This window comes from Patella vulgata, chromosome 1 (assembly GCF_932274485.2).
Source record: "Patella vulgata chromosome 1, xgPatVulg1.2, whole genome shotgun sequence".
NCBI classification, from domain to species: domain Eukaryota; kingdom Metazoa; phylum Mollusca; class Gastropoda; family Patellidae; genus Patella; species Patella vulgata.
The window spans coordinates 17,224,377-17,285,324 of record NC_065879.2 but is presented as its reverse complement, the minus strand read 5'-3'; the positions used below and the strand labels follow the sequence as shown (position 1 = coordinate 17,285,324).

The 60,948-nt window shown below is 37.9% G+C and overlaps 1 protein-coding gene across 1 annotated transcript; it reads left to right on the top strand.

Moving 5' to 3' along the window:
- The first annotated feature begins 18,108 nt into the window (after positions 1–18,108).
- On the top strand, positions 18,109–29,693 carry LOC126828809 (general transcription factor 3C polypeptide 5). Its single transcript, XM_050558817.2, has 9 exons — positions 18,109–18,382; positions 20,680–20,902; positions 22,124–22,375; positions 23,204–23,340; positions 24,024–24,234; positions 25,274–25,431; positions 26,928–27,044; positions 27,871–27,994; positions 28,912–29,693. Exons 1-9 carry the CDS (start codon positions 18,212–18,214, stop codon positions 29,082–29,084), a joined length of 1,566 nt encoding a protein of 521 aa, XP_050414774.1. The 5' UTR covers positions 18,109–18,211; the 3' UTR covers positions 29,085–29,693.
- Positions 29,694–60,948: the final 31,255 nt, after the last annotated feature.

Here is a 60,948-nt window from a genome sequence, read left to right as displayed (position 1 = left end):
TTCAACAAGATTTCACATTGGAAAATTCCGGGGAACTCTCTCAGCTAACACCGCTGTCCTGGCATAGTTCTCCAATCCTAACCCACACATAAAAAAGGGTAGTGTCTGCGATGTAAAAGCGGATGTAAGCGGATGTAAAACCCCAGTAAGAAGAAGACAAAGGAATCTTGGTCGTTTAACGTCTACATCCACAATAGTGATATCGTAGACAAGATCTAGTTATGTTTGGTGGGGGGTCATTTAGAAAGACAGACTAAGAATTATGCCGCGACTTTACCGTAAGCGATTACCAGAATGGTTCTATTGGTCGGCATTAACCATTATCTCTAATTAAATTGGTCAGTTGGTCATTCTTAACCCATTCACAAGATACTACAGCCCCATCTGACCGCTTGACCATTTACTGTTGTGTACCAGAATGGTTCATTAACCAATTAGTTTACTGTACCGTGCAAAGATTGTAAGTAAAATGGCCGACACATAAAGGAGATTCCAGACACGCTATTAAAGGAGTCAAAGCGCTCTTTGATTGATGTAAATTAAAGTGTTGACCGTCTTATCGTTGTGGGTTATCTGTGGATCGTGTTTGCTAACACTCTAACATTGATTCGATAGTATCCCCAATGATTTATGTATAATCAACGAGAGAGAGAGAGAGAGAGAGAGAGATGTGGTTTGACGTCAGTTCGATACAAACTAGACCATTTCGGGCCCACCATATAAATTCAATTCTATTTCAATAATTCGCTTGTGCGTAGGGGTCTTTAGCTACATTTGTGAGAGGAAACCGGAAGACCTAGAGAAACCCCATGAGGTTGGACAGGGGACCCCACTCTTTGTCACGTACAAGCGTGGAATCAAAACCACGTCAAGAAAACGGAAGAAGACTAACGCCTACTTTTAGACTTAAAAGGTTTAGGCCTCTTTATTTTGCTGGTGTGTTTTATGGGATGATAATTGATAATCATTCTCTAGATAAAACTTGCGTTGTGATAGAATCTATTTTGCGTTCCACTGTCGACACAGCAAGACAACAATGGAACTCCTTTTTCAAATTTAATTTCAAGAGTTAAATTAGAACGCTAACATTTATCTCAGGGTTATCTTCGAACGTTCATTTAATCTCCAACAGTTCAGTTCCACTATGTGCGAATCTTCCACTATTTTTTAGATTTAATTTCGAGGTTAAACTTTTAACGTTAACACAAATCTCTAAAAGTTCCAAGCTGTGAGAATCTCCCAATATTTTTTTCATTTAATTTCGAGGGTTAACTTCGAAGTTTACCATCTATCTGTAATAGATTATATCTTCTTTGGGCGACATTTAGCAATTGATACACATAATAAACACAAAAACATAATATGGAACACAATTCTATTTAAATTAAAGTAACTTTTCGTTGAGGGTTCCCTATACATTATCAAACAAATGATATATTATACGAGTTACACCCTTATGAGAATATTCCACTCTATTTAATATTCTTTAATTTCGAACGTTATCTATATATTTAGAAGTTTCACCCTGTGAGAATCTGTCAGTATTTATATTATAATTATATAACATCCATTTACACATGTGGTAGTATACTTTCTACACATGTTGGTATTAACAAGTTTATTTCCTCCTATAGATTTATTGTAATTTGATCCTTCAGAGGCCATCAGTTTCATCTGGTACTCATCATCGTTTAATGAACGATGTAGTTTAGTGACAACGGTCTACATGTAGAGTTCCAGATTGGGGGCACCTTGGTAAAAAATTACTACATACTAAGGTGTATACACGATTTTTATTTACAATCCATGTTAAAATTTCTTTCAAACAATACATCAAAATAAAATGATCATTAGACCTCTTGGAAAGAGAAGCCGAAAAATTGAGCAAATCTGGTTAGTAATAAACTAGATACTGGGGGAGAGAGAGATAGAGAGATAAATGGGGTTAAACGTCCACTTGACACAAACAAATATCTATACAACTTTTATGTAAATGTCAATGTGTATATGTATATAGTATTGTAGTTAACAAGGTGATTGTCAAATATGCATCCTCATAAACTAAAGTTATATGATCAAGTTTTGTTTCATTTGGAACCTCCTCATAAAAATTCCCCTACTAAACTCTCTTTGTCGTGTTGTTCATAATTCAAGCGTAACATTGAATATGTAAAAGTCATGAAAAAAATATGAATACGGCACCCCCTGACTACAACATGATAAACATTGTATTGCATGGTGTGATGTTTTAGTTAAACCCCGTAAAATATGCCAAAACATTGTTTACAGAAGACTGAAACTTTAAAAAAAATGTATGGGGGTGCCCCCCCCCCCCCGTGGGTGTGATCCTCCCACACTCTCCCTATCGCGCTACATCGGCTGCTGCACAGCCTCGTGCCTCCGGTGTCACAGATTGTCAACATTTTATATAATTTCATTTCCGGCCCCCCCCCCCCCCAATATATATATTTCACGGCTACGCCTCTGCAATGACAGCGCGCACGTGCTAACTATACGGCCATCCAGCCAACCCCCAACACCCTCACCCTCAAACTAGATACTGGGTCATACAAAGTAACTAAATATGAAGGTAATGAATACATTTTTGATAACTAAAGAGAACTTGATTTGTAGTTTTAGAGTAAAAAACCAAGATGGTGAGCTGACGTGTCTCCCATTCTGTGAGAAACTTTATCAATGTTCTATTGCTTTTATCGACAGTTGCTGCGGACCCGCTTCTGCACTAAATGACTCCAATTTGATACAAATTATTTCCATAAACTTTTAATATCGTCTTTAGGTCTTTGAGTATATAAGTTTACTCACATACACACGCTATAAAAAACAACCCCATCTATAATTTATTCAACCCAGAATATGTTTTTATTTTTGGATATGAGGTTAGTTATCTAGCGCGAAACCAGGAATAGTTCAGAAAATATGAGGAAAACCGAGGTCAAGTGGCCTGTTAACCTAGAGGTACGGGGGTTCCTCAGGATTACCACTCGCCATTGGTTCGAGACGGAAGGTCCGGCAAGGAAAGGCATCTAGTTGTTAAGAAAAATCCAAGGCTCCCTGTACATATTGGTGGTTACGTAAAAGAACCCACATCGTTTGGAAAATGAAATGGAACGGGGTTTGACGTCCTACATTTCTGCTCCGACTGGGCTAATGAAGACGCGCTTATGCCATACAGTGTACTATAAGGGAAATTTTGCCCTGACAGCGGCGCTGTGTCCTGCTCTTATATCGAATTCCAACTGCTAAGGGATGTTTTGCGTGCACGCCAATGTGTCCCAGGATCCTCGCTTTACGTCCCACCCGAAAGACTAGACAGCTGTCCTTGTCATAACGGTTGGATTTCTATGAAGAGAATATATAGGCGAAAGAAACGCCGCTGTCCTGGTAAAATTATCTCATAGCACACTGTAAGATGTGCGTCCGTCTTCATTAGCCCAGTTGGTGCAGAAAGTATGGCTTTAAACCCCATTTTATTTCTTTAAACAGTGCACACGTGATCTTCAAAGGGATGAGGGTCGCCCCCCCCCCCACACACAAACACAACTACCATTTTAATGCTCCATCCCCTTAGTGGACCCCTTTTACCCCCTCCCTTTGGCCCGCACTCTTGTAAGTGAAACAAGTATGTACCCCCGTGTAATTATTAATACGCGAATTAGTTTTTATTTTTATTTTATATGAGAATAATTTAATTAAACAATTATCTTTATGTGACATCAGGTACATCCTGTCATTTTGCTGACTAATTAAATAATAAAACGGCCATTAAATGTTGATTGTAATGTAAACTAGATTTGTAAAAATAATATTTATATATTATGTTAAAACATGGACGAAATAACCTGCATGGCATACTAAACTTACTCTGTCTGTCTACAATTAGCTCAGCTTGAGCAGACTCTAAGCTAGTTGATGATTTTAGTCATCAATTCGAGAATTGTAAGAAGTATATATTCTCAGTAGCGGATTATCAGTGAGGCTGATGAGGCTGCAGCCTCAGGCCCAAAGATTTTGTAAAAAAATTTTTTTTAGATTTGTCTGATACGATTAAAAACGCATAGACAATGAATGTTAGGGGGGTTGGGTTTAGGCCCAACGGGAATCAACATAGGCCCTGACCCGAAATTAACTAGGCCCACGCCATTTTAAATAGGCCCTATTTAAAAACTAAATAGGCCCTCCAGCAACTGCCGCCTCAGGCCTTGGTGGAGCTTAATCCGCCACTGTATATTCTGCTTTCATTTGATGAAATTGAAAAAGTTTAATTAATCTTTATGTGTATAACACATAATAATTGATGGATATGGCGGCCGTTTAGGGTAGAGATCTATTCTCTAAGTAGGGTATATAGTTCTCTGTGTGTAGAAATGAAATGAAATGGGATTTAACGTCCTACTGTTCTGCTCCTATACTGGGCCAATGAAGACGGACATACGCCATACAGTGTGCTATGAGGGAAATTTTGCCCGGGCAGCGGCACTATCGCCTACTCTTATATCGAATTCCAACTGCCAAGGGATCTTTTACGTGCATTCCAATGTATACACGGGACCTCGGTTTTTCGTCTCATCCGAAGGACTAGACAGCTGTCCTTGTCAGGCCCTCCGTCCCTCTGTGTGTAGAATATCCGCATGGCTGTCACAGAAGTTATTAAAATACTAGTATCCTATTCTTCGAATGACCTTTAGTAATTGGAACATACCGTAATCAAATACAACACTATTTATGGATAACAATTATTATATATGGTCGTTATCAAGCATATATGAACACAAATAAATAAAATTACTATAATAATTGTTATCAAACAGTGTTTTATCTGATACTAGTATTCTATTTGTTTATTTGTGGTTCGACAAAATATAATGTTCCTACGTTTATTGTCAGGGCCATAGCCAGGTTTGAGTCAAAGGGTACACATAATCAGAATGTTTTTAGAAAGTCGCCGAAGCTGGTATAAACCGTTTAACTGTAAATTATTTCCAGGAATGCCCACCGATCTTTCGTCGTGTTATATGCAAACGAAACAAAGGGTTGGCGTTATTGGTTTCTTAACTGGCAAAATGAAGCAAATGTCTGAGATATTTCATTTAGTATAGTCTGTATATACACTCATAAAGATTTTGATTAACCTTAGTCTAGTACGTAGATCTAAATAAATAGAGAAACTTTGAACCAGTGTCATCTCACTCAAATGTACATTTTGTATAGGCCTAATTTCTCAAAAAAAATTTTTTTAAAGCATAGCTTAGAAGATCTTTATTGGGAAAGTGGAGCTTGGAACCAGTGTTTACGCCCCCCCCTCCCCTCAAAAAGTAAATAAAAAAATAATATGGAATAGACCCGTCTAGTTACGTATACATGTAATTAAATAATATGCTTTCGCCTCCTTTGTTCTAGAATCATTGATACGGGTGTATTTCATTTTTCTTTGCCTCATCGTGATAATCGTAATTTTTTTATGGCGGATGGATCAGAATGTACACCAGTAAGATCATGGACCAACAGGGGCGTGTCCAGGAATAGCAGCGATGGGTCCAAACTCCAAGCGTGAGGCAACGTAAAAAAAGTGTGACGTCAGGTCTGCGGAATTACTCGGGAATTACCCGAGAGTTTGATCAAATCAGAAGCTCCTGGACTATATATCATGCATAGAATTAGTAAAAAGTCAAGATTTGATAAAACACGAATTGAACATTTCAAGGTGAACCGTAATATTAACAGTGGTCTGAAACCTGATATCAATCTAAAAGAGTTATTCCCCTTATTACCCGTTCTTTAAATTAAAGTCACTAAAGGACATGTCAACAAAATAATAAATCACCTATCTTGTGATCCGTTTTATTTTTATTAAATGGTCTGTGTTTGTGGCTCCATTTAACGGTTAGTTTTCTCCATTTATTATTCTGTTGATGTTTTACAAGCTTTCGTGAGCTGTAACATAACTAACGTGGACAGGGAAGCCAACATATGTCGCTTTATTGATTAATTTTTCTTCGACGAAGTTATTATTATAAAAAAAAGTGTTTTTTTTCTTTTGTTTTGACGAGATGCCTATTTTCGGATCTAAAGTATAATTATAAAGTGTACACTAGATTTGGATTGTCAATGATCATGTCTATAATTTTGCTTCTTTTCTTGATACTAGTCATAGTCAAACTGATTTAGTTGAATAAGATCAAAACCTGTACTCATTGATTGATGACCATCCATAAGACCATAGGCATAGATCTATACATGTTATATAATTCTGTGGAATACTGTTTATTACTGGGCTTCGTTTCTGATCCCTTTTTGAATAATTGATACAACTTTAAACGTTACTTGGTAATAAACAGGATTTGTATCCTTTTTCATAGGCATAGGATTGATTGTGTTAGTTACTGTGCATTTCTAGTTTAGTTATTAAATGCCATTGTAACATTAACACTTATCACTTTTGAAAATGACTACACAAGTAAGGATGTAATGCTATGAAATACTGTTTATTACTGGGAAACGTAATTGTATTCCATAGAATTGTGTTGTGTATTTCCAGTTAAGTTATTAAATGTCATTGAATCGTTAGTTTATTTAAACTAGAATATTGTATAATTTAAGGGCATAAAGAACTACAGGATACAAAAACAAGCCAAGTAGGCTTATATTTATTTGCTTCCTTATGGGTTGGGATTTGGGAATACATGTACAATTTCAAATGTAACATTACACTTATCATCTTCGAACATGTAGGCTACACAAGGAAAAAGTTACCACTTGTTGGCAATTAATGGAAAATAAAAACGATGTAAATTAAACAAGGTGATTTTCTGAATATAGGAATATAAAAAATGTGATGTAGAGATTCGATATGAAAATCCTTTTACCAAATTAATACATGAAGATCTGACTTTAAATTCATTTAAACTTTTTATTTAAGGGGGTGGGGCGAATGGTTTAATGCGTGCGCATTAGATCACAAGGTCTGTCATTGAGTCAAGTTGCATGGTTTTGATTCTCTGCTTGTACTTGACAAGTAGTAGGGTTGCATGTCAAACCTTGTAGGTTTCATTAGGTCCTCTGGTTTCCTCCCACTGTACGTGCAAGCAAATTATTGAAATAAAATTGAACCATATTATGGTATGTTAGTCCCCAAAATGACCTAGTTGTGTCAAGTGAACACCCTATCTCTCTATCTCTCTCTCTTTTATTTAAATAACCCACTAGGTAATTACATGGAGTTATGTAGGTCATGTCCTTTTAAAGAGACCTTGTATTAAATCAGTTACATGTACATGTAGGTCTATCAGTTTGTTTCCTTGTTTGACTAAACAAAAACCATGATTTTTATCACCACAATCAGTTATATGTCTTTATATTAATTTGTTCATAGGCCACACCAAGTCTATTGTGTGTTTTACTAAACTCTGGGGTGTTGGGTCGTCTAGTCGTCTTATACATACACTTTAGATCATAAGGTTTGTATTGAGTCAAGTGGAGTGGTTTTGATCCCAAGCATGTGCATGTCATAGGGTCACCTGCCAAGCTTTGTGGGTCTGCTCTGGGTCCTCTGATGTCCTCCCACTGCTAAAGAAGCCTATGCACAAGTGAATTATTGAAAAAAAATTGTTTGAAATCTAAGTTCTGGCAATGACCTAGTTTGTGTTGAGTGGTCATTAAACCCCATTTCATTCCCTCTCTCTTTTACAAAGCTCCAAAAGGAAAACTTGATAGAAAAACGTAACTATTTTTCTCTTAAAATCTGACAGTGTTAGTTTCGTTGGATAGAAATTTTCAATCACTTTAAAACAGAACTATAAAATCTCTTTATTTATGCCATTGATAATAAAATCATGAAATATGTGCAAGGCGAAAATAATAAAATTTGTGCATGGAGAAATCAATAAATTTATATAGCACATGTACATGTATCTTTTATTGAATTCAGCTTAATTCTTTAAATTGTTTTTTTTTTTCCTGATGGACACTAAAAAATGTATTTATTATTGTCCAGAGAAACATAAAATTAAATGATTGTGATCTTATTGTTTAATAAGAACAGTTATAAATGTGTGTATTATTATATTGTATGATTTATAAACTAACCCAACAGCTGTGTACTGTCAAATCTTTATACATGGCTAAATCTAATTATAAACCCAGCATGTGACAATAATTTAATATATACCGGTATCCTCTACATGTAGTTTATAATTGAATATATTACATATACAGCTATAGTATTACACATTCGCAACATGTAGACATAGTGCATTATTTAGGATAGTGCCACTATAGGATTTTTAGTCAAGTGGCGTGCTTTGGATCCCCAGTTTGTATGTGACAAGGAGTAGGGTCGCTTGCCTAACTTCGTTTGGTCTTGGTTCTTAAGATTTCTCCTACTGCTAAAAACCTGTATGTGCAAGCGAATTATTGAAATTAAATTGTATCATATGTGAGTCCCGAAATGACTTAGTTTGTGTTGTGGACCTCTCTCTCTCTCTCTCTCTCTCTCTCTCTCTTTAGGCCTACATGCAGCCATAGTTTACAATTTATCCTGGTACAGATGTATATATTGACTATCCCAATTAGAGATAAGTGGCGTAATTTACATGGAGGTCTGTAGCTCCTATTCAAAATTGTCAAAACGACTGCTCTGAAGATGGTCTTAAATCGCCACAGAACTAGTTGACAGTCTGTAAACAGAATTTTACAGCTATTCAAATGGTTAGAGGAGACGTGCTAGAAGGAACAATAGTTTTGGGCAATTTTCCTTTGTTCAGGTACCGAAGGGTATTATGTCAACAATCGGTTATTAGTTTGTTAAATTCTATTTTTAGATATAATGCCTCCAAAGTTTGTACGAGTTCCTGGCCGACAAGACATCAGTAGTTCCAGAGATGTAGAACGAGTAAGTTAGTTTTTAAATTAAAAAAAAAACAAGCTTGTTGTGTTAGTAAGTTCTAAAATGAACAACTATTTTTTGATAAGATGATTTTTGTAATGTTATACTGATATTCATTAATTTTCTAATAGATACGGTAGTGAAAAAAAATATTTCTATGTGTAAATTAATATTCCTTTTTTATACTCATATTTTAATGTGGTTCAACATTGCCGGCACCCTTGTCTGTCCGTCTGCCCATCGGCATAGGGGACCAATCTTAGTGTTGGGGGTGGGGGGTCTGAGGCTATTTGCCTAAAAATATTTTTTGTCACCTGAATTTTCAGAATGAATCAATCATTAACTAAATCAATGTTATTGTGTGAGGTCTTAAGTAAAAATTATAGTATTCAAAAAGTAAACCCTGAGTGATTTCATTTTACAATTATTCAATTATATTTCTATGATATGTGGTCTTATTCTCAAATGATTGTGCCCGAAAAACGGAAATACATTGCGTCTGTCACCCACATTTGTTGTTGCTACAATAAAGGCTACAATAATCCACAATATTTTTTTGAAATAAATTGATATGGATTATCTCTTGCATTGAAACGAAAAATCCTGTTGATTGTCTCTGGTTTACAATAATTTACTTCCACAGTTATTCCCTTTTGTTAACAAATGTTGTTAGAACCTTATAGGCTATAATTATGATCTGATCTATTAGCTAAAGAAGATTTGGCTGATTGTTGATGTAATTATTTGTTGCCTGGTAACCTATGTGTGTTTACTTTCAGCAAAATTTGCTAGATGGAGATTCAGACGAAGAAGATTTTTTCTACAAGTAAATTGAAATATTTTTTTTTTGATTAAAAACTAGTTCAATGCTTTATACTATACATCTGATATGGTTAAGATACATGACTTAAAGCTAGGATGATGTTTCATCTGGTTTTTGATTTAGAAGAGCCTTTGAGATGTATAAAACCAGCCAGTATTCAGTTGATTCAAATAGAAGATTACGTCAATTCACTGTTTGACACATTCAGTCCCAGCTGAACACAAAGACAGGTGTTACAAAGCAAATCCCTTTCTTTTCCTACCAAAAAATTGGATTATAATGCCTCTCGTGAACGCTTTACATCAGAAGGTCTGTCATTGTGTCAACTGATGGTGGTTTCAGTCCGAAACTTGAATGTGATAACGAGCGAGGTCTCCTGCCTAACCTCATGGGTTTTCTCTGAGTTTTCCCACTGCTAGTGAATTATTCAAATGATGTGCCATATGTTAGTCCTGAAATAAATTAATGTTTGATGAGTGGCCCTAAAACCCATCTTTTTTGCTTTTCACCATTCAATGAATTCCTGTTAGCTGAATCTGTGGTTTGAAATCATGAACACAATTGTTAAATTCTTTTTTCAGAGGTCCAAATGTCCGCACAGATTCATTACGGAATGATCCAGTTCTTGGCAGGTAATAAAAGTTCTTTACTATGGAAGCGTAATAAAAGATCTTTATTATGGAAGCGTAAGTTCTTAAAACCATTAAAAAGATTTTAGATATTTGATCAAAATATTTTTTTATAAACCCATATGTATGGTTTCCTGTGCCAATAATAGTATTTTTGGAGATTTGATCTGATCATTTGAAACCAGGTAGTTGAATCATGTTGCCATAGAAACCTTGTAGTAGAATCATGTGATGTTGTAGAAACCTGGTGGTAGAATCATGTGATGCTGTAGAAACCTTGTAATTGAATCATGTGTTTCAATAGAAACCTTGTAGTTGAATCATGTATTTCCATAGAAACCTGGTAGTTGAATCCTGTGTTGTCATAGGAACCTGGTAGTTGAATCATATGTTGTCATAGGAACCGGGTAGTTGAATCATGTCTTGTCATAGAAACCTGGTATAATTTCTGTCTCTGTTTATCCCTTCCCCTGTGTATAATTTCTGTCTCTGTTTATCGTTACACCTGTGTATAATTTCTGTCGCTGTTTATCCCTACCCCTGTGAAGTGTATAATTTCTAAATGTGTATATTTTGTGTGGATAAAGGTTGAAAGATCAAGTGAATGATGTTGTGGATGTGATGAAGAGTAATGTCAGTAAAGTCATAGATCGTGGAGACAGACTGGAAGACCTACAAGACAAGTCCGATGATCTCGCCAATAATTCTGATATGTTCCGTACCAGAGCCAAAGGTTTGCATAAATCCATGTGGTGGAAAAATTGCAGAGTGAGTATCAAAGTTTAATTTTAATTACAAAAACCCTAAAGAATCCAGGACAACAAGCATCAATGACTTAATTAAATTTTATACATTTCAAGAGAAAACAGTATGACTGAAAATATTAAATGAATGAAAATGGGTTTAACATCCTACTGTTCTGTACAAATTGGGTTAATAAAGAAGGGTGTAAGCCTGGACTCCAATGTCGTGGGTTTTCTCCGGGTCCTCCGGTTCCCCCCACTGCTAACGACCCCTATGCGCAAGTGAATTATTATGAAATTGAACCATTTGTGTGTGTGTCTCTCTCTCTGTCTCTGTGCATTATTGCCTATCCTTCATCCAATTCCAACTATCAAGGGTTCTTTTACCTGTACATCAAAGTGTTCACAGGGCCTTGGTTATTTTAACCGTCCGAACAATTAGATGCTGTTCCCTGCCAACCACTGACAAGGGGAAACCACTCCAGCCAGCACAACTGACAATGGGAAACCACTCTGACCTGCACCACTGATGAGAGGTAACCACTCTGTCTTGCACCACTGACAAAGAGAAACGAGGCTGTAAACTTCAATAACTATATAGTCTTTAAAAACTTTTATTATGCCATCTCTTTCCTCTAAGCAACTCCTTTCACTCCCGCCATATTCTCACTTCCTCTTGTGCATGCATACACCTCTCAAGCAGACGACATATACTCAAACAGTTATAAATGTAAACACTTATACATGTAAACAATACAGTTGGCAAGGTAAACACATGCTGTACCACTGACAAGGGGACACCACTCTGACCTGCACCACTCAAGAGTGGACACCACTCTAGCCTGCACCACGGACAAGGGGAAACCATGCGGCACCACTGACAAGGGGACACAAATGAATTGAATTGTCTATGCCTCCTGTTAATAGAAAACAATTTTTTAAAAAGTAACCAGTAATATGTCTGATCGTAAGCTTATTAACTTCTAACGATTCTCTACTGCAAGATATTAAAGAAATAATTTGTTGATCATTAAAACTAATAAAAAAAAGACCAATAAAATTTGTTGAATTACGGTAGATTAATTGATATTTGTGTGTATTTTATTTTTAGATGAAGCTGATTTTAGCCGCCATTATCATTATTCTACTGGCTATTATTATCAGTAAGTGATATAAATTTGTTTTCATATCAGGAAATAAGTTGAAAATAAGGTTTGACATTCTTATAGGGTTTGACGTTCTAATAGGGTTTGACGTTCTAATGGGGTTTGACGTTCTAATGGGGTTTGACATTCTAAGGAGGTTTGACATGCTACTTTTATACACCAACCGACCTTATTGAATTTGGGAATATGCCAGACAGTGCGTTATGGGGGAAATCTTGCTCAGAGAGCGTTATTTCTGCTTACTCTTCAACAAATTCCAACAATCAAGTACATGCCAGCTTGTATACGCAAACTCATATTTTCTTTCCTTCTCAGGCCGATCATCCTGCATTACTGACATATCTTAGCGTACTGTTATTTGAAATAATGGTACAGGCACTGTGTCAATCATACATTATTCATAGAAGATGGTGTAAAATATTGGACTCGTACATTTCATAGAAACTTATGTGTGTAATATTGTATCTGTATTTCAAGTAGTTGGATGGTCCAGTGGTCTAACGCATGCACGTTAAATCACAAGGTCTGTCATTGAGTCATGTCGCGTGGTTTTGATTCCCTGCTTGAAAGTGACAAGGAGTAGGGTCGCCTGTCCAACCTTGTGGGTTTTCTCTGGGTCCTCTGTTTCCTCCTTCCACTGCTAAAGACCCCTAATCGCAAGCGAATTATTGAAATAAAATTGAAAAATATGTTAGTCCCGAAATAACATAGTTTGTGTCGAGTGGACATTAATCCCGATTTCCCCTCTTTCTCTCTGTTTAAAGGTTACGAGCGAGAAATTGAGTAATATATTGATAAAAGATGCTGTGTCAATATATTGCTTAAAAAACCATGTATTGATTTTTATCTTAGCTAAATTCTAAATCAATTCAATAATTTTTATTTATTTTTTTTTTCAGTTCCTATAATCCTACATTATCAGCAATAAAACACCGCCTATTATTGACGGATTGATATCACCGACTTCACATGGTGGAGTATCACCGACTATTCTAGAAACATTTCTTATCACACTAATAACAAATGAATATAATTCAATTCTATATACATTGCTTATTGCATTTACGAAAATGGGAGAGTCTATTGTCAGTTGGGTTGGGGAGGTAGGAATATCCTATAAACCAAGTCAAAACACCACAGGTAAACCAGAACCTAATCTTGATTTTCCAATAGACAAGTTAGTACGAGTAGTAGGGGTAGGTAGCTCTTACCCAACAGATAAATTTTCCATAGGGAAATGACCTCACCCCCAACCAGCCTGATCTCGTAATCCTCTCCTCCCTCTCTCCTACCAACCTGATCTACTCCCCAATCAACTTAATCTCCTCCCCAATCAGTCTGAACATAGACAACAAAAGTCAACAAATTGGTTGAACATTAACCAGGCTTGTCCATCTAAAGGATTATAACCCTATAGGCACATTCTACAAGATGGAGGAGGTTACAGTGATGCCAGCACTTCTGTTAATAAAATCAATTAAGTGTGTGACAAGGAGTTTAGTCTATGATTATGTTTTGTATAATTCCTATATTTGATCATATGACTATCTATAATTTGTATATTTGGTAAATATTATATGTATGTTATGTAATTATGATATTATTGACAAACTTACTTTAATCACGGCCTCTTTGCAAAAAGCAAAGGTGGAACTTAATACACACCTGCTAATTGGAAATCACCGGTGCAACTTAATATACACACCTGTTAATTGGAAATCTTAGTAAAGTGGCATGCAGAGAGAGGGGGGGGGGGGAGGGGGAAGTCATCCAATCAAAGAGTGAAATTAAATAAAGTTTTGAAATTTGAAATTAACTTTGTTCAAAAAGTTGTAGTACTTAATTTAAAGAAAGAGATTATTTGATATGTTTTGACATATTTCTCACAGTCCGTAGTACTAGACAGAATACTTTAGTCTTAGCGGGGGTTGGAGGAGTATACCTTCAAGGAGCTGGCTCCAGTCATCACCAAATCTCTGCAAACTACTGTAGTAAACGGTGTATATTCTTATTTTATGGTTGCTTTGTGCAAGGAGGCCTGATGTATGAATATGGTTTTATGTTTTGCTGTTTTGTATATATTTAATAACAGATATTCAGGGCTGTATTTATGCTTATACATACTGTACATATATTTCATGTAACATAAATGTAATGGGCTGTATATATGCCAGTGCAGCTGGACGCTTTAATTTTTATACGCCCACATTTTCATGTGGACGTATTATGCCGTCGCCCCTGTCCGTCCGTTCGTCCGGAGGTCCGTCCGTCCGTCCACAATTGTTTGTGGACTCTCTACAGGTCACAATTCTTATCCGGTTTTGACGAAACTTGAAATATAGGTTTATCCCCAAAAGATCTCGGCTGCTTTCAATATTGGCATGTATCGGATCGAAACTTCATGGATTATGGCCCCTGATTGTACGAAAAATCACGTTTTTAGCTTGTGGACCCTATAGAGGTCACAATTTTTATCCGATTTTGTTGAAACTTGAAATGTAAGTTTATAACCCAAAGATCTCGTTTCCTGTCGATATTCGCGCATATCGGACCGTAACTTCCTGAATTATGGCCCCTGATTGTACGAAAAATCGCGTTTTTAGCTTGTGGACCCTATAGAGGTCATAATTTTTATCCGATTTAAAAAAACATATTATTATATCACCGTTACACCCTAAGGAAGGTTGAGTTCGAATTTTGTGAAAATCTGCCCAAAATTGACAGACAAAATGGCCGCCTTTCGTTCTCAAATAGCGTTAAAATATGGTATATCAAGGTTGTGGACCCTATAGAGGTCACAATTTTTATCCGATTTTGTTGAAAATTGAAATGTAAGTTTATAACCCAAAGATCTCGGTTTCTTTCGATATTCGCGCATATTGAATTGTAATTTCCTGAATTATGGCCCTTGATAGTAGGAAAAATCACTTTCTTGTTAGCTTGTTCTCTATCCATCTCTCGAAAATGTGGGCGTATCCTGCCTGGCAGCCGCTGGTTGTTTAAGGAATAATTATGTTACTCTAGCTGTTACCAGGCAATGCCCAGGTGGCGCCCTGAAACCGAAAGTAGTATATCTCAGAAACATTGAACTGGAAGTGGTATATCTCAGAAACAGGAAGTGGTATATCTCAGAAACAGGAAGTGGTATATTTCTGATAATGAAAGTAGTATAACATTGAACCAGAAGTAGTATTACTCTAGAGTACCTGCCATGGCACCAACCCGAAACAGATAAACTGCAGTCACAAATATATACTGTATATATATATAGATGGGTTATTAATCTATTGATCCATAAAGGATTAGACATATACAAAATGATATAAGAATCGGGGTAGAACATTGAATGGTCTAATCTCATAATCCTGTATTAACTAAATCTTAAAATATGGTATTATTAACAAGAATCTGGTGTAACTATTTAATTGAATACTGTAAGGCACCATCACATTCCATAACCCATGAAACTGGGTTGATGAGTTATTGGTTATTCATTTGGAAACAAGTGTTGAAATATTGTGACTGTCCCTAATCTGGTAATATTATTTAATTTAATAACTCATTTACTAATAATATATGTTTTGTATTTTGAATTGTCTAAATTGTGGGATATGAATAGAATTCACCAAGAAATTACCTGGAGTTGTAAACATAACTTAATTTATCATAAACTATATAAAAACAGTTCTGAAATTAAATTTGGTTGGACCCAGGAACCTAATTCACAAAAACTTTTAAAAATATTTTAAGAATACAGTCATTTCATTAGTTGAGAGTCATAATCTTAGTATAAACTTTTAACTCATGGCAGGGGGGTTGGATGGACGAATTGTTAGCGTCTGCGTGTTGCATCATAAGGTCTATCATTGAGTCAACTGGCGTGGTTTCGATTCCCTGCTTGTACGTGACAACCTTGTGGGAATTTTCTAGGTCCTCTGGTTTCCTCCCACTTCTAAAGACCCCTACGCGCAAGCGAATTATTGAAATAAAATTGAACCATTTTTTAGTCCCGAAATAAAGTAGTTTGTGTCAAGTGGAGGTTAAACCTCATTTCTCTCTCTCTCTCTCTTGGAATAAAAATGTTTTCCGTAAATTCATCTAATTATCTATTTAATGTATTATATATATATATAAACTGTATGTTTTCCTCCCCCCACCCCCCATATATTAATGTCTATAAAAAATATTATACTTCAGGGATGTGAAGATCTTAGATCTGAAGTAATTTGATCATGTGAAAATGGGTCATGAGACTTGAAATGTTATTATTAAACTAGAACTAGAACATAAAGTCTACATGTACTTCTGTTGAGCGGGGATTATTGAATTATCTAATTTACAATAGCCTATGATTACCAGTCATTGTTAGTCCAGTCGGTGCATAAAAGTAAGATGTTAAACATCAGTTCATTTACAATTTGATTGTAGGGTTGTTGATAGTGATTAAGTGATATTTTGATTGAAAATTTGGATTTTATGTTAGTTAATAATAGATAAAAGTTCGAATAAATTCATTCATGCATTAATTTATTTTATGAGAACAAATTATTGAGCGTGATTCAGCGGTTGGGGATTATTTTTAATGGGGAAAGTGGATTTATTCTGCAAGGAAAACTTAGCACAGAGAGGCTGAAAGCCTTGGGACAATGTCCATCTTTTAAAACTAAGAGGAAAAGGAAAATTTGGCAGGTTTTTAATAAAGAGTGAAAGAGTATGATATATTTTTATGTATATAATATTATAAACATGTGGATAGAAATGAGGACTTTAAAATTTTTTTACGACGGGTTCCTCTCAAACATGGACCTGAATTTTAGGGTCCATGCTCAAACTGTTCTGGAAATGATGTCAAAAATATGCTACCGGTAAGCCCTACTGTACTTTGTATGCCCAGAAATTCTTTTCACCCTTGTTGTAATAAAAGTTTGTCTATTATTGGAGTATTGTAAGTATTATACTGTTGATTGTTTTATAAAGATTAAATGTCCATGTTTTTCTACATGGCATGATCTGTTGTTGTACAATGAAGGTATATTTTTATTGCTATTGTTTGCTGTAATTTATTGTCGAAAAAATCTGAATAAAATATAATACAAATGGTGTGTCATTCTTTTTGTTTCTTATTCCGCTATTTTTTTTTTTTTTTTTTTTTTTTTGTCTCATTGATCATTAAAATTTGTGTTTGAGAAAGGGGAGCCACAGTGGTTCGGTGGGCAGGCCTATTAAGTTGCTGGTTCGATTCCTGTTGGTCCTGGGTTTGATCCCAGTGTTGGCAGATAAAGTTCTTGGTGATTTACCTTGTCAATGGTGCAGGGCACGGGCCTGGCAAGGAACAGGTTTTTGTGATTCGGATGGGGCAAAAAACTGGTGTAGTCTACTCTCTAGGCCTACAGGTTGGCATACACGTAAAAGAATCCTTGGCAGTTGGAATTCGAAATAAGAGGCTAGGGAAAATTCCCCATACAGAAAATTGCATGGCGTATGAATGTCTTCATTAGCCAAGAAGGAGCAGAAAAGGAGGACGTTAAACTTAAATTTTATTTGTTGTTGGAAAAATTGTTTTGACTAGAAAAGAGATCATGTACATTGTAGGGGAAGTAACTCCATTTAAGCACACGTTGACCTTGCTAACTTCGGGTGTTAAAATAGATGAATTTATATTATGTTAAACCATGGACATTATGGTAAAACACCGCAAGAAATCTAATACAGTTATTGATACACATATTTCTAAATTTTGTAGACATAATAATTAAAATCTAAATTAAAACTCACCGAAATAGACTGAAAGTTAATTTTCAAATTGCGTCACCCGAAGTTACACAAGGGAGACAATTCGAAATTAAACATGGCGGCGTTTTCCACAAATTTGACATAAAACAATCCAATATTTTAATATTTATCGCAATTTTTTCAATTCATATTCACTACTTTACTAAGAAATAATGGCCACGGAAAATGCAGAAGAGTCTGGAGGAAAATGGATGCCTGGTGACAAGGCCATCACGGTAGATTTTAACAAATTTAAGAAATTTGTTTGCATTCATCACCCGGCCGTGGTTGAAAATGTCGAAAAGGCTTTTGAAACAGTTGGAGGGTTAAAATCACTAGCAAAGGTATGTTGTTTATGAATAGTAGCAAAGGCCAACATAAGGGAGACGTCTAACCAAATTTGCAATTGCTCCAAGTTGTGGTGTCTTACTGAGTAAAACTTGGCGGCAATCATCACATTCACACTGACTGATCTGATCAGCAGTGAATAATCACCAGTCTCAGTCTGTTACAGATAGGAATTACATTGATTCGACTTAATGAGCCCCAAATATTAACTTTTTTCCTTTTGCAAATTCAATTCTAGAACATTTATTTTAATAAAGGTGTTTCAGGTACATGTATATGTAGGTTACAAATATTAACTATTTAGTGTAAATGAGTATGTAAAATGAGTACCAGTATGGCAGTAAAAGGCACCATTCTGCCTGGACTAGTAGCATCTTACAACAAACAATGCATGTGCCATTAAGCCAATGATTGACGCTGCGTGATGTGACATCACATGATAAAACAGTTATCTTTTACAGAGTTATTAGTCTTTGCAATACCTCTGTGAAATAGATTGGGTGTCAATTGCAATATGAGTTATTTAATTCGCAGGAAAAGGGGGGTTGGATGGCTGAATGGTTAGCGTGCGCGCGCTGTATCATAAAGTCTGTCATTGAGTCGACTGGCGTGGTTTCGAATCCCCGGTTGTACGTGGTAAGGAGTAGGGTCGCCTGTCCAACCTCGTGGGTTTTCTCTGGGTCCTCCGGTTTCCTCCCACTGCTAAAGACCCCTACGCGCAAGCGAATTGTGTAAATAAGATTAAACCATATGTTAGTCCCGAAATGACCTAGTTTGTGTCGAGTGGACGTTGAACCCCATTTCTCTCTCTTTCTCTCGCAGGAAAACTTGCAAAAACATGTAGCCTACCTATGGGAGATATGATGGTCGTCAATCCATTTATCTCCGTAAATTATACCGGAAATCAATCCATTGCATCTAAATCATGACCAAAATGTGACACCCAGTATAATTATTTGCATTACAAATTTAGTTTGTGGAAAATAGAGTTTTTTGGATATTACATTAATCACTCATCAAACGGTATTGCAGATTTCCACATATTATCAGGCCTTGTTTGTTATTGATGTCAATCTGATTAAAATACTGATCTATATTTCGTTTCGTTGTTTTATACTTTCGAAGGTCTACACTACATGAAGATCTGAGCAGTAAAAGGTCTCGTCAGAGGTCGTACAAACGGCTTTTGACCCTATGACGTCAGACATTGATTAATCAATCAGCATTGACGTTTGTAATGGTTTACCCACCAAGAAGTTGCCGTAACAGATGGTTTCATTGGCTAATCCCTCATGTCATCTAGAACACAAGTTACAACCCTTCTTGATCCTAGTGTATTACAGAAACATAAAGATGGCCTGCGATAGGCAATCTAATTAAAATACTGATCTATATTTCATTTCGTTGTTTTATACTTTCGATGGCCTACACTACATGAAGATCTGAGCAGTAAAAGGTCGCGTCAGAGGTCGTACAAACGGCTTTTGACCCTATGATGTCAGACATTGATTAATCAATCAGGGTTGATGTTTCTAGTCCAGCCTGCAGAGTATGTCTGATTTCGACAAGATCTCGTGCATGCAATGAAAATCCTTACTAAATTCTGGCCAGCATGCAACCTAACACTTCAAGCGTGAAGGAGATAAATCAACGAGTGATAAATTATGCTATTTCTGTCTGGTGTGTAATTTCAAAAAAGTACCACTGAAATTCAAAATAATAGCCTACTCTGCAGACTGGCCCACAGTTCCGTGCATTTCCGTGCATCGCACGTCAAGAAGTCGCTGTAACAGATGGTTTCATTGGCTAATGCCTCATGCCATCTAGAACACAGTTATATAAAATCCCTTCCCGATCCTATTCCTAGTGTAGTACAGACAAATAAAACGAAATTTTGAACAATAAAAAACGAAATGAAATAGGATCTGTGTTTTAATCAGATTGGATTTATGTCAGTGAAGCTTGTACAGGTTTCGTGTGAAATTGAGTCTTTATAACTATGTCTGACCAACTTAATGATTATAAATCAGGCCGATGAGCAGTAAGACTTGGGGTATTTTGCTCTTGAAGCTAAATTCAACTTTATGATTTTCAACAGTTTTTGATAATGACTTCCATTGCTGACAGCGTTAGGGTTAGGCCTATCCCTCTTTGTTACAGAGACTTGTAAACACAGGCTTCAATTGTGATCCAATCTTTTTAGAATTTTATGAGTTTCTATATATCATAATTGCTCAGATGACTCCGCTGCTTGTGAGTGTATGTTTTATTGCCTGCAACCTATTTTTTCCAGACATGTAATAACCAAGCAAAGAGACTGGAATTAAAATGGCGTCCCGATGATAATTACTGTAAACCCGCGTATGGTAATAGAATCAGTAAAGATTGTTTGGTGATGAAAGTCAGGAGAAGACGAAGAAAACGAGTGGGTGGAGGAGAAGAAGGAATTGATGATGAAGACGTCCAGTATAAAGTTGAAGTTTTAGGAATGACAGATATTTTCTATGAATTTAAAAGTAAACAACAGTATTCTGTATAAATACGTTTTTTTTTTGTTATATCCATTTGCTACAATGTTTCTTTTGATAACATCCATTGAACATGTTAGAATTAATATAAGTATTATGGTATGATTACATTTCAATTACTCGCTTAGTACAGGGGTTTTTAAGTGGGGGGTGGGGGTGCGAACCATTTTTATAAGCGAATCGGAGACATGATTGATGTCACATTGTCTCAAAATATCTGCCTCCACTGCCGAAGCGTTGAATCTAACTCCTGTACCACAAGTTTCAATTTGTCTAACGAACCCTTCTAAGTATTCTGTGCTTTATTTTTATCAAATAAATAGCAAGCTACAACAGCAATCTTACGATTTTGGTGATTCGCCATTTAGAACAAGTCACATGATCATTGTAATTTACTCGCAGAATGGCACACATGGGCAAAACGATTGCTACGTGTACCTGTTCATGATTGACTGTAAAGAAATCACTGGCGAATTCTAATCGGCGCGATCAGGCAAAATAATACGCTCGTCTGCTCCTAGCATTAGCAAAAGATGGGAAACAGGAGGAACCGAAGAAAAGGTTAGGCAGCGGACCCTACTCCTTGCCCCTTACAAGCTTGGGATCCAAACCACACCACTTTACTCATTGACATACTTAATGATCTAAAGTGCATGAGTTAAACCACTTAACAACCCAACCCCACTTTATTTGTATAAAATCAGCAAATTTGACGTTTGCTTCCACTGAGGTGGTATTACAGATAAATTATTTCATGTCAACAGAATTCCTTGAATATTTGTTTCTTGGGAGATGAAAAATTTAAAAAGTAACATATTCATCATTAGGCCAGTTACATCATGGCTACCAACAGGGTTATAGTAAATCTCCTGGTGTGTACCAGTCTTTGATGGAGAGAGAGAGAAAAATGGGGTTTAACACCAACTCAATAAAAATTAGGTCATTTCGAGACTAACATATGGTTCAATTTTATTTCAATAATTCGCTTGCTCGTAGGGGTCTTTAGCTGTAGGAGAAACGGGAGGGCCTGGAGAAAACACATGGGATTGGATTGCTCCACACTGTTTGGCATAATGACAGGCCCCATGAACTAAAGCGCAACCATTACACCATTCGGCCACCAAACTCCTGGTCTTATATGGACTCCATTAGTAGATAGTGTGTTAATCCTACTGTTTTAATAATATTAATATTTATATATATTTCCAGATCTTGTAGATTTCCAATATTTACCAACAATACAACCAGCAGATGGTCCTCCATACAGCATTCTCGACAAACTTAAAATAACAAACTTTATCCCTCAACAAGATTATTTATATCGTGAAGTACCATTATTCATGCCGCCAGTCATTATGTCTAGAATGGATGTTCCCATGGAATATATGTTCCGACAGAATCAATTCCACAAAGATTCTGAGAAACCTACTGAACCTCTTGATGATAATTTAATTGGAACAGGTTAGTTAAAATGGTCTCTTTGATCTTAATAATAAGGAGCCTTATAATGCGCTGATGTCTAGATCACACTAGAGACATGCTTCAAGCGTTGACAGCAAACCAAGCACAATATAACACAAAATACACATATATTATGATAATGACCTATTTAAAGTATATGTAGTATAGTAGTGTATCATTCTTATAAATTAATCACTTTGAATACTGGGTATAAATTATTCAACATCTCTTTGATTTGGGTAAAAAAATAAAATAGGCCTTAAATGTTATATAAATTATTGATTAGACATTTAACAACATGATAAGACATAATCAACTCTTGATGCCATCGGATGGGTCCAGTTTTAAGTAGATTAAAAACGATTTGGCCATTTAATGATTTAATTTAAAAATGGAAAAGAGAGGCTAAGTCTTGAACAACCAGTACCGTGGTTACGATAATAAACAATCGATGCACACATCTTGTCAAAAATACAAACCGTGATAACTTGACTCAGAATAAAGTAATTTGAATGAAATTTTCAAGAAATTCATTTTGAATTATTTATTTTGGAACTATTATAGTCAGCTCTTTATGTAAATCTTACATACTGCTTCATTAACATTTCATGTCCACAGTAGGTCAATGTTGAGATATACATCTAACTGATTTTGTTTCTCAGCGTTGACAGTTTACATCAAGGAATAGTTAGATGTAAGATTGTCTGTTAACCAGTCATTTCTAATGCACATAAATTTGTTCACTCCTAGAAGCCTTGTGTCGACCTTTATGTATCATAGTCATACATTTAATTGATTTGATTTCATCTGGTGATTGTTTTATTTCAGCCCGAAGAAAGAGAACAATATTTACCATATTTGTAGGTTATAATGATCCGACCCCTAATGGACCCATGGAAGGAGCTAGTACAGCTTTACACAGTAAGATAAAAAACCTCAGTGAAGCCAAACAAATCGTACAAGAGGTACTTTAAACTACACCTTTTAGTTAAATTAAACTAGACCTTACTCCTAAATTAAAAACTTTCAACTTCATGTTATTGTTAAATTAACAAGTTTAAACTATGCTTTTCTATTGAATTAACAACGTTGAAAAACCTAATTGTTAAATTAACAACTTTAAACTACAACTTATTGTTAGATTCATCATGCGTAAAAGAATCCTATTGATTTTTAACGATTTCCAATAATTTTGCAAGAGTTATGGTCCTTGATAACTTAAAAATCTTGTGGATGCTCTAGAGTCTAGAGACAATATTTATTTTCCGATTGACACAAATTGTTCATGAGACAAAAATTCATATTAATTTTCAATGATTTCCGATAATTACTGTCCGAGTTATTGCTTTTGATCACTTTTATAACACTTGTGGACTCTCTCAGGGCTGAAGTTTTTTTTCGATTGATTTGACATTGATCCACAATGTTTATGTTCATGAGACAAGTTAGCATCAGGAAGAACTAGAAGCCAATTAAATTGATTGTCATTCTTGATCAGATTTTAGTGTCTTATAAGTGCTCCCATTACCTACAAAATAATCAATATGTGATGACCCTTGAGGATGTTTGGCATATGTTTCATTGCCTGGTAACCTCTCTTTACCCAATCCCAGTCATAAATGATGTGTAATATTATACTGTATTTCAGTTATTTGAGAAGAGACCTGTCTGGTCGAAGAATGGGTTACGATGTCATCTAGATCAGAAATACTTAGCAAGACTCAAGTTTGTTTTACCGCTTGTATCCTATTTCATGACGACAGGTCCGTGGAGAAGTTTGTGGGTGAAGTTTGGATACGATCCCCGGAAAGATCCAGCGGCTAAAAAATACCAGACGTTAGATTTCAGACGCAAACAGAGTTAGTATTTATATTATTGTAGTAATTTCAAACAATGGTAGAGAATACTTATTTTCAAACGGTATTGATGTGGCTTTCTGGCAATGTCAATGTAGTTTGTCTTGTTCGCAGGTTTGCCTTGTCAGTTTTGTTTTGTTTGTAGTGTGACCCACTCGCACTTACTATTGTTATGTTCCTAACATAAGCTGTGTTTTTTTTTATACGACCACATTTTCATGTGGACTTATATTGTCGTCGCCCCTGTCCGTCTGTCCACAATTTGTTTGTGGACACTCTACAGGTCACAATTCTTATCCGATTTTGACGAAACTTGAAATATAGGTTTATCTCCAAAAGATCTCGGCTGCTTTCGATATTGGCATGTATCGGATCGAAACTTCATGGATTATGGCCCCTGTTTGTACGAAAAATCATGTTTTTAGCTTGTGGACCCTATTGAGGTCACAATTTTTATCCGATTTTGTTGAAACTTGAAATGTAAGTTTATAACCCAAAGATCTCAGTTTCTTTCGATATTCGCGCATATCGGATCGTAACTGCCTGAATTATGGCCCCTGATTGTACGAAAAATCATGTTTTTAGCTTGTGGACCCTATAGAGGTCAAAACTTTTATCCGATTTAAAAAACTGTATTATTATATCACCGTTACACCCTAAGGACGACTGAGCTTGAATTTCGTGAAAATCGGCCCAAAATTGACAGACAAAATGGCCGCCGTTCATCTCAAATAGCTTAAAAATATGGTATATCAAGGTTGTGGACCCTATAGAGGTCACAATTTTTATCCGATTTTGTTGAAACTTGAAATGTAAGTTTATAACCCAAAGATCTTGGTTCCTTTTGATATTCGCACATATCGAATTGTAATTTCCTGAATTATGGCCCTTGATTGTAGAAAAAATCACTTTCTTCTTAGCTTGTTCTCTATCCATCTCTGGAAAATGTGGGCGTATCCTGCCTGGCAGCGGCTGGTTAAGATTTTAAAGATTAATTATTGACTGTTCCCTGTAATTAAGTGATATTATTTCTACTGTACAGGGGGAGCTGGTGATAGAATGCCTATTGGTCATAAACGAAGTAGTTATAGCTATTCTCTACCCACAACTGTTAATAAACCACGATCTACCATAGCTCAGATATCAACCGCACATCTTGATGGTAGTGAGGTCGAGAAAAAAGAACCATCAGCTTTTCTTGTGAGTTGAATTGTAATTAGAATATTTTATTTTGGTTGTAAAATACAGCATTGGAAAGTATGGGTTCATTTAATGCTGCACCCATCCTTGATATAATGATTTTATTCGTATGGTGGATCAGTGAGTAAGATGTTGGCTCAATAACCTGGTGGTCCCATGTATGATCCCTGCGTTGGCCAAGAAAGTTCATCATGATTTTCCGGCTTGTTTTCTCCTTGTCAGTGGTGCAGTACATAGAGCCTGGCAAGAGACAGCGTATAACCGTTTGGGTGGGACAAAAAAAAAAAAAACGAAGTCTCATATATACATTGGCTTGGACATAAAAGATCCCTTGGCTGTAGCGCTGCTGTCCAGGCAAAATGTCCCTCATAGCACACTGTATGGCATATGTCTGCCTTCATTAGCCCAGTCGGAGCTGAACAGTAGGCATTAAACCCCATTTCATTTCGCTTATATTTACCTGACATTTTTAGTTTTGTGATAGACATGTAAATAAAAAAAATTAATAAAAACAGAAAAAAATCATAAATATCTGCTAGACATAATGACAGGCACCAGAGAAAATGTGCGAGACAAAGCCTGAATCTGTGTCTGACATTGTCAGTTAAAGGTGCTTTTTTGCCTGTCTGGCTGCGGCAACTCTTGTATGGTGTCTTATTCTGACTTCTGTAATTGTCCGTTATCTGAAAGAACCAAATAACAGCTAAAACGGCCTCAAAGGTTACAAAATTCAGCAACAAGGATTGTTTTACGAAAAAAAGTTTGTGACCACATATTGCCTGTCTTTTCCTCTCTTCATTGGCCTCATATCAATGAACATATTTAATTTAAAGTAGCCAAGTCTTTAACTCTATACTATCCACAGTCATCGACATTGCAGTCACAACTTATGTATCAACTTAAATCAACATTGATGTTCTTATCTTACCGTGAAAAGATGGGATTCTGATATCCATTATTTAAGACACAGTGAGCACAGGGTTCGCAGCCAGGATGCTTTTGAACGCGATTTGTAATGATGTGACTCGGTGAACGAGGCTAAACATATTCCAGGGGAGAAAACTATCTATGTAAACTGGAGTAACCAGGCGCCAAAAATGCCACTCAATTTGGATTCGTCGTATATTTCGCAGATTAGAAATTACAGTAAAAATAGAAACAATTGAATGTAAATCAGTTTATATACATCCATATTACATTATTATATGCAGTGCAACCCATTTGTGTCTATTTCTAGGTGCCAAAGATTAAAGAATTAGCTCATTTAAATTATTGTGTTAAACCTATCAGACAGTTAAAAACACCACATGTGTACATGTTCTCCAGGAATTTGTTCAAGGAATATAAACCTCTTTGAACCTTCGATCAAGAAATAATTTTTGATCGTACTGTTGTTTATACTGTATCAGTTTGAGTAAAATTAAGTTTTATTGATTGATTTTAAGATGAAATCATTCTTGTGTTCAAATATTAAAGTAATATATATTTATTTATAGGAAAGTACATACAGATTCCGTCCCGATGTTTTACCACCATATCGTCAAATGTTTTATCAGATGTGTGATATAGAAGATGAGAAAGTTCAAACCCTCCTTAATCAAAATAATAATCAAGTAAGTTCAAACTCACCTTGTTAAATTAACCCTAAATACCCAGCCCAGCAGATGAATTTGACTGGGATGGTCTAGTGGTCTAGAGTGTTGCACTTCGAACTCCAGCTGGCCGGTCACCTCTGGCTTGCTGTCATGCTTTTGATCCCTGGTCTGAGTGTACGTGGGTTGGAGATAGGGGTGCCATCTCAACCTTGTGCGTTTACTCTGGGAAATACCCGTGCATGTGAGCTAAGCATAAAAAAATGAGACAACTGCGATATCACCATCGGTGGAAGCGAACGTTAACATTAATAGAAGGAGAAGAACAAAATTGAGTGACTACAGTAAGTAGTAAGTAGTAGTACTAGGTGTTGGATAAATTGTAAGCATATCCATGACACCAATCAATGTTTTACCATCAAATAAATAAACAATCCATATATTTTCTTGTTAGAAATTGTGATGATCCTTTAAGTCAAATAGGATTGTGGCAAACAATCTGAGATATAGCAATACAATCACACCCCAGATCCAGATACACAATCACTCAAAAGATCCATATACACAAACACAATCTCTCAAAAGATCCAGATACACAAACACAATCACACAACAGATCCAGATACACAAACACAATCACAATCACAAACAGATCCAGATACATGAACACAATCACAATCGCACAACATAGACAGATTACATCCCTGCCACCTAGATATTTGAAGGTACTGGTAATCTAAATTGTCTATTATCCTCATCACGATTGACTGACCAAACAATGAATGTCTTTGTGTTTATTGTTTGTAGCAATAAGGTTTGATTATTTATAATGAGATTATGTTTGTAGGAAACAGTTTGTACTGAGAAGGAGGGATGGTGTATACCAGATTTCTATGAATTAGCTAGAGATATATTATACCAACATGTAGAAAATATCATCTGTAAAACGTCATTTCCTTTACCACCTGATGGTAAGTTATACCAACATGTAGAGAATCTGTAACCCATCCTTTCCTCTACTACTAGATGGGATATATTTTTTTGTTAAAGTGGCTAAATCCCTAGTCTTTGGCACCTACAAAAGGACAAAAATGGGTCGCAACACATATAATATGTAATATGAATGTACATGTATTTAAACTGATTTACATTCAATCGTTTCTGTTTTTAGTGTAATTTCTAATCAGTTAATGTTCAGTGAAATACATGAAGAGTCCAAATTGAATGGCAGTCTTTGGGGTCTGGTTATTCCAGTCTCCATCGGTAGTATTCTCCTGTGGAGTATGTTTAGCCTCGTTCATCAAGTCGCTTCATTACAAATGGCACTTGAAAGCATTCTGGCATGCGATTCATGTGCCAATTTTAAAATTTTCATTTTGTGTTGATTTAAATTGACCAATAAGTTGTGTTTTCAATGACGAAGACTGTGCATGATATTGAGTTAAAGACTCGCCTCCTTTAACGGTTTAGTAGATTGTTTCAATGTCATTTATTAAGTGAACTGGAAATGGAATACATTTACTGCTTATTATCGAGCAACGTTTCAACTATAGTCACATGATCTGTTTTATATAGTGATGTTATTACAGTGCTCTCAATACTGAAATTAGTTTAACATCAGTATTGTCACACGATCTGTTTTAAATACAGGTAGTGATGTTATTATTGTGTTCTCAATATTGAAACTAGTTAAACTTCAATATGGTCATTGGATAATCCCTCACGTTATCCAAAACGCAGGATATATAACAACTCTTCCATATCCTGGTGTAGTACAGTCAAGACAGATGAAACAAAATTTTGAACTATAAAAAACGAAACGAAATAGGATCTGTATTTTAATCAGATTGAAATTTATTTAAAACTATCTATTGTTTTATTGTAACAGGTACAAGACGATCAAGACACGTGGTCGCTAAGATGAGAGAAATACAGTTATTAGAGGCCGCATCAGAAGATGACGGGGAGGGCGAGGAACAGGGTGATGATACTGGGGATGGGGAGGGCATGGAGGAAGATGATGAAAATGATACGAATTCAGAATTAATGGATTGTGTGTGAATATAAAGTTTATTGTTGGAGAAAATAAAATAATGAATTATTAAAGTTGAAGAAAGATTCATGACACAATGTTTAATACAACAATCACAAGAGATTGCTGAACAGAATTAATAGATAAATGATGACGGAATCTTCTCATTGTGGTGTCGGGGTGCATCCCGTGCAATGATTGTGTAATCTTGTCATTGTTGTGTTGAGGTGCATTAATTGTGGAATGTTGTCATTGCATCACATGCAATGATTGTGGAATGTTGTCATTGTGGTGTCGAGGTGCATAATAATAAATAATGGTGCATTAATTGTGGAATCTTGTCATCACGGTGTCGAGGTGCAATGATTGTGGAATCTTGCCATTGTGGTGTCGAGATGCATCCTGTGCAATGACAGTGGAATCTTGCCATTGTGGTGTTGAGGTGCATTTATTGTGAAATCTTGTCACTGAGGTGTTGCCGTGCATCCCATGCAATGATTGTACAGTCATGATAGGTAGCTGGATCCTGTGGTGTCGTGAATCCTAGCCTAGTTTGTCACCGTTAAACACTGAATGACTGTATAGTTTTGAAATCGAGCTGCACCTTGTGCTGTTTTGAATTCAAGTCAATTGTATTGTCCATCATCATTAAACACACAAATCACACTTGTCAACAACCCTCCCGATCTTGTCAGACGTTCTATAATAATGGACTTGATATACAATAACATCTACGAATTTTAATTTTGGTTACAGCTGTAAGTTCAGTTACTACAATATTTTCATCTCATAAAGTCACCAAAAATTTGATATCTCACCAATCTGATTAAAATTTATACTTTTGATGGCCTACACTACATGAAGATCTGACAAGGTGTACTATATGGTCGTGTCAGGGGGTCGTACGAGCGGCTTTTGACCCTATGACATTAGACATTAATTAATCAATCAGTGTTGACGTTTCTAGGGGTTTACTCACAGTTCCGTGCAAAGAAGCCAAGAACTCGCCGTAACAGACCGTTTCATTGGCTAATTCCTCATATTAACTAGAACGCCTGTTATATAACAACTCTTCCAGATCCTAGTGTTTTGAAGTCAAGTAAAACGAAATTTTGAACTATAAAAAACGAAATAGGTCCTGTGTTTTAATCAGATTGATATCTCACAAAAATATTCAAGTTTTAACATCATTTCAACAGTAAAACATCTATAACTTAAGACAGCTTCATCACCTACTAACTATAATATAAAAAAAAAATATTTAAAATAATACAAATCAAAAATAATTCTTTCTAACAAATCTTTATAACCAATTATATCAAATACATATAAAGTAATCTTTCGAACAAATGTTTCTAACCAAGTACAGTGAAATCCCTCTATTAAGACCATCTGTGGGACTGTCTAGATGTGGTCTCAATAGTGAGTTGGTCTCATTATTGAGTGAGCATGCTTGAGGCAATTTCAAAGAAAAACAGACAACAGTGTTAGGTAAATTATATAGACATGTACTTTATAATATATACATTTACAGCAGTAGATCTATTTATAATATTTCAGAAGAGTTGCCTGGGTATTGCTACACTTAATCTTCACTGACTCGGCCTCTAAATCTGTTTCAAATGCTTGCATCTGTTCCAAAAGTTTTTCTAGATTTTTTGAAGCACAAAAGTTCTTCAGTTTATTAACATATTGGAATGCTTCTATTTGTGAAATTTGATTTTCATTGTCCTCATATCATCTTGCTATCAGTCCCATTTACACAAATTTCACCATCTTTTGATTTCTTGGCCTCTTCTATTAAATGTGTTTCCCAGTCATCATCAAATTCTTCACAAACTGGTAAGTCGCTGTCCATCTCAAGATACTCCTCCACTGTCATGAGTTCTTTCAACCCCAGTCGTGTCATTGACATTAGATCTCTTAGTTCACTTAGGGGCCTGTCATCTTTATCCTCACTTTCCATGTTGTCAGGATCTGTCAAAATTTCACATTTCCTAAAACACTTTAGAACACTTGACGGCTAACGTCTTTAACCGACTCTGCCACATACATGTATCTAACGGCATCTAAAACATTAACGTGTCGTCATTATCAATTTTGGCTAGCACAGATCTCATGAACCTCTTAGTGTAATAGGACTTGAAGCTTTTAATAATTCCCAGGTCAAGTGGTTGGAGTTTTGAGATATTGTGTTGGCAGGCAGGAACACGACCTTGACATTATATAGTTTCATATCCAGGTGGCCCTGGGCATTGTCCATAAATAACAAAATGTTTCTTTTGTTTATCTTCATTTTTCGATTAAAATCCTGAAACCATTTTTTAAACAAAAATCCTGTCATCCATGCTTTTTTATTGGATCTCCACGTAACCGACAGACCAGAAATAATGAAGGGCTTTTCAAACATGTTGACACAAAGCATAACAGTAAGTCTGTCTTTTGATCTCTTGACACTGGAACAAGTTTCACCACGAACAGAGAGCGTTCTAGCAGGGAGACCGCGATAATTCACTCCTGTCTCATCCATGCTGTAGATATCCTGGCCTCGGAACCAATGACAATGTCAGGTACCCTATCGGTCCATTCTTTCACAACGTCATCTACATGAAAAATGAAATGTTGTGTCTTTCTCTAAATCTGTAGAGCCAGCCATTCGATGCTTTAAAATCAGATTCCGGAATGTTTAGTTTTTTGGCGAATAGCAAAGCTTTTTCACGAAGCATAGAACCGGAGATCGACACATCTTTACCACGCACACGCTGAAACCACGCCCACATCAGAGTGTTTAATTCTTCCATCGGCGACGTTTCCTGTCGCTATCTATATTTTCTTCGTATCCATCAAGAATTTCTGCCTTTCTTTTCAAAATCGTCTGTACCAATGCCAAATTCTTCGGCCAGTTGTTCTTAAAACACATCTTTTAAAGGAATCTTTCGAACATTCTGATTCAACAATTTCTCTTTCTACAGATCAGAATTATGAGCTTCTAAAAAAAAACCCACAATATTGTTATTGGTCTCTTAAATATGACATTTTTCGTTTTCACTTCTGCTGACCTGACAAGTCCATCGAGTTCTTCAAAAACATTTTCAATACGTCCAAGGAGCCATATATTCTGTGGCAAACTAACAATTTTTAAAGATGCGTTACACGATTTTCCAATAATAAATCTGCATTCTATTTCTCCATTGTCATATTGTATACGTAGAAATGATACAGATCCATACGCAAAATCCGAACTTTCTAAATCTGCATTCTATCTCTCCATATTATATAGTATACGTAGAAATGATACAGATCCATACGCAAATTCCGAACTTTCTAAAAAAAATGATTTAATTATCCACTTTAACCATCTGTCCAATAGTTGTCCTTCTAATGGTTTGTCCTACTTCCACTGGTTTCTCCACAGTTCCTGCATTAATAATTTTTCCTGTAGAAGTACTGGCGCAATTATCCAAGGTGGGTCAAACACACTACACCTTGTGGATAGAACCCCACTCATTGTGTTAGGTTAACGCAGGTTAACAACATCAAACATTTTCAGCATTCCACTGAACCCCTAAAGCTTCTGTTTTAGATAATTGATCAAAGTCTAAATCAATGTTTTTTTCTGCTAATTTTTCTACAGGAAATGTCGACAGAACTTCTTTGCTGTCACTGTTAAATTTCATTAGGTTAAAAAATCACCCTTTTCACATAAGTCACATATTGTGCCCTAATTCTATAGCTATGTCTACTGTTGGCACAGGCGTCAACAGATCGTCAACATAGAAACCTTTTTCTACAGTTTCTATAGTCAATTTATCGTAGAGATTACTGTTGTCCGAAGCTGTTTTTCTAAGGGCAGTTGTTGCAATACATGGGGAGTCAGTAACCATAAAAATGTGCTTACAAATTGCCTATTGCTAGGAATCTTAGTGATTCTTGATCCTGTTCACGAACCTTACTTTGATGGAAAATTCCTTGTATATCAGCAGATAGAGCAATATTTTTTTGTCTAAATCTAAGAAAAACACCAACGATCCATTTTTCTCCGAAGACTATTTAATCTATTGCGGGCCATATTTAAGTTCCTTGGCATTAAAAATGTTATCCGACTTGAAAGGAAGTTCGATCTCATAATGTCCATTTTCCAGCATTTTCACAGAATTCTTCGCCTTCTTAAGGAAAGTTTCGTCTAAGATAGAGTTTTCTTTACGGTCGTCAATAGCACGCTCAGTAAAGTCAATATTCATCGCCTTTTTAATTATCTTCTCAAGTTCGTTCAACCTCACCATTTCCATTATCGAGTTAACCAATACCTGATTAACAACGATTCTACTATTGACTGAGCAGTTAGTCTCTTTCGTAACGTTCCACAATATCCACCCAAGGACCGTTTTAGACGCATGGAGTGTTCCCCGTGGACCAGTTCTAATAGCTTTAGGAGCAAAGGCTTCTGGGACGTTATTTCCTATAAGTAATGCAACCTCGAAATCCAGCCAGTTCTGGAATGTCAATGTCGCTTAGGTGGTAATACATAGAAACGTCATCTGTCGTTGAAATATGGCCTTTACCGACTGGGATCTTGTCAGTTGAATAACACACGGGAAGCTTAATTAAATCATCAAGGTTGATGCTATAGGCCTGCAAACCATGTACCATTTTGGATGTAACAGACTTACTGCTTCCCATTGTATCAATGGTAAATTTGTTACCTTCAAGTCTTAATTGATATAAAAAGTTATAAGTAATAAAAAAACCACTACTCCCTGGATCATGAAAAGCGTATGTCTTTATTGTCTCAGTCCCACACCTATTTGCATTGAAGTATAGGCATAGTGCATATTTGGTGTTCTCCAGTCTCCATTACACTGCAAGCCTTGACCTTTGTTTCCGAGTTTGAAGGTTCATCTAACACTGGATATTTACTTGGACATTCCTCTGTGTAGGAAAACTTGTCATGTAGAACAGTGGGATGTTCCCCATTGCATTGAGTACAGATCAATTTCTTCCAACACATTACTCTTTGATGACCGTGCTTAAGGCATCCGAAACCCAATCGTTCCTTTCGCGCAAATGTTGGCATCTCCTCAGGTTTCATATTAGAGAATTTTTTACAATCTGCACTAAGTTTATCACTAGTAGTAGATTCTGTCGACAGTGTCGACGTTGTAGAATTTCGAACTACTCCTTGTTCATTGTCCAAAAACTCAGCTTTAGTGGTCGTAGCGCTGGCACGAGCACTAACCTTATCCACAACTTTCGAACCAGAGTTTTTATTTTGTTTGACATCGCCTTTGGTTCTCGACTTTACCTGTGATTCCTTTTTGTTCAAAATTTTCTTCACACTTCGTGGACTTGCTACGGCTTCCGTAGTATGCTCGGTGAAAGGAATTTCCACTTCCGTAGCTACCGACATCTCGTCAAACATAAAATCTTGAAAATTAATCTAATTCTATTTCCAGTGGGATAAATGATAAAGTTGTATTACAACACTTCAATAACTTGGCATGTACTCGACCAATTTGACCGAGCAACGAAAAAACACGTCTATCCTGAGTCTGAGCAAAGCTTGCACTGACAAGTCTCGTAGCACTGCGTTCTATCTCACATGATCTCGTAGTGCCTTTTTTTTATAAAGTCTGACGCAGTAGTTTCGGACTGCCCATATCTTTAACAAAGTTCTTTCATAGCGGACTTATAGCCAGTTTCTGGTAACAAATAACTATAACCAGAAAGAATTTTATTTGGAGGGCTATACGTATTATGTTCCATATAGTTCACCTTATCATCAAAGCTACTAGCATGACTTCTTACAGATGATTTATTGGATTCAATAGGGTTATCTCCAAATTTCTTTATTTTCATTGTTGGCCTCTTTATAGAATGTACACGTTTTTCAAATTGATGCGATGAACTGAAATTGGAATTATTTAATTCATCCTTCTGATTTTGTGGATATGCATATAAATTATTATCGGCAATGGGGAGTAAATATGCACGGTTACAATAAATGTCATTCGAAGAGTTCATGTGGTAGCGATTAACAGGTGAAGCTGGTCTATTTTCGGGACACGATTCTTGGCTTCCCTTACTGTTCGATCGATCGTTGGAGCAGCTGGCTTCGCTCACTGTTCTGTCTTCTATAATTAGAACGCTAGTCTTAGCATCGGCGACTGTCATCTTAAAATTCATTTCCATTTGTTCTTCTCTCAATTTTATTCTCCTTTTCTTTGACGTAATTTCCTTACGTGATTTTCCTGTTCTTCACGTAATCTCCATTTCCATTTGTTCTTCTCGCAATTTTATTGCCAGATTCTCCTTTTCTTGACGTAATTTCCTTACGTGATTTTCCTGTTCTTCACGTTATCTCATCTTCAATTTCTCCATTTCTAACTTCTGCTTTTTCTCGAAAAGTATCTGCCGTTCTATTAATTCAACTCTTTCTTGTTCCTGTTTCATTCGAACTGCAGACAAATTAGACATTTTGCTTGTGTTTGAACGATGTGATGATTTTCCACTAGTGCGTGAAACACTGTTGTTAGGAGTTACATATACATCTCTGTGTTGTTGAAACCACTCTTCAACGAGCTGACGAAAACTACAAACTCTTTCATCGAATATTTTATATTCCGAATCCAAGTATTCGTGAAGTTCCTGTTCGTTTAACAGTTTGCAAAAGTCGCTATGCAAAAGTTATACCGTAATCTACAATGACATTAAAGATTTCAAATATTGTGTCCGAGTATTCAGTTTCTCAACGATTATCCTACGCTGTGAGTCAACTGACTCACGACGTAACAATAATGCGTCTACTGTTTTGGCTTGGTTTACCGTCGGAGTATCCCGATTCTCAACAATTAATTATCCTACGCTGTGAGTCAACTGAGTCACGACTTAACGATGCGTATATTGTTTACACTTGTTTTACCGTCAGAGTATTTAGGTTTTCGACGATTTCAACTGACTCACGACTTAACGATGCGTCGATTTTTTTCACTCGTTTTAGCGTCTTTCGGTAATAATGGCTCGAGCAGTAAAGTCAATTAAATCGAATTATAAGTTCGGTTACGTGCAATCATGTTCATTCCGATAGCAGCATATTAATTTCAATGATTTCATCTCATAAAGTCAACAAAAATTTGATATCTCAAAACTATTCAAGTTTTATTATCTTTCAACATCATTTCAACAATAAAGCATCTATAACATCTGAGTGATTCGGTGAGATTCGATTTAATTGGTGGCCTATCCGGAACATACCCCTATTCATCTATTACATAAATTTCTACAATTTTTTTTACAAAATCTTTCAACAACGTGTTCGTGCCTTGATTTCCCAAAACTTCAGTAAGGCTGTGTTACTAAGCAACATCGTTGGGTTTTGGTACTAGTCCATCAATGCGCTAATTACACTTTTGTTAAATTGCTAAAAAAAATATATATATTACATAAATTTCTACAATTTTCAACAAAATCTTTCAACAGCTCGTTCATGCCTTCATTTCCCAAATATTTAATATGGTTGTTGTTAAGCAACATCTCAGAGTTTTGGTTCTAGCCCACCAATGCATTAATTACTCCTCTGTTACACTCATCAACAATGTGATTAAAACACAGTTTCTGTTTCGTATCGTTTTTTATAGTTAAAGATTTAGTTTTACTTGCAGTCTTTACAACACTAGGATCTAGAAGAGTTGTATATAACCCGCGTTCTGGTTTATGTGATGGCTTAGCCAATGAAACTGTCTGTTACGGCGAGTTCTTGGCGTATGGTACACGGAACTGTGGGTATCCCACTAGCAACATCAAAACTAATTGGTTAATCAAATGTCTGATGTCATAGGGTCAGAAACCGCTAGTATGACCCCTAAGACAACCTCACACTACAAACCGACCAGATCTTCTTGTAGTTGAGGCCATCGAAAGTATAAAAAAAACTCAAACGAAATATAGATCTGTATTTTAATCAGATTGATTGCTCAAATAAAAATATATATATCGATCATAATTATGCATAACGGTGATAACAACAGCCTTTGAAATTACTACAATAATATACTATTCAAAAAAAGTAGGGGATATTTGATTTTTAAGTGTTATTAAAGTCACCTAATGAAACTGACGAAGAAACAAATGACAAAATGAAATGAAGTTCACATTCATCGATTTATTCCAAATGATCGTTAGACTAAGTAAGGCACAGACTGACCATTATAAGGGTAAAATGATACCCGGGGTCAAACAGCAAAGTTACCACAGCATCACAACCAAGTCAGTAACGGGTAAATCCTCCTCTGTTTGCCAAACAAGCATTGATCCGACGTGGCATACTCCTAATGAGACGTCTAAGGTCATTTTGGTCCAGATTGTCCCATTCCTGTTGCAACGCAGCAGCAAGTTCTTGGACATTGGCAGGACGTTGTTGACGTTGACGTAACCTCTGTCCAAGCATGTCCCAGACATGCTCGATGGGGGAGAGGTCGGGACTCAGTGCTGGCCAAGGTAATGTGGTGATGTTCTGTTGTTGGAGGTAACCTGTAACGATCCTGGCCCTGTGACATCTTGCTTTGTCATCCTGGAAGATGAAACGGCGGCCATGACGTCGTGCGAACGGCACAACATGGACTGCCAAGATGTTGTCCCGGTAGTACTGGCCTGTAACACGCCCTGCAACAACATGTAAAGCCGTTCTTCCAGCAACAGTGATGCCTCCCCACACCATAACAGAACCACCCCCAAATCGATCATGTCTGATGACGTTAACGTCTTGGAAGCGCTCGTTTCGACGACGCCACACCCTCCTACGTCTGTCCAAAAAATCAACAGTGAACCTTGACTCATCTGAAAACATCACATTGCTCCAGCGTCGATTATCCCAGTGTTGACGATCCCTACACCAACGACGTCTTGCCTGAATGTGATGATCTCTCAAACAAGGGATCACGCGAGGACGTCGGGCGCGAAGGTGACCCCTATGCAGTCGATTCCGAATCGTCTGGCCACTCACTCTCACACCAGTGTCTGTTTGAAGACGAGCGCTGATCTGATTTGCTGTGATGACACGATTTCTCAAGGCCAAGGTACGGATAAATCGATCCTGGGCTTGAGTTGTCGCCCTTGGTCGACCTGAGCGTGGTCTGTCCTGTACAGATTGTGTATCACGGTATCTGGACCATAGCCTGCTTATGACAGACTGAGAAACATTCATCGTCCGCGCCACAACCGCCTGTGTTGTGCCGATCTGTAGCATGCCAAGGGCACGTAACCTTTCATTTTGGGTAAGCCGACGCATATCAAAATTTGTTTTCTGGTCACTAAAACAATTAAACTGATGTTTCCACCCTGGAATTCAATGCCACAATGACTGTAACATTCAAAGTCAGAGTCGTGCAAATCTTGGGTTGGACCCCCATGATGATCCCAAGCATCACCTGCATTCCATGCGGTAGCTATTGGTGCGTTTGGGCGTCACATGTAACTGGAAATGTTTCTTCTGTTAGGTTCTATAGTGACTTTTTTCGTAGTCATTTGCATATTTTAGTATTATGCCCCCAAAATCAAATATCCCCTACTTTTTTTGAATAGTATATGACATGTAAAATAAACAACCATCCCAGTTATGTGGAAAACTCGTTTTAATTAATGATTGATTCATTCTGAAAATTCGGGTGACAAAGAAAATTTTCGGAAAAATAACCCCAGTCCCACCTAAACTGAGATTGGTCCCCTACGCCTGTGGATTGAAGATTCCTGGTGTTAGCCGGGACAGTATTTCGGGATTTTGCAACTTGCCCCCACTCCCCCGCGCCCTTTTCACTGGTGTATCGGGGGACCTAGCAATCGTTCCGTCGTTCGGGTGGGACGCAAAAACGACGTCCCATTGTAGCAATATTTGTAGTGCAATGTGTTAAGCCCAACGAAAATTTGGTAAAATGTTGGAGCCAGTCAAATAAGACTAGATTTAACACTATAAAGTTAATGGGGAAATTAATTGTGGTCTGCATCCAGCTATTTCACATGAGTTGTTTCCCTTTGATTAGAAAACCAATAATTTCGTAGCTATTTCACATGAGTTGTTTCCCTTTGATTAGAAAACCATTAATTTCGTCTTGTCCCTATATTTAGAGCGGGAGTCCAGGGGGGGTAAACTTAGCTGAAAAGTGTACCAATTTTCTCATATAGTATCAATGCATGTATATCGGGTATCATCAGAATGTAAGTCTGCCGGGTATCTGGTGGTGAATGTGGTATTCCACGCCAAAAAGACATGCCCCTCAACTAGGTTAGAGTATTAGCTCAAAAGTGTAGCACATGAAAATCATACAGCAGTGTACCGGTACCATACATCTTAACAGATATTTCGAGTAGTGCGGCACCTCTGACAGCTATGCAATTGCCAGACATTTGCAGTGACAGAGTATCCCTGACAAGAGTTATCTAATTTCCAGACTACATCAACGGGAACACGATTTCATTCTCACCCGAACGGCTCAACGTTATTCCTTGCCAGCCCCCACCCCACCCCCTCATAAATCATAACACTATATGTATCAGGTGTATTTAGCTGCTCAGTTTGAAATGAGTCTACATTAACCAGGGCTGTTTCAGTTATCAACTTTGTACGGAATGAGAAATACCTGTGATAAAAAACGCCGAACCCTTTATATCTTTATTCATGTACCACATACGTTAAATATTTTCTTAAAAACAAAATCTTTGAAGTGTGACTGAAGTTGACGTGTGTGTTATTGTTACAGTTGAGTGATTTTATATACAGGCTGGTATATCTACAGGTAGGTATATACATGTATATATATATCGTCTACAGGTAGGTATATGATTTAATGGCGGTGGATATATTTTAATTTCATAACACCACGCCCATCGGGCCAAAATGGGATCCCAGGAGCTTACTAATAATAGTAAGTGCAGGGGGACGGCACTACAAACAAAACAAAACCCCTTTAAACCAACGCTCCGCCCCAGGGAGCCACGGTAGCCCAAGAACCTGGCCATTAGCTCACTGTCTAGTCGTTCAGTCGGATGGGTTAAAACACGAGGTCCACGGGTGTACTCGTTGGCGTGCATGAAATTCGCTGAAGAGCAGGTGAGAACTCCGATGTTCGGGAAACATTTCCCTCATTGTACACTGTATGGTGCAGAAAGGTAACCTCACGTGTTTGAGCCCTGCATTGGTCGAGAAAGTTCATTGGGATTTTCCGGCGTGGTTTCCCCTTGTCATTGGTGCAGGACAGAGGGTCTGGTAAGGGACGACGTATAGTCGTTCGGATGGGACGAAAAACCTAAGTTACGTGTATACATTGGCGTACACGTGAAAAAATCCCTTGGCAGTTAGAATACGATATAAGAGTAGGCCGTAGTGCCGCTCTCCGGGCAAAATTTCCCTCATAGCATACTGTATGGCCTATGCTCGTCTTTATGAGCCCAGTCGGAGCAGAACAGAAGGGTGGAGTAAGGTTCGGCGCTCAACCCCATTTTATTTTCCACCACCGTTAACCACCTACCTACTCATTTACCGCATCCCTAATTATTTTCATTGACGATACAATCAGTACGGTAGATAACATCTTTTAAAACGCCCTTCTTTTCTTCTTTATATAATACACTCCCACCATTAATATAATCTGGTGTTGAAAAAATATTCATACAATCTTATGTGAAAATCAACAACTCAAGTCCCGAATTGACACAGTTTATGTCGAGTTGACGTTACCCCTATTTCTCGCAGTGCCTGGGTGGTTGGGTGGCCGATTGATTAACGCGTGCGCATTGCATCATATGGTCTGTAATTGAGTCAAGTGGCGTGCTTTCGATTCCCCGTTTGTACGTGACAAGGAGAAGGGTCACCAGTCCAACATCGTGGTTTTTCTCCGGGTTCCCCGGTTTCCTCCCACTGCTAAAGATCCCTACGCACAGGCGAATTAATGAAATAAAATTGAACCCTATTATTCCCGAAATGACGTAGTGTGGACGTTAAACCCCATTTCCCTCTCTCTCAGTGCCTGGGATTTTACATCGTGGTTTCCCGTTGTCGGTGGTGCAGGCCTGACAAGGCACAGTGTCTAGTCGTTAGGATTGAACAGAAACCCTTGAAATAAGAGTAGATCGTAGAGCCGTTGTCCGGGCAAATTTCATCCCAAAGCACACTTCAATAGCCCGGATGACCCAGAACAGTGAGGCATTAAGCTACATTTTATTTCATTAACAATACATATTTGGGCATTATTCTGACATCCTTTAAACTTGATGCGAATTTTGATTAATTTTAGGGGTGGACAATTCTTACCTCGGGTCATACAGGTCAGTGAGTGAAACATTGGGCGGTGATTATGACCTGCTCTTTGATGTGACAGATACCTTAATAAAAACATCACGTGACCAGAGAGAAACAGACCGAGACGATCTACCTGATATTAATCTGATGGAGTTAATTATATTTCACCTGTATGGCAAAGGTCAACTCAGGGCATGACACATGTCAAATAATATTGCACGAAAGAGATACCTTGGTATGATAAAAATCGGCGAAACAGCGCTATCCGAGCAAAATTCTCCTCCGTATTGTACAATTTCAGTAACGTTAATGGCATGGGGCAGTAAACTCATGGGACAGTAAACTCGGGAGTCATGGTGGCTTGATGATTATACCGCTGGTCCACAACTGGCTTGACGTCCTGGTTTTACCCTTGTCAGTGATGCTGGACGTGTCTGGCAAGGAAACGCGTGTGGTCGTTCGGATGGGACGAAAAAACTGGGTCCCTTGTAAGCAACTGGCAGCACGTTCAAAATCACCCAAGAGTTGGAAATCGAAACTAGAGTTGGCCGTAGAGCCACTGTCAGGCAGGGCCAACAAAGAGAGAGAGAGAGAAATGGGATTTAACTTCCACTCGACACACACTACGTCATTTCGGGACTACAGGACAAACAAAATTTCCCACATTAAACCCATGTTCGTTCCTTAAAACTGATTTAAGTAAAATTAAAGTATTGAATTGTGTTCATCTGATCAGTAATGAGGCATATTCAACTCATTTAAAGCGGAAGGAAATCGATCTGTTTACATTTTTTACATTTGTTTTTTACGGTCTCGGATCAGGCACATCTCCGCGTTGGCCTTACTGCCCATGCGTAAAGCCTTTATCTACAAACATAAAGTGTTTTATCAAAGACATATTTTTATCTCACAAAGTAAACAAAAACATAAAATTTAACCAAATGGACAATTTGGTTTTTGACCTTTAACTTGATAAGAACTCCTATCCCTTAGATTGGACGTGATGAAGGAGCAAACCTGACGTCAGATAGACCAGGTTGACGGGTCTACATATACACAAAATGGTCTTTGGGCTTGCCCTGGGTAATTATAAAAACGATAATTCAGTTTACATTTTTCAGGATAGTGCAGGGGTGTTTATACAATATAATAGTAAATTATGGGATCAAACGCCCACCTTTACCCCGATGTGTTTACGTCGGGTTCTCCGGTTTCATCCCACTGCTAAAGTCCTCGACGGGCGAGCAAATTATTGAAATAAAATGAACCACATGGTAGGCACAGAATGGTCTAATCTGTGTCAAGTAGAAGTCACCCCCCACCCTCTCTCTCTTTCTCCCCTTCTCTCTCTCTCTTCGCCTCTCTCATTTTTCCTTTGAATTATCGCATCGTGTCATCTTTTTATAATATTTGCATCGTGTCACTCTAACATTTTAGTGAAATACTTTTTTTTTGTTTGAAGGGGGAAAATTACCCTTAGAATTTTACATAGGACAATTATTTGCTCTAAATCACTATTATGAATAATTGACATGCATGAAACTGATAATTATATAGTCTCGTTTCATCCAGACTGAAGTGAAACTGATGTAGACGATGTACAGACTTGTGTCATCCAGACTGAAGTGAAGGACAGTGGTATTGTAGGTATATTTTTTTAGTTTGTTGTGTAGCGTGACATGTCGACAACCAATGAGTAATGTAGGTATATTTATGTAGGTATAAAGTATGTAAGAAAGCCGGCCGGTGTGTATATTTATAGATACCGGTGAAATAACCTTGAAAGTCTAGGCGTCATTTTTTTTCACTGGAGATAGAAATGAAATGGGGTTTATCGTCCTACTTTTCTGCATCGACTGGGCTAATGAAGACGGAGGTACACCATTGTCGCCTTATATTGAATTGGATTTGTCAAGGGTTCCTTCATGAGGACGCCAACGTTTACTCGGGATCTTGGTTTTTGTTCCACCCAAACGACTACACAGCCGCTGCATATAGCCGTATGTATTGAACGTCAGATCAATGTTGGCAACGTTTAGTCCAATATACCACGTTGTTATGATTAAAGGTTGTAATCAGAAAGGACGATAATCGGGATTGCTGCATTTCTTCTGTCACGATCTCAAAAGCAGGAAACGAAACCGGATATCACACGGATCGTGCTCGTCATCGCATTGGTGATATATCCAAATGAATTTTTATAATATAGATAGAATTAAATATGATAGTTTAGTCGATCAGTTGGAACTGCCTCTTGATGACGGGCACCTGCAAATACAGCAAACAAATAAGATTTCACCCGCTGACAAATTTCACTTCCCCTAAATTTGTCAATTTTTTTTTATGAAATCCTTTACATTTTGGATAAGATGTGTAGACTATGCATATCTATAACATATATTTCCTTCTCCGTCACATTTGGCAATACTTTGGACGTTATTGACCAAATCGCCCCCCCCCCCCCCGCTCTTGTCGGTTCTTGTCCTTGAGTATTAGGACCGATGGTGACTAATCATCGTTAGTAGGTCACTTGTCATAAGTTGTAATAGACAGACAGTTTTCAGTTACTGGGCGGTGAATTATTAACATTACCTTATCTTCACTCATAAACTATATAGGCTACACCGGGTCGCCTACAGAATTTTATGGTTTCTAAATTCACCCCTGCATAGATTAGAACATTGGGGGGTCGGATCGGGACTCTGTGGCACGAATACCGGCCATGCCGACGTACAAAAATTGAACAAGATATTTATGGGACCCTTGGGGCTGGATAGCCCCGGAGCGATGTATCGGCTGCACCCCGCCCCCTTACGCTACACGCTTTGCAAGCAACTGTATGGTAAATTCAAATTTAAATGTTGAAGAATATTCTATAGTGAGAAATGGGTTTTAACGTCCACTCCATATTACAGGAATGACATATTGTTCGGACAGCCACATCATTATGCAAATATCTTGTTTTTCTATATTTCATATAAGAAATCATCATTTAAAAGTGTGTTTTCAGAAAAATACGAAAAAAAAATATGACAACCTTAAAAGGCATAATTACGTGGACTTCACCCCTGTACTCACCCCTCTTTATAAAAAAGCATCATAAATTAAGAAGCATAGAAGACGTTACCAAGATATCATGTAGGAGGATTGGGTGACCGAATGGTTTAACGCATCTGTTATAGAGCATAAGGTCTGTCATTTAACCAAGTGGCGTGGCTTCGATTATCCGCTTGTACGTGAAAAGGCGTAGTTTCGATTCCACGGTTGTACGAGACAAGGAGTGGGGTCGCCTGTCCATCCTCGTGGGTTTTATCGGGGTCCTCCGGTTTTCTCCCACTGCTAAAGACCCCTACGTGCAAGAGAATTATTGAAATACAATTGAGCCATATGACATGTTCTAGTTATGTCGAGTAGTTAAACCCCATTCCTCTCTCTCTTCTTAAGTACAATTATTACCCCCCCCCCTCTCCCCACCCCCCTCCACCTCCCTACTATAACAAAATTTCCATGGATAATAAAATTGCTGTAAATTTGTTCTTTCATGTTTTGTCCCGTTAAAAGTACACCTCGAGAAGAATAGCTGTACTATTATTGTTGGGTTTGTGGGCGTTTAGAAGGTGGCAGACTGCGATTGGTTGTTGTAATTTGCCAGGCACCAACTCGACCTTCACCGGTTTAGGTCCCACCCACTTGTGACGTCTTACGTCTTATTTATGAATAAAATTAGCTAACGTCACATGAGTACTTTCAAGTAAAGATGTATAAATACATTAGTTATGATCACGCATCTGATAATTTACGAGACTTTATGTAGTTAGAGATCGAGTGGTGTTGAAAGTAAATGGAAAGAGAGAAAATGGAGTTAAAGGTCCACTCGATCACTAGGTCATTTCGGGACTAACATATGATTCAATGTTATGTTGTTAATAATTCGCATCCGCGTAGGGGCCTTTAGTAACGGGAAGAAACCGGAGGATCCGGTGAAGGCCTATTGTAACGCACAGGCAACCCCTCCTCCTTGTCATGTACAAGTGATCCTCCTCCTTGTCACGTAGCAGAACAGTAAGACGTTAAACCCAATTTAATTTCATTTCCTTGCCACTTACAGTCTTGGGGTCAAAACTCTTCAGCTCTTTTGTGGAATCAAAGTCCGTCTACATTCCCAAAACAAGACTAAAAACTCACCTGTTCATACAACACTATGGATGAAATGGAACTAAAATGTATAACTTTGCAAGCGCATTTGGAACTCCTAATACGAGTATTTATTGCGCTATAATTATGTTATGTTATGTTATGTTGGCTCAATGACCCAAAGCTCACTCGCTAGACCATTAGACCCCCACCCCCACCCCCTTGAAAGTAAAGGTATTTGTATTGATGTACTCAAAGCTTGCGATATTCTTTATTACTTAAATACACTATAAATAAAATATTTCTAGTTAATTCGTCATTTCGTTTCGTTATTCAAGGAAATATAGCTGACAAATGTACACCATGCAAAACAACATAATGGTATTTCACAATGTTTATAATTCAACCAGATCGCACATTACCAATCGAATAAAATAATATTTAAATCTTTCTTTCAGTGGAACGCGGAAATAATATTGAAGCCGGTAATAAAGAAGGGGAAATATTTTATTCAAATTGAAAAGACAGATTTAAATGAAAAACATACCGTATAGAAATCGGACCACATTGATAGTTTTCTATAGTTGTCATTGAGATATCATATAAATTAAAGGCATAGCACGATTTATATTGTTTGTCCTTTTCCTTTCATATCCATTCTCCGAAAATATTTTGTTCTGCGATTAATAGTGAAAGCCACCCAAAATCCCATTTTCCTGCTCCAACCTGTCTAATAAAGATGGGTAGACGTCATGACGTGTGCTATGATGGTTAGGTCTAAAAATTAGGGCCAATTGCAGAATGGGTCGAAGTTCACGGGATGTAACCAGGCTAAACCCAACCTTACCCTAGGACCTAGATCTAAACCCTAACCCACAATCTCGTCAACAATAACTTGACCTAAGCCTTTTTACATCTCGCAACCGCGACCAAATCTGCAGTTGGCTTTAATTTTTAGACTTTACCGTGTTATCATGGTGATTTTGTCCGGACACCGGCGTTTTCACTTGCTCTTCATCGAATTGCAACGTCACTGCGGTCTACTCTTACTTGGATTTCCAACTGTCATGCGTTATTTTACGTGTACCATCCGAACGACAAGATATCTTGCCCTACAGCATTGACAAAAGGAAAGTAATATACTGGAAGGAATCGAACCCAGGAACTTCTGCTTAGTGAGCCAGCGCCTCACACACTGAGCCACCGTGGTCCCGTGTATAACGTTATTTATCATGAAGAATATATATAGAGAGAAATGGGGTTAACGTCCACACAAACTAGGTCAGTTCGTCACTAACATATGGTTCAAATTTATTTCAATAATTCGCTTGCGCGTAGGATCTTAAGCAGTGGGAAGAAACTGTAGGACCCAGAGAAAACCTACGAGGTTGGACAGGCGACCCTACTCCTTGTCACATACAAGCGGGGAACCCAAAACACACCACTTGCCTCAATAACAGGCCTTATGATGCAACGCGTATGCGTTAGCTATTCCCCCCCCCCAACCTTCATGAAGAATACCAAGCCCCCATACCATAACACGACTTTGTGGTTTGTCCTGTTCCTGTCACACCCATTCCCCGGAAAATTACAAACATATTATTCTGTGACAATCTGATTAAAATAAAGATCTATATTTCGTTTCGTTTTTTTATAGTTTCGATGGCCTACACTACACGAAGATCTGAACAGTTAGACTGGGAGGCCGGGTCAGGGATCGTACGAGCGGCTTTTGATCCTATGATGTCAGACATTGATTATTTAATCAGCGTTGACGGTTCTAGTGGTTTACCTTCAGTTCCGTGCATGACAGGCCAAGAAGTCGCCGTAACAGATGGTTTCATTGGCTAATCCCTCACGCCATCCAGAACGTCTAGTGTAGTACAGACAACTAAAACGAAGGTCGGATGTTCGATCCCTGCAATGGCCGGGAATGTTCACCCAGATTTTCCGACGTGGTTCCCCCTTGTCAGTGATGCAGGACGGAGGGCCTGACAAGGATAGCTGTCTCGTCGTTTGGATGGGACGAAAAACCGAGATCCCGTGTACACATTGGCGTGCACGTAAAAGGTCCCTTGACAGTTGGAATTCGATATAAGAGTAGGCCGTAGTGCCGCTGTCCGGGCAAAATTTCCCTCATAGCACACTGTATGGCATATGTCCGTCTTCATTAGCCCAGTACGGAGCAGAACAGTGGGACGTTAAACTCCATTTCATTTCATTTCAACTAAAACGAAATTTTGAACTATAAAAAATGAAACGAAATAGGATCTGTGTTTCAATCAGATTGATTCTGTGATTACTGGTGAACGTCATTGAAGGTATTGTATGCTACGTTATCCAGCTCCGTGACTCGGAAAAATACAACAGAACATATTATAATATGAAAAGTCTATTGTTGTATAAAAAAAAAACTACGCAGTGAGGATAGTTGTCTATCTACACGTCCCCATATCATAAATAATTCATGAAGTAAAATCATCTTTGATGTAGTATTATGGAGATATTCATCCATATACAATAAAATATATGACCCGAGGAATTCGTGTCGCTTGTAGGCTATAGCTTGGTATGTCTTCTTTCATTTTATAGAATGTATTCAACTTATTGCGTCTCGTGAAATTTCCACATCTTAGTTTCTTGAATGAGCTAACTGAAATATTTTCATTCCATTTTAAAGGAGCCGTCCCGAATTTCACAAGTTATATTCATATGTGATATGTTATAGTTATATGCGTGTTAACCATGTTATAAAAGACCTCGCTAGTTATCTTCATGTGTGATATATTGTATTAACCATGTTATAAACGAACTCGCTATTTATCTTCATGTGTGATATGTTGTATTGACCATGTTATAAACGAACTCGCTAGTTATATTCATGTGTTATATGTTGTATTGACCATGTTATAAACCAACTCGCGTTATATGCATGTGTTATATGTTATATTAACCATGCTATAAACGAACTTGCTAGTTATATTCATTTGCTATATGTTATATTAACCATGCTATAAGCGAACTCGCTAGTTATATTCATGTGTGATATGTTTTATTGGCCATGATATAAATAAACACGAGTTGTTTTCATGTTTTTCAGTGACACGATTATTATTCAGATCTGATATAATGTAAAACATGGAGTCGGTTGACCAGAGAATGGACGACAACATAGCCAACGAATTAATACGTGGATTACTGAATAAATCGCCTTCTTAAAAACTTGATAATTAGAGTTATCCTTTCAGCCAGCACGTGTCTTATAAGATACTATAGTAACACTATATTCTATTGCTTACTATTGTTGTAGAGTAACAATGGATTGTATTGGTCACCACTGATTTAGTTGTCCATTCATATTTATACCATTATAACATCAAAAGGAAAATGGAAATGATTAAAAATTGTGGACATGTTTCGTTTGAAGTAAGGCGACACGATGGTCGAGCATAATAATCTATAACACATACTTATGGAAAACAGGTACTGATTTATTTTGGCGACGTTTCGAAGAGCATTCTCTCGAGCAGTTCTTGTAACAACCCAGAATTGATTTGTCATCTTTATTGCCATGAAATTCCCTGTACGCCAAGGTATACATCGGGACCTCTGTTTGCCGTATCGTCCGAAGAACAGACGCTGTTCTTGCTAGGTAGGAGCCAGTGTGGCACAGTGAGTAAGACGCTGGCTCGCTAGCCCGGAGGTCGCGGGTTCGCTCCCGGTGTTGGCCGAGAAAGTTCATTGGGATTTTCCTGCGTGGTTCCCCCTTGTCAATGGTGCAGGACGGAGGGCCTGACAATGACAGCTGTCTAGTCGTTCGGATGGGACGAAAAACCGAGGTCCCGCGTACATATTGGCGTGCACGTAAACGATCCCTTGGCAATTGAATTCGATAAAAGAGTAGGCCATAGCGCCGCTGTCCGGGAAAAATTTCCCTCATAGCACATTAGCCCAGTCGGAGCAGAATAGTAAGACGTTAAACCCCATTTCGTTTCATTTCATTTCTTGCCAGACCCTTAGTACTGCACCACTGACATGGGGAAACGAAACTGGAAATTCCCGAGAAACTTGCGTCGACTTCTACACACCAGCCAGTCACGGAACAAGTCCTGTGTCGCTGAACAATCACTGTGTCTGCCTGGAGCCGCGGTGGCTCAGCGAGTAAGACAATGACTCGCTAACCTGGAAGTCCAGGGGTCTACCCCGGTGTTTGCCGAGAAAGATCATCGGGATTTACCGGCGCTGTTCCCCCTTACCAGTGATGCAGGACGAATGGCTTGGCAAGAGACAACGTATAGTCGTTCGGACGGGATATAAAATCGACACATTCGTATACACTTAAAAGAACCTTTGACAGTTGGAATTCGAAATAAGAGTAGGTCATTTTCTGTGTCCAAATAAAAAGTTGTTTACGAGTAACCTCTTCCAGAAAAAATCTGCTGGTGTTCGACGATGATAAGATACCCTAAATACTGTGATTAAGAGAGAGAGAGAGAGAGAGAGAGAGAGAGAGAGAGAAATGGGGTTTAACGTCCACTCAACACAACTAGGTCATTTCGGGACTAACATATGGTTTAATTTTATTTCAATAATTCCCTTGTGCATAGGGGTCTTTAGCAGTGGGAGGAAACCGGAGGACCCGGAGAATACCCACGAGGTTGGACAGGCGACCCTACTCCTTGTCACGTATAACCGGGGATTCGAAACCACGCCAGTCGACTCAATGACAGACTTTATGATACAGCGCGCGCACGCTAACCCCCCTCTGTGATTAAGAATGACCCCCTTCCAGCACAAGTCTGCTGGTGATCGACGATGATAAGGTATGGTTTTATAAATCGATTACCTGTGTTTATAAATAAATCATGTAAGAAACCTTTCTACCTGTCTTTGTACAAGTTGTTTTAATAATAGATATTCTTACCTCCAACGTATTGTTGACCTCATCTGAACTTATAACCCACTATAACTAACCATAATGTACTGGTTGAACGAACATCAAGGACACGGTCTCGATTTACCAGAATATTGATTATCAATTTACGTTCAAATAATCCTGGTTTTTAGAATCTCTACTACCATGGTTTGACTCGGTACTTGGGTTAGCTCGGTTCGTTTGCTATCGAACTGAGGTGAAAAAGCTTCGGTTATGTGTCTGTTAGGTTTCATGTTTTCATTTGGATATTATCAGGGGCGTGTCCAGGAATTTGAACAGAGGAATGTCCGACAAACAATCAATTAAAAACCTGATTTAATTTTGATTTCCATTGACTTTATATATAATTATTTTTGCGTGGACGTATTTTGCGGTTCCGTCCGTGAACACTCTACATGTGATAATTTATATCAGATTTCGGTGAAACATAAAATATAGGTTTATATTCCAAAAATGTAGGATGGATTCGATATTGGCATGTATCGATCGTAACTTCAAGAATTATTGAACCTGATTGTACGCTTAAATAGCTCGTGGAACCTCTAAAGGTCACAATTGTATTAGATTTCGATAAATGTTCAAATATAAGTTAATTACACAACGATCACGGACCGTGGGGGTGGGGGGGGGGGGTTGGATGGCTGAATGGTTAGCGTGCGCGCGCTGTATCATAAAGTCTGCCATTGAGTCGACTGGCGTGGTTTCGAATCCCCGGTTGTACGTGGCAAGGAGTAGGGTCGCCTGTCCAACCTCGTGGGTTTTCTCCAGGTCCTCCGGTTTCCTCCCACTCTACGCGCAAGCGAATTATTGAAATAAAATTAAACCATATGTTGGTCCCGAAATGACCTAGTTTGTGTCGAGTGGACGTTAAACCCCATTTCTCTCTCTCTCTCTCTCTAACACGGACCGTAACTTCCCGCTAAAATGACAAAACATGTAATACATACATCCACGAGTTGTGTCCGATTCAAATGAAACATAAATGATATGTCCAAGATCAACAGATCTCGAATGGGTTTCATTATGTTTTGGTGCGCATATGACCTTCCGGGGGGTTGGATGGCTGAATGGTTAGCGTGTGCGCGCTGTATCATACAGTCTGTCATTGAGTCGACTGGCGTGGTTTCGAATCCCCGGTTGTACGTGGCAAGGAGTAGGGTCGCCTGTCCAACCTCGTGGGTTTTCTCCGGGTCCTCCGGTTTCCTCCCACTGCTAAAGACCCCTACGCGCAAGCGAATTATGTAAATAAAATTAAACCATATGTTAGTCCCGAAATGACCTAGTTTGTGTCGAGTGGACGTTAAACCCCATTTCTCTCTCTCTCGCATATGACCTTCCGTTTCAGAGTTATGCCCCCATAGCCGACAATTTTGTGAAATCGATGGAGGCTACAGTGTTAAACAGACATTTTTCGACTTTGGTGTGAAGAATTGGGGTCATGAGAGGACGAACCCTATTGATATTCATCGTTCCGTGGCCCTCCATTTCGGATTTAATCCCTTTGCCACAAACGTTCTGTAATGTATATTATTGAGTACTGTATTGTATATTAGGTCTATTGAGTACTGTATTGTGATTATTGAGTACTGTATTGTATATTAGGTCTATTGAGTACTGTATTGTATATTAGGTCTATTGAGTACTGTATTGTGATTATTGAGTACTGTATTGTGTATTGTGATTATTGAGTACTGTATTGTATATTGGGTCTATTGGGTACTGTATTGTATATTGGGTCTATTGGGTACTGTATTGTATATTGGGTACTGTATTGTATATTAGATTTATTGGGTACTGTATTGTACATTAGGTGTATTGAGTACTGTAGTATGTATTGGGATTATTGAGTACTGTATTATATATTAGGTCTGTTGGTTACTATGTTATACATAAGTAAATAATATGTCTACTTCGTTTCGTATGTCCCGGGTCGAGAAGGTTCAAGATTTTCCAGTCTGCATATGTCACCCCTGTCAATGGTGCATCACAGAGGACCTACCAAATAAAATCGGTTAATCATTCGGATAAGACTTGTATATCATATGCAGCATGTTAAATATGCACTGACAGTTGACATAGAATAGTAAGACGTTAAATCCCCTTTCGTTTATTTCAAGGATAAGTAGAATTCCATCAACTACGTACTTTGGTCTGATATGTCGATGATGCTGATAGCTATTACTATCGACAATTGGTTGTTTTGATGTCTAGATGATCGTGAGTAATGACCATTACCTTTAGATGTTATTGTCCAGCATTCCCAGGAGTCCATTGTAATGTCCCACTGGTTATTCCCTCTATAACAATAAACTGACCAGGCTATAAAACTATATGTAGATTTTTATTATCAATATAATGTCCAGTCAGCAATTTCTTAGCGTTCAGGTATTCAGGTGTTCAGTCGCTTATGCTAGATTCCCACTGTAGTGCGATGCGTTGCAATCGGATTGTCCCCACTGAATCCGGTACGCGCCGATACATTCGGATACGTTTCTATACGATCAACACGATTACTACGACTGACCTCAGTATATGATAAGACCTGATAGGATCACAACGATTACTCCACGATTAAAACCACGATATCAATCGTGATAGTGGGAACCTAGCTTTATATTAAACAACGTCCACCTTATATAGAAAGTAGATTTCAATCCATATATAATACTTGGGTCATTTTGAGACTAACATATTTCTGTGTCTAGCCGGCAATGTTAAAGGGTAAACTGGCGTCTCTCTCTACTCTTCGAATTCTAGGAGGGGTTGGGCGCTGGATGCTTTAACGCGTGCGCTTTAGATAATAAGATCTGTCATCGACTCATTTGGCGTAGTTTCTACACACAGCTTGTACGCGAGTTTTCCTCGGGTCCTCCGTTTCCTCCCACAACATTATTGAAATGAAATTGGACCATATGTTGGTCCCAAAATTACCTTGTTTGTGTCGAGTAGACATTAAACCCCATTTCCCCCCTCCCTCTCTTCCCATTACTCATCTTCGAATTCCAAGTGTGCATGGTTGGTCTTCTCATCTGAACGGGTAGATAGTTAAAAGGGGAAGCATGAAGCACTAAATATAAACCACACAAATATAACCTTATACAAAAGTTAAAAGATTATAGATTATCTGCGCTGAAAATGAAATTTGAAAAAAAGAAAAGAATGGCAAATGCCAACCCGGCAATTGTACATTACCATTATGGAGCATCATACGTTAGTCAGAAGTCCGGCGGGCATATATATATTTGGATAAAATGGAAATTTAACACCCTCATAAAATAAGCTGATTATAATATTACTATGAGTGACAGAAGTGGAGATTATTAGCGCGTGGTAAGTACGGATTATAGTATTATAAGATTAATGGCGATTGGTCGGTACGGATTTGTCGTATTATAAGATTATTAGCGCTTGACCAGTGTGCGGATTGGTTGGTGTAAGATTATTAGCGCTTGACCAGTGTACAGATTGGTTGGTATAAGAATATGCAGTAATAGTTTTACGATTTGTTATTATAACACAATAACAAACACCCAACTATTTATTATTACAATGTAACAATATTACAATATAACCTGGATTATTCTTTAAAAAAATAAAAAAACAAAAACAAATTATTGTTAGAATAAAATGTTGACATTGTCATGATGATATAATTTATAACATCATCGCTAGGCTGCGTCCATTCCTTCAATACGTCTTAAAGTACAACAACAAATTGTCAGCTATGGGAACTGTATAAATGAGAAGTGGTACTTGATGTTCTTGAATGATTTAGCACACTTTGATGGGATAATACAATCGTCCTCTGGTGAGCAGAGGACGATTCAAGTTCCTCTGGATATTCACTGTCAGTGGCGCTAGTCGAAGGGGACGTGTGGGTGTGTGTGTGTGTGTGTGTGTGTGTGTGTATTGGGGGGGGGCCTAAAAACCGTTCACAGTTGGAATTCGACGAAGAGTAGACTCTTCAAATAAGAAGTGGTACTTGCTGTTGTCGAACGAATAAGCCCACTTTGTCCCACGCCTGGAAGTTAGGATAATACGACAACGGCCGTGACTGGCTGGTATGCAGAAGACGATTCAAGTTGGGCGACGGGGGTGTGATGGGAAGTGGTAGTGCCAAGAAATGGTGCTTACCCGTACATGTTGGCGGGCAGGTAATAGACCCGTTGACAGTTGGAACTTGGAATTCGGTGAAGAGTAGGCGAAAACGTCACTGTCCGGGCCAAATGTCCCCATAGCTTGGTGCGACAATAGAACGTTAAACGCCATTTCCTCTCAGTCCATTCAATGCTTCTCATATCCAGGGGCAGATAACGTGAATGAGACAGGATATGCTAACCCTTTCCAGTACTATCTCTACAAAGTTTGGCTTCTGAAATCCAAGTCTAAAGAAATCACGGAGCATGATTAATCGATCCAGTTCAGCTGTTGGGAACAGCTATCATGTACTATTCTATACATGTACCTGGCCGGGAACACAATAGGATATCTGTCTTTTAAATATGATCAGGCCAACAACAACGGCCTTGGTGATCAACTGATCATGTGAAGTTTTGAAAATGTTCCGAGTCATTAAACGCAAATCAACTACATACTTGGACATCGTTAACGTCAATGGTCCCTTGAAGTGGAAAAAAACCCAAACAATGAAATCTTATTAGAAATATTTCACCGTACAGTAGGTAACTGTGGAGATATTATTAGATATATAAATATTAATATTTAATGTTTATGTTTTTATGGTTGAAATATCACAGGTTGAACTCTGTGTCACACAGGAACCCTGGTGTGAATCAAGGACCAGGTCGTCCAATTGTATTGTCTGTACCAGTTCGTCCATCGGTGATATCATAGTCCGTACTAACTTATAGTACAGTCGATGGTCTTGAACAATCAAAATATCTCTAGGAGTAATAGCCAGTCCATTCATAACTATAGTTTAAGTCTAAATGGTGTCGCGTACATGAGGCAGGGTATGGCTACACTTTCTGGAACACTTGATACCACTTTGATGATTTCACATAGCTACCATAGAGACGCACTTGATAACCTTTGATCCGGAGGTTGTCTTCTAGTAGCTTTCTACTTCTGAAATCAAGATTCAAACCATTAATCAAGTTAACTATCCTTGTTGATGGATGTCGTGCATGTGGAAGTATATACTTCATATTTCTAGAACACCCGATAACCACCTTGATATTGTCTGTGTGGGAAATCAGAATATCGTTGACCAAGACACATCTCTGGAAGAAATATCTAATATTCTTGCCAGGATATACTTGTATGGAGGAAACAACTGCTTTAAAGAGAAAACTAAAATATAATACGCTGAATGGGAAGTGTTATCAAGCGGTCTAAAATGATTATCCGTGTGGTCTGCCCCGTGCACGACATTTGTCGATGGTTTGGTGAATGGATGAAAGAATTGGGGTATAATTTTCTCTTTCCTACCCCAACTGGGCTAATAAAGACGGTTATATGCCATATAGTGGGCTATGCGGAACATTTTTCCCGAGTGTAAATGAATTCCTCCAATTTTCAACATCTCCACGGGGCCTCGGTTTTTTGGACCCTCCTAACGACTAGATGCGTTTCCTTGCCAGTTAAACGTTCTGCATCACTGACAAGGGGAAACAACGCTGGAAAATCCCGAGAACTCTCTCGGTCAACACTGGGAACGAACCCGAAACTCCAGATTAGTGAGACATCGCCCTACTCACATAAGCTGACCTGGCTCCCTGATGGTTTGTTATTAAGTGAAAGGTAATCTCGTTGCAAATGGCCACTAGCAAAATAGACGATTCAGTTGTTTAAATGTATTTTGAGACTTGTAAATGAAGTTTTTGATAAATAAGTTTCTGTATTGTCCAGTATTTAGTGACCCTTGACCTCTGTTAACTCCATTAAACACGTATTGAAGCGTTGATCAACATGGCGACGACTAACTGTTGTTTTTCTGTTGAATCTTTTCACCCCCATGGGTTAACGACAGGCGGAGATATATTACTATTAACAGTTCAATTACCTTGAACCATTCAGTGTGTAAACCTGGATATTGTCCGGTCAATTGACCCCTGAGGTGTTGAAGCCATGATTGAAAATAGTTGGCGCTATAATAGAACATGCTTCTCGTGACCAGTCCTGTACCATGACAATTCACGGCGGATTTGTCTCGGTGAAAATGATTCTTTTTGTCTAAACATCCAATTTCTCACGGCTTAATACACACTTACCATTTAATTATTTAATTATTCGCACGCCAAGGCTATGGTTACCTCTCTATAGCATCGGATGGCCGAGATTTAAAAAATGGACAATCGAGGCTATGCTACGATATTAAACGATCTACGCTATATCTTCAAATAGTCATAACTTCGCTCGGATTAAAGTAATTTGAATGATTTTTTTTAAAATATATTTATTTTTATCATTATAGCAAGAACGTCAAGCTCCTTATCTAAATCTTACATAGTACACCTTTTAAAAAAAAAACATACATCCAAATATCAACGCTGCATAACCTCCAGGCTTGGATTCAATCGGACTTTCTTTTTTTTTTAAAGATCCTACCAAATCTGTTCGCCTATTACAAAACTTGTTACACAGCGAACAGTATAGGTCGATGAAATTTCAAACCATTTTTGAACTGATATTTTTGTTAGAGATTCAGCTTTTACAACACTGCATAGTGACCAGGTTATTAGATGCCTGTGCACTCCGACCCCACCCTCGACAATTTAATGACATGTGTATAGTAATACCGAACAAATCCTTTATTAGTGTTGTCAAATGACCGGTTCACACTTCGTCTGCACTTCACGTCTCGTTCAACCTCCCGCGGTTTACTGACCACCCGTTACCATCACGCTTAATAAACGATCTATTCAATAAATGAATCTATTCAAGTTTCTGTTGACAATAAAAGTTTCAAACTCGTATATTGATTTCACACATCGACATGTCAACTTTTCTACAAATTTGACATTAATCTACGCACGTTCTCACCAACATGTCGACTGATTAAAAATATACATTATGGGAGATTAGATCAAGAGCTGGTAGTAGTCACTATAATAGTTCAAAACTAGATAATGTAAAGGGTATTTACTGAAAATTCCAATTAAATTGATCCACTCTGAACCGAGAATTTAGCGATTGAATTTTCGGTCTAGCCTCAATCATCATTACTGAAGTCGGTACGTTAAACAACATAGTCTCGATTATCCATTTCATGATTTAATCATGAATGAAAGCTAAGCAGCAAATCGGCTCCTAATTCAGTAAATGTCGCAAGCTAGCGATGACATCGAGAGTTGATTATGGTCTGGATGAGTTAATTAATGTCTAATTAATAATTTAGATAACATTTCAGGCCTAAAGAAAGACCTGCAATAGGCAGATTTAGTTACATAAATTTATTTGACGTCCGCGTCAACAATGATGTTATATCGCAGACAAGATCTGGATTGGGTTGGGATTCTTCTTTCAATTTTAATTGCCTGGGTTCGCTCAAATTCAGTTCATCGAAGATGCTAGAATCACAGCTTCCCCGAAGATGCTGGGGCTACGTTCACGTCTAAGTACCTTTCCAGACTTCCACTCATAAGGTATCTTCTGGCATCTGGGTTTAGGAGTACAGCGGTTTATGGGTTACTGGGCTTCTTAACTAATAATATGTCATCACGATGAAACTATCTTTCGAGGTTTAAATTATGTACTTTCTTGTGACAAGATGGCGGAAATGATGGCTAATTAACATTAAACACTAATATGTATTAAAAGACGTCCACTCAACCGAACTGGGTCAGTTCTGGACAAAGCAATTCCATATTTCATTAATTGGTTAGAATATGGAGAGATTATTCATAAAACACCACTTCCTGTCACGTGTAATAGTGTAATCGAATCGGATAGGTCAAACATATGACCCGCAGCGCGACACTTCGGTCAAGATGGTGGAAATAATGGCCAATTAGAATAGAAGGCAGAAACGAAATGGGGCTAATCGTCCACTCAACAGAATTGGGTCAGTTTTGGATTAAGCTTTTTAAATTTCATTAATTGGGTAGAAATAAAAGTAGCAAGAAAATATGGAGAGATTATTCATGCAACACATGTTCCTATCACGTTCAATTATCGAATCTGGTCACAAACATATGATCCGTAGCGCAACACTTAAGATCCCCCCTTCCATTCTCACCTATACAGAGCTATGGACGCTTATGTCTGACCCCCCGGATCCATTCTCTTTATTACTTATATACGTTTGTTGTTTGTTGCTTGGCGGGGAAGTGGGGGAGTGGGGCGAATGGTTATGATTGAGTGAAGTGTAGTGCCAGTGGTTTCGATTCTCCACTTGTACATGACAAGGAGTAGAGTCGTCTGTCCAACCTCGTGGGGTTTTCCGGGTCCTCCGGTCCCCCCCCCCCCACTGCTAAAGACCCCTACGCGCGTGCGAATTATTGTAGTAAAATTGAACTATATGTTAGTCCCGAAATGACCTAGTTCGTGTCAATTTGACGTTAAACCCCATCCCAAGGTAACAATCAGACAGGTAAACTGAGTGCCCTGATTTCAAACGACAACATGGCGGAAATAATTAATACTTACCCAATTCGAGTTACCCGTGAAAACCTACTTATTTTAATAGTTGGATGTATCTTGATATAACAGACCTCCAGGCACATACATTAAAGACAAGACAAAATTCTTTAATTCACATCTTTCGACAAGATACCGGAAAAAAATTGATGCTTACCAATACCAGTGACCTTATATTTAGTAATGGAGACGAAACGGTATATGGGTCAAATTGGGATGATACTCATACGACATTTCGTCACGAGCATAATTCAATAATTTGTTATTCCATTAAGAGTGGACGGAATACCTTTCATATCATACCTTTCATTATCCCGGTTGGTGAAGAAGAGTAGGCCGCTAAACCCCATTTATATCGATCTTCAATAACCCGGTTGATGCGAAAAAGTAGAAAGTTAAACCCCATTTCATTTACTTGAATTCCCGTGATTATTGCAATTTATTGAACGTCCTCCAGATGTTAGTACACATCAACTGTTGTCTAAATATCATATAGTTAAAACACGTGGTTATATATTAAATCTAGTTAAAACACGTCTTATATATTATATGAATAACACCTGGTATCATGGACCACGCCCTCAACAAATAATATTATTATCAACAACAGTATGTCCATTCATCTGGTTCTCGTCCCTTTTTTCAGTATAACACGAAAATCAGACCAAGATGTAATTTCACACTGTTAAACTTTTAAATTGATGAAAATATTTATGGTGGTGTATCGTTTTATTTAGTTTAAAGGCGGTACTGAAACTCGCTAGCATTTTATGGCTAAATACAGTTAGAGGTGAGGCTATTCGAGACGGGGGTGGGGGTGGGGGCGGGGGGGGGGGGGTCACGATGACTCAGTAGGTAGGCTGGATGTTTACCCCATTGGTTAAACCTGGTAGCAAACCATCTTTTAAAGTGAAATGTCAAAGATGTTCATTGTATTTAGGAATTTAGGAGACGGTAGCTAGCACCTTCAGTTCCCTGTTTCTTGGTAGACGCACCCTCGGTTCGTTGTTTTTGGCTTACACCCCTATTACCTGTATTTACAACACCCCTATTACCTGTATTTAAAACACCCCTATTACCTGTATTTAAGGAGATGGTAGCTAGCAACCCTGTTCCTATGACAATGACAGTATTTTATATTATGTGAAAGTAAAATTGGAAATCTGTTCGCGCATAAATCAAAAATAAACGAACCATGATACTGTATTCAATAATGGAAAGTACTCAGTCAAAACATTTCCTGTTTGTCATATACAATATCGATCACTGATCGTAGTGATTGACCTGGCATGACCTGCGCCAGGTAAAGTTATAATTGATTTCTAGGTGTAGTGATATTGTTTCATATATATATATATATACTATTATACAGGTGCTACAGGGAATACAGGTAAACAGTTTATTGATCTAAGCGCACTCTAATCAATCTACCTGTATATATCAATATATAATATAATGCAGGTGCTACATGTACAAGTTATTGATCAAACCACACTCTCATCAATATAAGTATGAGATATAGATATTCTACGCTCGTATATGAAAATTCCATATTGTTTCTTGTGTGTAGTTTTCCCGCATTGTCTATAAAAAAGCAGTGGAGTGTTTGCTTCATCTTTCGAAAATATATCATGTTTTCTGGAGGCGGAGCCACCGTCGTTCAAAGGGAATAACCCTTGCTCAATTACAAGATCCGGGTGTTTACCGAGAAAGTTACCAAAGCCGGATGTTGTATGAAAAACCAGGCCCCAACCGTGCACTCGATAGTTTGTATGTAAATGGTTCTTCGAACTTTGGAATGCGAGTTGGCCGTGGCTAGCTCGTAAAAATGTGCCATTGATCTTTGGAATTCGAAGAAAAGCAAAACACAGCGCCACTGTTCAGGCAAAATATCGCCCATGGAACACTGCATGACGTATGTCCGCTTTCATACTCC

What these genes read in the sequence shown, in the direction of transcription:
- LOC126828809 (XM_050558817.2), top strand. Translation starts at nt 18,212, where the DNA reads ATGGCCACGGAAAATGCAGAAGAGTCTGGAGGAAAATGGATGCCTGGT. An exon ending in GGTTAAAATCACTAGCAAAG is followed by an intron (nt 18,383 to 20,679) that starts GTATGTTGTTTA and finishes TATTTTTTCCAG; the next exon opens with ACATGTAATAACCAAGCAAA. An exon ending in TGATAATTTAATTGGAACAG is followed by an intron (nt 22,376 to 23,203) that starts GTTAGTTAAAAT and finishes GTTTTATTTCAG; the next exon opens with CCCGAAGAAAGAGAACAATA.